The 72,089-nt window shown below is 38.1% G+C and overlaps 1 protein-coding gene and 2 long non-coding RNA genes across 3 annotated transcripts; 1 reads left to right on the top strand and 2 right to left on the bottom strand.

The window, feature by feature from the left end:
• Positions 1-22,598: 22,598 nt before the first annotated feature.
• LOC148872126 (plant intracellular Ras-group-related LRR protein 1-like) lies at positions 22,599-36,098 on the bottom strand. The gene is made up of 3 exons (XM_088971012.1): positions 34,622-36,098; positions 23,492-23,658; positions 22,599-23,384 (listed from the first exon to the last, which is right to left on the bottom strand). The coding sequence occupies exons 1-3, from the start codon at positions 35,390-35,392 to the stop codon at positions 22,736-22,738; spliced, it is 1,587 nt and encodes a 528-aa protein (XP_088827138.1). The 5' UTR covers positions 35,393-36,098; the 3' UTR covers positions 22,599-22,735.
• Positions 36,099-47,435: 11,337 nt separating this feature from the next.
• LOC148872125 (uncharacterized) lies at positions 47,436-49,341 on the bottom strand. Its single transcript, XR_016106917.1, has 3 exons — positions 48,939-49,341; positions 47,806-47,914; positions 47,436-47,707 (listed from the first exon to the last, which is right to left on the bottom strand). It is a non-coding gene; the product is annotated as an uncharacterized LOC148872125 (long non-coding RNA).
• An 8,705-nt stretch (positions 49,342-58,046) lies between these two features.
• Positions 58,047-59,032, top strand: LOC148872124 (uncharacterized). Its single transcript, XR_016107756.1, has 3 exons — positions 58,047-58,423; positions 58,553-58,637; positions 58,800-59,032. It is a non-coding gene; the product is annotated as an uncharacterized LOC148872124 (long non-coding RNA).
• The last annotated feature ends 13,057 nt before the right edge of the window (positions 59,033-72,089 follow it).

Here is a 72,089-nt window from a genome sequence, read left to right as displayed (position 1 = left end):
CTACCCCTTATCACCCTCAAACGAGTGGCCAAGTGGAGTTGGCTAATAGGGAACTCAAAAGAATTCTGGAAAAGACCGTAGCATCTGCCAGAAAAGATTGGTTCATCAAATTAGATGATGCATTATGGGCATACAGAACTGCATTTAAGACACCCAATGGCATGTCCCCCTACAGATTGGTCTTTGGTAAAGCATGCCATTTACTAGTTGAATTAGAACACAAAGCCTATTGGGCTCTTAAATTTCTTAAATTTTGACATTCAGGCCACAGGGGCTAAAAGGCGGTTGCAATTGAATGAATTGGATGAATTCAGACTTGCCGCCTATGAGAATGCCAAAGTTTATAAAGAAAGAATAAAAAACTGGCATGATAAGAACTTCCTGAGACGGGACTTTTATGTAGGCCAACATGTATTGTTATATAATTCCCGTCTCCGCTTGTTTCCAGGTAAGCTGAGATCCAGGTGGTCTAGACCCTTTACCATTTCACAGGTTTTTCCCCATGGGGCTATAGAACTCACCCACCCGGTTCAGGGCACGTTTAAAGTACCCCCTCCATCCACTGTTTATCTTGATAACCAATAATCTTTTATGCTTGCTCATGAACAGGTTAAGGCATCTTTTTGTCATTTATCTTTTTAGAATATTAGTTAGCAAAATAAAGTTCTTTTGATCAAAATTCCAATTCTTTAAGGACTCAGTTCATCCATTTCTTTTCTTCAGTTTGCTCTAGCAAGTGTGATTCCCTAACACTACGAACATTGAGGACAATGTTCATCTTAAGTGTGGGGGAGTGAGCCCGAGGCTAAGGTATGGGGGATGAAACCATGCACCTCATTCACCCCAACACACATATGCAGGCAATGACATAACCAAAAAAAAAAAAGACTGGAACTCCTCAAGTTCATTGCTATCTATTTGATGATTTTTAAGAAGGATTTCAATAAATTGAGGGAGACTGTCATACTTGTTAAGTTTTTATTCTTGTGAATGACCCAATTTGATATATGCATGAGAAAAGGGGAGCTGAATATGCCTTTCAGCATGACTAACCCTAACTATCTTCATGTGTATGGAAGCCCTTGATTTCATGGTTAATGATCAAGAGAGCTAGTGCACATCTGAAGTGCTGATTCTTGAGGTTCAATAATTGCAAAGAATGACAAAATCCCAAATTGACTCCGCTATTTTGAGTTGAATAGTAAAACTAGCAGCTCAGAACATGAGTCCTATTTACCTATCTCAAGTAAGTGACCAGTGTGAGATGAAGCATAAGATGCACTCACACCAAAAAAAAAAAAAAAAAAAAAAAAAAAAAAAAAAAAGAGAAAAGTGTGTGAGATGGAGCATAAAATGCACTCACACCGAAAAAAAGAAGAAGAAAATGGTGAGATGGAGCATAAGATGCACTCACCCTTAGAAATAAGTAATTGTGGTGACAACTGAGGTTCAAAGGGGCACTCTAAAGTTGAACTCTCATTGAGATTTAGTTACAGATGTGAAACATAGTGAAATTTGATTATTAACCTTGACAATTAAGGAGTTGATTTATATATGAATTAGGAGTGAAGGCTAGACTATGATGAAATTCATATTCTCCTTTCCTTGGATCTTATACTTATGTTAAATGGTAATTTACAAGAATAAGAGCTGAGCACTTACAAAAGTTCCCTGACTGCTCAATGCATTTCTATCTTAAAAAGTTCACCAGGTAAATGGTAAGAACAAAAGGGGGGAATGTTCAGTTTATGGCTGATGTCTTTGCTTGAGGACAAGCAAAAGCTTAAGTGTAGGGGTATTTGATGAACCTACAATTTATCTATAATTTTTTATGACTTTAGCATGGATTTTTATGCCGGTTTTATTAATTTTTGCCTTAATTTAGCTTAATGCTAAGAATAAGTTTTAGGGGTAATTAATCCAAGAAAATGAAGGAAAAAGGCAAGAAAAGAAGGTTCAAAAAGACCAAATCCAGCCTAGCCCGATTGTGGAAGCAAGAAAGAGCACTTCGGCCCAAGAAGAGCAAGTGGATTCCTTGAGAAAACCCAAGAAAAGAAAGCCTAGCTAAGAGTAGAATTCGGCCCAGCAAGGAAGGCCCATTCTCAGCCCAAAAGAGCAGCTCAATGTATAGATATCATGTGCTAAGAGAGAGCCTAAGTGCAGCCCAAATAGTAGCCCTTAGGAAGCTTTCAAGAGAGCTCTAGAAAGCTCAAGAAAGGGGTGTAATACACCCCATTCTAGAGGCTTCAAGAAGGGGCAAAAGCCCCCTTGAAAAACTATATAAGGAGGCCTCTAGGAGGGGGGAGAGGTGTTCAATTGCTTGAGAGGAAGGCTCTCCCACTCTTAGAGGTTCGGCCACCTTGAGAGAAGAGAAGAGAAGAAGGTTAGGCGCAAGGAAGAAGAATAAGAAGGGCTGAAGGAAGTTCAAGACAAGCAAGCTAGAAGAGAAGGTGAGTTCGAAATTGGGGGTTTGTGATTCAAAGATCATTTGTAATAACTCAATTGTAGTTTCATTCTCCTTTAATTTGAATTATGTTTCTTTGTTATATTTTCTTTCTTTTTTCTCCTTCTTTCATTCTTCCTTGATGTATTTCAGCTTGTAAAATTTCAGTTCAGCAATCTAATTCTTTTTTATTCATTCGAATGGTCATGAATTGTACTTGGAGTTTCTTGAATAAAGGTGTTTTTGTAGATTAATTCGGCCAACTAACCTTCAAAACTCATCTGAATTCTCAGATCTGAGATTGCATGATCTGAATTGCTTGAAAGAGAATTCAAATCTGCAATTTTCAGATTGGCCGAATGGATCTAAAGCTTGAAATTCCTAGAGTGCTTGAGAGAGATTCTAGGAATTCAGGTCTACTATTCAAGAACTGAATTGGATGCAAGATTAGAGATAACTTGCACAATTCAGTTGGTGATCAATTCAGTTTTGAATTGATGCCTTAGAAGTGTTTGAAGAAATGCATGCATAGGGATTAGATTCTTGTTAGAGATAGAAGAATTGTCACTCATGCATAGGATGAACATGTGCTTGAGAGAGGCTGTTCATGACCTTGGGGTTTTCACCAAACCAATGCTCAATTATGATTTATTCAAATGATCCAAATTGATAGATTGCTGAATTCTGAGATTGAAATTTAATGCTTACTCTTCTAACTTGATTTGAAGGCAATTGGACCAATGATTTAGATAGATTTTAATATAGGATTTTTAGCTTTCATTAAAAGTTTTGATTTATTTGTTAATCAGATAAGAAGTACTCAATTTAGTATTGATACTTGTTTCCTAAATCCTCGTGGGAACGATACTTCACTCACTACTTTATTACTTGAACGGCTAGTGCACTTGCTAGTGTCACAATGAGCCACACATCAGCCTACTATCTTTATTAGTGTAATTATATTAAATAGAATTTAAATTAATAAAATTAGTTTAAAAATGAATAAATTTCTCATAGAAAAATTAATTTTAAAACATTACTATCTTTTATTAAATTTATTTATAATATTAATTATTTAATTGGATTTTAATTAATAAAAAACTATTATAAGATTATTATTGGTGTTGTTGTTGTATTAGCATTTTTTAAAATTTGTATAAAATTTATAATTTTTAAATATGACTGAAATGGACTAAAATTATCTTTTATAGTTTTGTTAGTAATAACAATTAATAATTATGCTACCTAATTAAGTTAATTTGGATTGCTTAACCACATAAATAAGTTGCCTAATTAAATAGGTAACTTACACGAGTTTGTTAAATAATTTCCACTTACAACTATTGCGTAACATATGGAGCCATATTGGCATCAAACTAATGGACCCATATGTAGTACAGGTCTAAACTTAAAAATGCCTTATATCTAGGGGTGCAACTTGGGCCAGCCTAGCCTGAGTCCAAACTGGCATGCCCTACAAATTTACACGGGTTGGGCTCGGATTTCAATTTTTGGGTTGGGCACGGGCCTAAGGGTTTGGGGTTTCTTAATTTTTAGGATCTGGCCTAGGCCTATCCCTTATGCAATGTGAGCCCAACTTGACCTTATCCCAACTTGAGCCTAAGTCCAGGCTCAAGCCCAACCCAAGTGCATCAAGTTTTAGTGTGGGATGGATTTGGGTTGGATAGATCCAGCACGACCTCGGGTTTAGGCCTTAAGCCTAATTCTAAGGGTTAGGTCTGGGTTGAGCTTAATTACTATTATTTTAATTATCGGAAATTATTTTACCTTATTAAGCAAATAAATGTGAAATTATTTTAATTACTATGATATTTTATTTAAATAATTTAGTAATTTACTTAATTGTTTTACTTAACAAAATATGGTGAAGTCACTAACTTAACAGTATTTTACTATTAAATTATTGATATTTTACATAAATAACTTATTAAATATGGTAATTTATTATTAAATTACCTTTCAAATAGCACAATAACTAATTTAAGTAACATAATTTACATAAATTGTGGTAGTTCAATAATAGATACCATAATTATTAATTATGTTTATTCTTAATAATTTAGGTAATTGCAAACAATAATCTAATTATAATTAATTAAAAATGGTAATTTACAAGTAAATTATTTTTTCAAAAAGTTCAGTAATAAATTAACTATAATTACTTATCAATTATTAAGAGTAATTTTTAACATTAATTAATTAACATAATTAATTATCAATTCTACTTAATTATTTGACTATAATTAATTATGTATTTAATGAATAACGATAATTATTCGAGAGTAATTAAATCTACTTAATTAATTAATTGTTTTTAATTCTGTTATAGTAAATAATTATTAAATTTTTACTTTATTTATTATTTGTCTTATTGTATTATCTATTTTTCTCTTATCATTATTATTATTATTATTATAGATATTTTTTACTTATCTTATTTCAATGTTTAAGTTTTAACTTAGTGTTTTCAACAATAATAACTTAATCATTAATATTTTAATACATTGATGAAATATAAATAGATAGATATAGGGGGAGGGAAGAGACGAAATCAAAAGATGTTTTAGGAAGATATTTTCAAGTGGGGAAATGATTTAAGAGAAATTTTAGGAGAAAAGATGATTTAGCCTATGGAGAACGTGTATGTGTACAAGAGAGAGAGAGAGTTTAGGAAAGGTTGATATGTGGCACAATGAAAATTTTGAAAAGGGAAAAAGGGGGAAGGGGAGAGAGATTTTGGGTGTACTAAGGAGAAGAATGAGGAGAGAGACGGTGGTGACTTAGAAGATTGGTTGTGGTGGAAAGGGGAGAGAGAAAGAGTTAAGGAGAACGCTAGACGGGAGGAGGGGGTTTGGAGAACAAAGAGGCCATGTGACATGGACTAATTTGCTTTTTATAATATGGTATAGATAGTAGGAACTAATTTGCTTTATACATGTTAGGTGAGGTCCCGATTTAGGAGTGGTGGACGTCTTGTCACGAAGGATATGAGAGATCTCCTAATGGATGACTACAATGACTGTTGGGACCTTATGTCGGGACTACTTCCAAACTTCATAGGTATTTTATTCATTAAAACACCCCTCACACAAAAGTCTATTGGTCGTCGTTGACCCAGTTAGTCAAATCATTCAACCCAGGAATTTATCAACTATCCTATATCCAATGGCAATTTCTATCCTAACCTCTCCAATGGGGCAGTTTTTATTTTTTTATTTTTTTAGTTTTTATTTGAAAGACAGGTTTTGGGGTAAGGATGGGTTTTGGGGTTCTACAACTCGTAGGGCTCAAGAAGGGTATGGCATTAGGCTAAACCCGATCCTCCATGATCCACATATTTTTGGAAAGCATATAAACTTTGTGCATTAGGTGTTGAATTTAATAATATTTTGAATTTTATGTAAAAGATAATTGATACTTTATATGCTTCCTATATGTCTTAATCAAATAATTGAAAATTTTGTGGGTTCTAAACCCAATCCGCACCTACCCTTGAATGCAAGGAGGGAAGGGTTTGGATTCTCAAAATCCAACCTGCTACAGGTTTTGGGGCAGATATGGGTTGGAAGATTTAAGGATGCGGGTAGGGTCTAGAATTTACAAAATCTACCCTGAACCCACCCCGTTTCCATCCCTACTCAAATGGTTAAACTACTAAGTTGTTCGATCCAATGAATAGTTTTTGAGTTATTTTTTACTTTAATTGCTTTTTTTTCAAAATGCCATGGGCTAATCTGTTCAAACCAATGTCCAAGGCAGTTCCATTTTTTGGTTTAATTTTAAAACCTTGCTTAATTGACTTAATTTACTTATTTAGATCGGTTAGCGCAGCTTTGGTTTTTTAATTTTCATAATTAATTTAATTTACTTATTCAATTGCTTAACTTACATGGTTGGCTTAATTTATTTAATTATCTTAATTATTTAGGGTCTAAATTGGCTTTTTTGTAAAGTTCAAGATTGTTAAAGCCAAAAATATTTTATATACATTTAAAACAAATTACGCCTCCCATGGGGTTCCCAAATCCATTGTCTCAGACCGAGACCGTATATTCGTGAGACACTTCTGGAGATATATTTAGCCGAGACTCAACACCAGCCTCAAATTCATTAGCTCATATCACCTTCAAACTGGTGGATATACTGAAGTAGTGAACCATGATGCATGGTTCAAAATATCGATATTGTGGCTTGGTTTTATTTTTTCATTTTTTAGTTTTTCTTTTGCAACTGGTTCAAAGGGGTCGGTTTAACGCCCTTCTATCCTCTGAACCACCTCAGACTCCGAAACACCCTCTATAGGATGTATCAATAAGCTCCCGATACGATACATATTGACCGATACGGCTTGATATGTGTCAAAATCTTGAACCTTGCCATGGGGTTGGAAAGCTACTATGTGTAGAGATTAGAAAATCCTCCTAGGCATGGGATTTCGTCTTGCCCTTTAACAGAACTCTACTAGACTACTACAATAAGAGTCCCTACCATAGCACCCATCTAAGCCTCTACGAAATAGTCTATGTGTTCCACCTCGTTGGACCCATGGAGCTGATTGAACTCCCAGTATCAAGAAGGCCTATTACCAAAGTAGATGACATGCTCTCCCGACACAAAGAAATCTATGCCAAAGTAAAGGCCCAACTGGAGAAGTCCAACAATTACTACAAAACTTAGGCAAATAGACACAAAGAAAGCTCACTTTTTGAAGGATAGTTGGTGTGGATAGTCATAACCAAGGATCAAAGTATTGGTATTGAGTATCGTATCTAACATTAAGTTTAATGTCAAAATAATATATAAATACATAGGAACTATATATCTTAATGATATTTATGAAGAAATATATTACAACTAATATAGTGAGATGCATAGATATTATGCAATTTTATTGATAGTGCATCAATCAAGAATTTAAGACGTATTACACAGATTCTTAGAAATTTATACATGAACAAAGCCATTGTTATTTTATTTTCTATTAAAGTCCAAAGGACAAAACATATGCAACTATTCTATTTGAATTACTATATCAATATTTCTATTTTACTATTTTTATTTTTTTAACATTAACAAAAAATCAACAAAAAAATAAATCCTCAAATGTTTGGTAAACAATACTTTCATTTAAAAAAAATAGATATGTTATTATAAAATGTAAATTAAAGTATTAATTAATAATTTATAAAAAATATATAATCTTAACTTAAAATATAAAAAATATATTAAAATTTTGAAGATATATATCATATGAAAATTCAAAAATTTTAATTAGGAAAATAATTACTCCATTATTAATATTTTTATTTTATAAAATTTCTAAAATACAAAATTATTTTATTTTATATAAATGTAGATTAGTGGAATTGACCAATTCAATTTATGTTATATTCTCAAATATTTTATAAATAATATTTTATTTTTTAAATAGTAAATACATTATTATTTAATGCAAATTAAATATTAATTAATAATTCATAAAAATTTAAGTATATATATAATGTGCAAATTTATAAATTTTAAGTATTAAAATAATTGTTTTATTAATAATAATTTTATTTGTATAAATTTCTTGAAATTAAAAATCAATTTTTGGTATATATATATATATATATATATACATAGATTTCATAAATTATTTATTCCATTGTTCATAAAATACTAATTTTAAAAATTATTCTTTTAAATTTATAGTTGGGATTGTTGAATATTAGTATATATTGTTTATTTGGATTGTATGTAGACAACTATACTTTAATGTTCATAGAGATTAATGTATTTCTTTTATTATCAAAAAGTGGTAAGTGGCTTGGTGGTTGAAGAGGCATGTTCTCTTGGTCATTGGATGACTTTAGTTCTATATTCAAATCACTCCGGCCTCATTTTTTTAAAGTGAGACGGGTTTGTTGTTGTCAAACAAAGGAATGAACGCGGACTCATTATATGCTGTCTTGGTGCATATCGGATCATATCACCCGATACTACCGTGTTGATATCGCAAGATATAAAATAGAAAATTTGGACCCTACTGTATCATTAAGAAAATTAATGACAGTGTCTATCGAGTTAAACTTTCCCATCCATTTCAAGACCTCTGATGTATTCAATGTTAAACATGTATTCTTACTATGGTGAGAATGAGTTTGTGAGGTTTCAAGTTTCAAGGTTAAGTTCTCTTAACTTGGGGAGGATGAAGCAGCCCACAAGGCTGAGGAAGCAGAATAGGCAAGGCAGAGTCAATCATGGCAAAGTTAGGCAAGGCTAGCACACCCCATGAAGCTACAAGATCGCGAGAATTGGCAAACCAGAGCCTCGTATCACTCAATGCATAACAACCTTATGAGGTCTTAAAAATAAGGGTGAGCAAATGGGCGGATTCTACCCAAAATTGAATGGAACTAACCTCAAATTCTTGGAACCAACCCACACCTAGGTCGATTCTAAGGCCTAGGGGTTTATCCTACCCGAACAAACCCTTATGAATCAGCCTTAGTTGGCCTATACGGAACCAACCTTGGTGGAACCAGCCTAGGAATTGAACTTTCCTTAAAATAAACCCCAAAATGCTTTTGAGGGTGTAAAAATTTGAACCTAAACACTCATAGTTACAAAGGTCATGATCCCACTTGACCATTAAGTTACTTGAGTGATTTAATAATTTGTTTAAATTCTAATATTTGAATGTGTATAATAAGTAATGTAAAAGCTAATATTTACAAAATTTAAATTATAATGATAAGTTTTGAATATTATATATTATGGTAATCTACATATTAAATTATTCAATTTAATCAGTAAAGATAATATAAATTTTAAGATATATAATATTTATTAAAAATCAAACCCAACAGTGATAAAAGAATACAAATAGAATCCAAAATAGTGAGGAGTATACTTGAGCTAGTGAGAACATATTTCCTTTTCTGCATGACACTCTCTCTTAATCTCTCTAATATGGAATATTATCAATTTTTAGTTGTGGTAGAACATTGCCTCCACTTTGGGTTGTTGAAGAAGTTTGGGCCCCATATTTAAACTTGGCACACATTCCCGAGATATCACCAAGACCACCACGCAAGTCTTTTAGTAGTATTAGAGCCAACTTCAAAGCTCATTTGGCATAGTGGAGAGGATACATAGAGCAACAGAATCTATAGAAAATAATTTTCTATCATTTTCATTCCAAACTAGGTGTGATCGTTCTACTCCCATTTTTTACCCTTTTTCTAAAATTTGTAATTGGGTTGTTGCTCATAGGGTTGCTCACGGTTCGGTTAACCGAACCGTGGGGCACATTTTGTAACCAAACCAGTAGTACTAGTTTTTGGAAAACCAGTAATCGAAACCGAACCGAAACCTATCAGTTAACTGGTTGACTGGTTCGGTTAATCGTCAGTTTGGTTCATCGGTTTTTTAATTTTTACAATATATATTATAAAAATATATATATATAAATATATAATAAAAAAATATAAATATATATAAAATATTATATTTTAAATAATAAATAATATATCATATATTATAAATATACATATATATATTTATATATATAATGCATATATATTAATTTATAATATATAAAAAATATATGTAAAATATATATAATATACGTAAATATATATGAAATATATAGAAATATATATATACCGGTCGATTCGATTAACCACCGGTTTTTTATATTGATTAACCAAAACCGAACCGGTACCTTCGGTTTTTCAAAAACACTGAACCGACCGATTCGATTTCAGTCAATAGTTTTGACCGGTTTGATTTTTTGGTTTTTTGGCTTACCCCTAATTGCTCATGTACTTTTGTCGAATCATTCTCATTGAAATATTATTTCCATGATTTGAATCTAAAAATTCTGGGTACATGTTTGTTTAAACATCAAAAATCCTTTTAATTTAAATAGGCCAAAGCATTATAATAGCATCGAAGTTTCATACTTTGATTGAGTTGTATGCATTGCATACCTTTAAATTTGTCTTTTTCTTTAGTTACAAAAGCCATTCATTTGAAGCAATCATATCTTTCGATGATTCAGATTTATTTTTTGTAAATTACTAAATAGGTATTTATGAGATTGATTTTAGAGGCAAATGTGTTTTTCTTTTATTTTAGTAAAATTACTTTCGAGGATAAAGTAGCGTGTGATCACCTAAACATTTAAATTTCGACTGTTCTTGAGTAACCTCTAAAATGGTTACGTTCAAAAGAACGATTTGGTTAACTGGTTCTCTAACTACTAATTAGATTTCTTTTTTTTTTTTTTTTGACTTTCCAAAGTAATATAGCTAATTAGATTTTGATTGGGAATTAAAAAAAAAAAAAAAAAGAAAATTCTTGAGTCGATCAAAACTTTGTGAAAATTTATTTCTTCTTCCACTAAGTTGTTGTCTATTTGGTTCACATTGAAATTTATAACATTCTTTTGGCTACAAAAATTTGCTACATCTTAATCCTATTTTTTTAGTGATTAAGAATAGGTTTTTGGTAAGCCATTAAATAAGAATTCATTAGAGTGATTTAGTGGCTATTTATTTCCTTTGATTTAAAAAAAGAACCACTATCTCAAATAAATTGGCATTTGATTCTCTTTGGACTATTCTTTTTGGAATAAAATTTAAAGTTCTACATTTCTTTTTAGTGATTCAGTTGAATAGGCTACTAATTGGTAATTACTTGCCTACCTAAATACCCCATTCAATCTCATATTTTGTCTCCTGCAAAAAGGACAAGGATTTCAGTCTATTTTTAACTTTTTTGTTTTTTGCTAATGAACCCTACCTTTTAGTGATTGAATTGTTGATAAGATACAAATAGCTATTTATAAAAGTGTTTTAGTGAATTATTTAATCTCCTCTTATTTTGGGAAATTACTCTCCCAATTATAGTGGCACATTTCCTTTTAAATATTGGGCTGTTCTTGGTAACTTTTAGTATTGTTACAGTCATTTTAACCATTGGGTTCCTAATTCTTACTATCGAATCTCCTCCTTATTGTTATTTAGATATTGTTGGCTGACTAATTGCAAGAACTAATATCATACTTCAAGTCCAAAAAAGAAAAAACAAAAGAAATTGATATTACTCAAAGTTCTAAATGAGAAAATTCAGGATTTGCATATAAGAATTCTTATCTCTCTCTTTCATTGAGAGCCATTACATTGGTAGTTGATTCACATTGGCATGATTATACTTAGTTTCCAATCACCAACTTGTTCTCATAATACTCCTAGATTTTAGTGGGTAAAAAAAGGAGGTTATCTCGTCGAGTGACTAATTTGGCCTTTTATTTCTCTCCTAAAAGCTCTTGGGGTCATTTTATTTTTAACTGAATTATTTTTGTAAGATATTTTCTGAAATAGTTGCATCTATTTGAACGTTTGGGTAGTCAACGACTACTCCACTACTTACTCTCCTATTTACCTCCTAAGAAAGAGCCTTAAATTTTTTTAGACTCTCTTATTTACTCTCCTAATTAATAGTTATGTTGGCTGCTTAAAAGAGTGGGTGTACATTTGGATTTGTCTTTTAGTGGAGTCTAACATATCTTTTGCCCTTTTTTCCCCTCAACATAGCATCTTATCTCTATTTAATTGTATACGAATTTAAAGAGTGAATATTCAATTGCCATCCTATATGTATATGATCCTATCTGTTAATTACATATTAGTGCCTTTGTTAAATTGTTGAAAAGTCATGTATTCTTGTGAAACTTTTTAATTACTACATAATATTTAAACAATTATTAAGTGATCCTCAATTCTAATTGCAATATAGTCCTTGAATTGTTGAAACCTTTTCTGTTTAGTCCTTCTTTCTAGAATATCACTCTGAAATCCTTAAGTTATACATACACTTTATACTCTCATAGAATTGTAAAATTGGGAATGGAAAATATACCCCTAAAACTTAGAATAATAAAAATTAAGAGAGAAATTAGTATCTACATTAATTAATGAAGAACAAGGATAGTGGGAGTGAAATAATATTAAATAAAGAGGATAAATACACATAAAAGGAAGAAGGAATGGAAATCATGGGAGGATCATCGGCTGTAGCTTGCGAATTAAGCAAAAGTGAGAAATTAAATGGAACTAACTTTCATATTAGGAAAGGAGAATTAGGAGAATTTTTGGAAAGAGAAGAAGTAGAGTACATATTAGACAAGGAAACACCTTCACCTCGAAAAGATGAAACATCTCTAGAGACAAATAAAGAATATGAAAAGTTTATGAGAGATAATCGAAGGGAAAGTTTGGCCATGTTAACTTTTATGGGACCCAATATAGAAAAATTTTTTGGATTATGAAAATGCAAAAGAAGTGTTTGGAGTTATCAATGATACATATGGTAAAGTCACTAAAACCTATTTTAAATTTTTAATTGAAAAATATTATGCATGTAAGATGGCTGAAGATGATTCAGTAGTTGAACACACATTAACAATATGAATGTAATAGCCAAGTAATTAGCTACTCCTAAAAATCCTATGTCTAAGAAAATGCAAGTATCCACCATATTACATAGCCTACTAGAATTGTGGAAATCCATAGTAATAGCATTAAACCTATCAAGGACAACACTAAATATGCAAAATCTCCCTATTCTTTTGGCCCTAGAAGTTGAGAAAACAAAAAACAAAAGAAAATGTCACAAGAAATGATGGTAACAACAAACAAGAATAAGGTTGAAAATGAAATTGAAGATATCCCTCAACAAAATCAAACATTCAAGGAAAAATATGAGGGAAAGAATAAATGGAACAAGAATCCAAATAAAAACTTCCAGAAAAGGGTTCAATGTTACCATTGTGGAAAGTTGGGCCATACTAAATACAATTGTAGAGAGATGTAAAAAAAGGGAAAAAATAAAGGAGAAAATGAAATAGAGGTTTTCATTTATTAAATCACTCCTTCATTGGAAATGCATTTAGGGGAAGTCCTAAGTATTGAAATTTACATAATAAATAAAATACCTGCAACTTTATATGGAATGGTAGTAAGTAAAACCTATCACATATAAAATATAGGGTTCAAAGTGTTTGTATGTTAAACTCTATTTATAGAAAAAATGGGAGCTAACTAATAAAAGGGTAATGTGTACCCAAAAGATTCCAAGGGTTACAATATGGATAAATTAGATAAGCATTGTATAGATTAAATTGAGCCTCTAGGAAGTGATCTTGCACTTTTTTACAATATGGATATAAAGATATATACTAAGAATAGTGGGAGTTCTCATATGATTTTATAAATATATATTAAGAATAGTGGGAGTTCTTACATAATAAAAACTAAAGTGTGGTTATCTTCTATATTTGAAAGGAAATATATTATATGTAATGTCATATTCTTTTACTAGTCATTATAGGAAAAGGGAAGAATCCTCTCTTTACAATAATCCTACTTGAATAAAATTATTTTGATTAGAACTATGTAATATAGTAAGAACTCTATTTAAGAAGGGAACAAAATTATGCAACTCCCAAAGAGGAAAAAGAAATTAAAAAAAATAAACAAATACATGTGCTCAAATACATTATATATATTGAAGCAAAAACAAATATGCATTATATATATGATATGTTGATATAATTGAGCATATGCAAAAGCTATTTATCAAATTAACTTTGGGAATTGCATTGGAAAGTGATTAAAGGGATACTAAGAATTATTCATGGAGCAAAAAAATTTAGTATAAATTAACTTACCAATGCAATGATTTAAAATTTATAGAATATTGTGATGCAAGTTTTTGCAAGAGACAACCTACTATTAATTATTTTTTCCTCTTGGGAGGAGGAACAATCTCCTGGAAATGAAGTGTGTGTGAAACACAAGAACGGTTTGAGGAGAGTAATTCACCTTAATCAGTTTATTAAGTAGCTTGTATATTTATAGTTACAATAAAAGAGACGTGTGAGAAAGAAGGTTACAAGGATAAGTACAATATTGTTACACCAGTGATAGGGATAAGGATGTTTAAGAGATATCCTTATCGTACTGATTTTTAGGAGGTCTATCACCCCCCCTCCGCAAGTTGATGGTGGGGAGACACCACTTGAAGCTTGTCACAGAGACGACTGAAGCAGGAGAATCCAAGGGGTTTGGTTAAGATGTCCACAACCTGATCCTTTGCGGAGATGTAATGAACAGAGGTGTTCTTGGTAGCAACATGATGGCGCACGAAATGAACATCTATTTCAATATATTTCGTTCTAGCATGGAACATCAGATTGGCAACTAAGTATGTAGCCCCAACATTGTCACACCAAAGCACAACATCAATGAGCGGGATACCAAGCTCTAGGAAAAGTGACTTGAACCATAGAACTTTGGAGGTAGTTGTGGAAACGCTGCGATATTCAGCTTCGTATTGGACTTGGACACAGTACTCTGCTTTTTGGAGGCCCATTAGATAAGGTTATCACCCAAGTAAATATAAAACCCAGTTTGAGACTTGTGGTCAGCCTTGTAACCAGTCCAATGAACATCTAAAAATTAATGCATGGAGAGAGAGGGAAGTGGAAGGGACAATAGCAAGCCTGAAATCAATTGTATGCTTCAAGAGTAGAATATATCCGATTCATAGAGTAGGATTGTGCATGAATTGGCATACCCGATTCATAGAGTAGAATATATCCGGACGAGTGAAGGACAAATATTGGAGGGAACCAACAATTTGTCTATAAAGAGAGACATCAGTAAATGGATTATTCTTGCTAGGGGTTGTAGCGACTGTCGGCGTGGACAGAGGTTTGGCACCAGCAAGCTGAACTTTTTCCAAGAGATCAATTATATATTTTCTTTGACTGAGAAAGAGACCATTGGGTGTGCATACAGCCTCCAAGGAAATAACTTAGTGGGCCTAGGTGTTTAAGGGAAAATTCAAGCTGCAACTTGGATATAATGGCATCAATAAGTGAAGGAGAGGAGCCAGTAATTATTATGTCGTCAATATAGATGAGTAGAAAAATTTGCTCACCGTGATGATGGAGGATGAACAAGGAGCTATTAGAGGTACAACACTTGAAGCCAAGCGACAAGAGATGAGAGCTTAGTTTTTGGAACCAAGCCTGTGGAGCCTATTTAAGCCCGTAAAGTGATATGCAAAGTAGGCAGACAAGATCAGTCTTCTCTTTGTCAACAAAGCCTGGGGGTTGCATCATGTAAATGGTCTCAGACAAGTCACCGTGTAGTAAGAAATTTTGTACATCTAACTGTTGTAACAGCCATCCCTTGGAGACAACAAGGCTGAGTATAACATGAATAGTCGTGGGCTTGATGACTGGGCTAAATGTTTCTTGAAACTCGAGGCCCTCTCTTTGATGAAAGCCCTTGGCGACAAGCCAAGCTTTGTAGCCTTCAACAATGCCACCCGGTGATGCTTCACATGGAAGACCCATTTACAACCCAAAATATTTTGATCCTCACTCTTGGGCTGTAAAATCCAGGTGTCATTCTTCATTAAGGCAACGAACTAGTCCTCCAATGCTCTGTGCCAGTTGGGGATTTTATTGTCTTGGGTGAAAGTAGTGGGTTTCAACACTATGAGATAAGATGAGGTATTTGGTGAAGGTATGGGCTTGGCGATAGTCATACTCAAGGAGCTTAAGACTGGGTTTGTGGATACCAGATTTGGATTTGGTGGTCATATGATGAGTGTTAAGAGTGGAGGGAGCAGTGGGTGGTAGGGGAGGTGGTTGTAAATTGAAGTTGGGCTCGTTATGGGCAGGGAGAGAGGTAGTATCAGGAGGTTCAGGTGTTGGACTAGGTTCAAACGGGAGTGGAGGGCTGGTAGGCGATTTAAGAGGTAAGTCCTCGTAAAGTGGGAGGAGGTCCTATGGTGGAAGAAGCATGACGAAGGAACACATAGAAGGCAACATGGAATTCCAATTTAGTAACATAGGCCCTGGTGTGAGGAAAGCATTCACACCCGAACACCCACAATCATAGATAATCTAGTGTCTTGTTCAAAAGTGCCTCAAGAGGAGTGTGATTGTTGAGAGCCCGTGTAGGTGTTCGATTCATTAAGTGAATAAGGGTGATGAACGCTTCCCACCAATATTCTGGTGAGGACATGACATTTGATGAATAACACCCAATCCAATTCAACTAGTGGGGACTGCAACTTGCAGAATTTACCGCCACCATCAAATTGTAACCACTTAAGAGGATCACCCAATTGACATTCAACCAAGGCTTTTAAAACTGGCTTAGACAACGAACCGGTCAGGAATCCAGTTCCCAGGTCAAACGGTCCAACCATTCAAATCAAATAGTCAACTTGTTCTGACAAAAAACTAAAAAACAATAAAAACCGTTGAATGATTCAAACAGTTCAACCACCCGGGTCAATTGTTGACCAAATCAACGTTTTTTTCTTTTGGCAAAAATCCAGTTTTGGGGAAAAACTGGGAACTGGTCACTGGACTGGTTCCTAGTTTTTCTTGTCCAACAGTCCAATTCGGTCCAGTTTTGAAAACCATGCATTCAACCATAGTTTTAAAGTGGACAAAGATAATCAAAGTATCCCTCTTGGCATGCATTGGGTAAAGCCATGTGAATTTGGAAAAGACATCTATAAAAGCTATGGAATAATGATAACCATGAACTAGGGATGTGGGTGCAGAGACCCAAACATCTATTACAACTAATTCAAGAGGAGAAGATACATTATTATCAAATGGCAACCAATGACTCTTTCCATAAACACAGAAAGAAAAGAGATAAGACGCCTTATTGGAGCTAACTAGGAGATGATTATGCTACACAATATAACAAACTATGGAAGAAGATGGATGGAAAAGTCACAAATGCCAGGTATCAATTGAGACATGAGCACCAACTAGAGCCGAACGAGAATAGTTGTCAAAGGAAGATAATATAGTCCATTTTTAGTCACTCCTCAAAGAAGTATTTGATGAAAGAAAGGTAGGATCCATCTAATGGATGCCATAAAGATTGCGGAATAGGTGAGCGAATTTCAAAAATTTTTTTACCTTCTTTCAACTGGGAATCGTATTCCCTAAATTTGGAATACAATATTCAAGAATTTTACTTGTACCATAATCGAACCAGATCTGAACCAAAATGGAAGGGAGGAATTATACCTGATCTAGAGAAGCAGTATCTCCCAAAGTTGGTATTCACACCCAAAGAAGACACCAAGATCCGCTCCTACTGAATATGACACAGCTGTGTGTGGAACGGAACCAGCAGAGTGCGTCCTACACACTGAATCCTTCGTAAGAATCCACTGGAAACTCAGAGTACTAAATCTTTTCAGTCTTTTCTGCAAAACTGATGTCAAGAACCAATTTCTTGATTTCTTTCTTCTTCAATGATCAAATCTTGTAAGAATCAATGGTGGCAGTTGGAAGAGAACTCCTAAAGCGAAGATGGCTGAAATTGCTTCTCTTCTCTCCGGAGTGTGTTTGAGATCTAATCTCAATTCGTAGGATAATTTCTTGCACAAAACCCTAGATTTGAAATCTGATTATGATCTCTTAGGGTTTCTCCTCTTTTCTTCTTGATTAAGAAACCTTCTAATTAGGAGTTATCCCAATCCAAATCAATATTTGGATAGGGGGTGATCTTAATCCTATCTGCAGATTAAATTAGCTTACTCCTGATTTTATCAGGAGGTTACCAAATTCAAAGTGGATAGGGTTAAAGGTCCAATCCTTTTGCTAACTTTAATCCCAGATCCGCCCTATAGATGAGTGATCATATCATCCCAACTCGAAATGGGCTTTTGGCCCATTAAGTGTTCAGTGCTTAACTAGTTTCCAATCTGCTGCCCAGTTGGGTTTCTTTGTATGGCGTGGGACCCAAGCATTGATCTACACACCAACCACATGGGTTCGGCCCAACCTTTATTACAAGGCCCAGCCAAATTCACTAAAAAGCTCAATGAACCCCTAAGCCCATCGCATGGACCCTATGGGCCCAACACTTACATTAAGTAGTCCCTGGCCCAAGCCATCTTATAAAACCCAAGGACTGTGGGCAGGTGCAAGATTAGTCCGTCAGGTACTATCCTAAATGGTCTTACACTTAACCTCTCAACCCTTAATGATCAAGCATTGCCCGACAAGAGAGGACCTCTCCCTCGGCTGCAAGGAACAGTGCCGCACTCTCTACTCACATGGATCCCTGGAATCAAAACCATTTGCAAACACTTTGAAACCGTACATATATATATATATATATATATTGTATATTATATATATATCATATATAAATTTTGCAAAACAAAATTCCAATGATTGAAATCAACTGCCGACAATTTGGTTTCCACCAGAGAGAGTGCATTCTCGATCATTACCTTTGTCCAACAAAGGGGCTGATCCTGTCACTATGATCACCCACTCAGATGAATTCTTAGACTGCCCCAACATGCCCAAGTTTTGACCCCCGCTAAGGATCTCACTAATTGGCATATCAAAGATAGCTCGATCTAACACCTAGTGAAGCATCATAATCGAATCTAGGGGTCAGGTGTAACTTTCCAGTTTTGCCCATCTATCTCCAAGGTTTAGGGCAACACTGAAAATCTGGTCCGGTTCAAGGATTCGAGTAATCCCATACTACATGTGCCTTGGATCTTACCCTGGTGACCGAGACAGGCCATCCCAACACTTGGCGGCACACCAGTATCAGCATTGGCAGGATAAATCTCCTCGGACATATCCAATGGCTATGAACATTTAAAATTAACACGTGTCTCATCAAGTGTCTATTTTAGGGTCTTACACAGAATTATACCAAACAACATGAATCAAACATGCACTTTATTTATTTACACTAAATGTCAAAAATACATCAAATCACATTGAAGCTAAGGGCATACAGAACTGTCTAACACTTGATGGGTTTTGGAGTCCTTCACCAAGAAACAATCAAGGTGAAACTCAAAATAACAGGCATTATCCTTAGTGAACTTAGAGACAAAAATTAAATGATTGTGAATGTCCAAGACATGTAAAATATCCTTGAGTAGCAAAGGATGAGAAGAGGGTACATAAGAGGTACCAATATGATGAATGTGCAAACTTGTGCCATCACTGGTGATCTTATTAGAGCCCCGATAATCATCATGGATGTTGAGGCGAGACAAGTCATGAGTCAGATGGTCAGTGTCGCCTGAATCAGGAAGCCAAGCATCCTCCAAAGAAGGAGATGAGGTAGCATTGCAGTCATGCTTCTAATTGCGCAAGTACTCAATAGAGGCTTTTAATTTACGACAGTTCTTGGTGGCATGACAACAAATCTAACACGGGCCCTTGATGTTGTTGGGTTTAGGTGTTGAAGAGGGAGGAGCTTATTAGAATTTGTTGTCATGTACAGGTTTAGCATCAGAGGATGTGACATTGGCACTTTTAATGGCATCAATGAGGGAGTCGCAGGTGAGTTGAGTCTCCTACTGGAGTAAGAGACCCTGGAGTTCCTCAAAGGAGATATCAGTGGATCGAATACTGAGAGCAGTAGCAAAAGAATCATATTCAGAAGAAAGCCGTTTGATGGTATGATGAATAAGCTAAGAGTTAGAGAACGGTTTACTGAGAGCGGACAAACGATCGTTGTAACTCTTGATCTCATGAAGGTAATCAGTCATGGGCATGTCCCCTTTTCGCAGTGAGGCAAGGTCATCATGAATGTGAACAAGTAGACTTGGCAACAAAGGTATTCTCCAGAGTGATCCAGATCTAACTACTAGTGGTGCATCTGACTACGTAAAACAAGACGAAGTCCATTAGAGTGGCAAGAAGCCATCTGACTAGTAAACGGTCTTGTTTCAGCCACGATACTTGATATGGGGTGAGATCACTCGAAGTGGAGCCAGTGCCCAGGTATGGGGTGGTGCCGTCTGCGTATCCTAATATTTCATGACTCAAAAGAGCTCGTTCAACTTGAAGCCTCCACAGATGATAGTTTGGTCTAGTGAGTTTAACCGTTATCAATTAAGAGAGAGAGACTAGTCATAGTGGTTGCAAAGGGAGAGGTGGATGTGGATGAGATAGAGGCGGTCGACATTGATCAATACTGGAGAGAAGGGCGTGAGTCTTAGGTCTCTGATACCATGAAACACAAGAACAATTTGAGGAGAGTAATTCACCTTAATAAGTTTATTAAGTAGCTTGTATATTTATAGTTACAATAGAAGAAACGTGTGATAAAGAAGATTACGAGGATAAGTACAATACTGTTACACCAGTGGTAAGGATAGGAATGTTTAGGAGATATCCTTATCGTACTGATTTTTAGGAGTTCTATTAGTGTATAACAAAACACACAATGAAAATGGAGTTTATTTAATGCAATAAAACTGCAACTGAAGCAATGTGGATCCACAAGTTTATTGAAGATTTCAAGGTGGAAGGTGCACCTACAAGACCAGTCATGGACAAAAATAAAATATTGATCAAGCTACAATTCAGATCATAAAAAATAAAGAGATTGGGCTGACTGAAAAGCATGTGCTACTACAAAATCATTATGTTCTTGATGTACATCAAAAATATGAATTGAATATGTATCGGCAAAATAGTTTCCAAACCGTTGACCAAGCCCAATTCAATTGATGGACAATTTTAAAATGGCATGTGAGGTCAACAAGACTATTAGGCAGCTAGTAAATCTTGTGCCAATACAGCCAAATGGGAGATGTTGGACCGACTGGCATATGGCCCTCAATATCATCCTCGATGTATAGGACTATCTGTAGGCCAATAGGAATAACCACACGATCGATAGAGTATTTGCTCTATATGGACTAACATGCACACACAATCAACACCTTTTTTCTAATTATTATTATTCTTATTTATTTTCCTATAAAATAAAATTTGTTTCGACTTATCTCTTTTAAACTTGGTCCACCAAAGTAGTTATTGGTTGAGAAAACATCTCAACAAGTAGGGACAAGTGTCTCATCCCAATGGAGGCTAATCCCAACTGGTTAGAGAGATTTGTGGAAAGTTCCTATCCACCGGAACAAACCCAACAGCCATAAAAGGGTCTATAAATAGAACCCAAAATAGTGAGAAGTATATTTGAGCTATTTGGAATATATTTCCTTCTCAGCATAACACTCTCTCTTAATCTCTCTTATTTGGATTATTATCAATTTTTAGTTGTGGTAGAACATTACCTCCACTTTGGGCTATTGAAGAAGTTTGGGCCACCTGTTCAAACTTGACACACGTTCCTGGAATATCACCAACACCACCACACAAGTCTTTCACCTTTCACTTCTCTTGTTGTGTGCTTGTTTCAGGCCACAAGACCCCCAAACCCTTTTATCTCCTACTAAAGCAGAGTTGCCAAGGTCATCCAGGTTGCATAACTAGAAAGGAGGTGTTTACACTGTTACGGCTCTCAGCCTCTCACTATCATAATGCCTGTTACCGTCAGTTGCCTGCCATGAGATTCACTTTGTTAAGAACTACTGACCGCACCATTGGTTGATCCTAAAGTCAATCTGAAAAGATAATCCATCGTCCCTTGTTTTAACGAAGAAATAATCCACACATCCACCGTTCCATTAACTAACACCCATAGTAACTAGTGACCTGGGGATGTGGAAAGAATCAGTGGGTGGGAGATCTGGAGTAAATTCGACAACCCAATTTCACCTCATTGCTACATTAACCAAATAACCACCCACGAAATAACAAAATGTAAACGTAAACTCAAAGACAGCATCCGAGAGTTACAGAGCAATCGCATCGTCAAGCGTTCCGTCAGTCTAGGGCAATAATTCAATTGGTGGATGGTGGACTTTAGACTAGAACTAGAAGCCATATGGAATGAAATCATCTATCATTCAACTTCAGTTTTATAGAGGCTTCAAAATTCATATTCTTTGGGGCAGAGAGAACTGCATCGTTTCAAAACTGGCCATATACAGGGACATTTAATTTAATGTAACCATGTTACTACAAGTTGGAAAGGAAAATGTGGAAATACTGAATTGAATGACCTTCATTCATGAATAAAAAATCCAGGGTACACAAAAAAAGCACATCGAAATTCCGTATGGGATGTGCACAGCATTTATATTATTATATGGCCATTACGAAGGCATCTAATCAATCTAAAGCAACAAATCTGCAAAACTGTTAAAACAATCATTTACCTAGTAAGTTTTTTTAGGAATTGAACATGTGTTTTTTCCTTATCTACATACCAATTCATCTCATAATCAGCTGTACATGCTACAGAGAAGTTTAGTGACACGCACGTCAATGGGGATCATTCACAATTGTTGGTCAAGATATGGGTCCCTTGGAGATCTTTCTCCAGCTCCCAAATATCCTGTCACACTCTCTGAAACAACGGAAACCCAACCATTCAACCATGAGGTGCTACGAGTCAGCCATCCAGTCTGAGCTTCGTTGTTTTCTTCGAGCCTGCCCTTTTGTTCTTCCTCCAGCAGGATATCAATCCACCTCTTCGCCATGAACTCTTTGACAGCTTCAACTCCTCCGGCCACAACCTCCATCGGAGGAAGGACAAGTGGATTTTGGTCCAAGTTTAGCTTGGTTAGCTTGTCCAGTCGACCAATGGTGTCTGGAAGGGCATGAATTTGATTGTTGCTCAGGTCAAGTTCCCTAAGATTCGTCAGATCACCAAGGGTGTCAGGAAGCTCTATCAAGTCACTAAAATTGCTACTCAGATTTAGGACCTCCAGATTTGTCAACTTCCCAATAGCATGTGGCAGACCACGGAGCTCATTGAAGTGGACATCCAAATGACGCAAAGTAGTCATCTCACAAATGGAAGTAGGTAGGGAACGGATCTTATTGAGGTGGCATGAGAGCCTTCTTAGATTAACTAGTTCATACCCAATATTTGTTGGTAAATATGTCAGATCGTTGAAGCTTGCATCCAGTTCTTCCAGTGATCTGCAACAAAATTCTCCTCAAATGAGAGATATGGTTTAAAAGCTTTTCATAATAATGTTCGAAATGACAGAGCATGTCTCCAAAAAACACAGCAAATAATGAACTACCTGCAATGGCAAATGCTATCAGGTAGTGCCTTCAACTTATTTCCTGATACATCTAGGATCTTCAAATTAAGTAACAAACCAATGGAGTCTGGCAAGGACTCCAAAAGGTTGGAAGAAAGATTAAGCTCCTCCAGATTTTCAAGCCCGGCTATTGAATCAGGAATAACCTGGTTCCTCGGACAAATATCCCAGATAAGAGAAAAAAAATAAACAAGGGAAAACAAGTTAGTTGTTCCAAACATGTAATAATCACAAAATATGAAAACGTGCATACTCTGAGCTTAAAAGAAAAATGTAATTTTATAGCATTGAGGTGGTAGATTACTTCCTTACTCTTCATCTCTGAAGTACAATAGAACTGTCTTGAGCTCAAAAAGTAAATTTCTTTGACATTGAAACTAGAGTACTGTGATCCAATAGAAGTGGTACTAAAGAAGTCAAATAAGTAGTTTTGCTGAAATAAAACTGAAAACTAAACAAAATAGTAATATCTTCATGTCCTTTATAGCAAATAAGAATAGTAAGCAGCATGATGCAAAGTAGTTGTTTGCTCTAAAATATTGAGTTTTATGCAGGTCCAGCCTCCTTCATGTCTCAAGAACTATTTTTAATATAAACAGTGAGAAGACATTTTACCTGCAAATGGGAGGCAGATCTTGGATGGTTCTTTGGTAGCAAACGAATGTATTGACTCGAGGATCAAAGCTGATTTACCAGGTATTATTTGCAAACTAGACATGGAAAAAGCTTATGATCACATCCAATGGAGGTTTGTGCAATATCTCATAAGAAGAATGGGTTTCATGTCAAATTGGAAAAAGTGGATCTCTCCATCCAGGTAAATGGTATTCCCAGAGGCTTTTTTGCTGTACAGAGAGGATTGAGGCAAGGTGATCCCATCTCCCCTTTCCTCTTCATCATTGTGGTGGAAACTCTTAGCAGATTAGTAAGTAGAGCTCCAGATCACAAAAGTTTAAGGTTGCAACAAACAGTGAAACTTGCCTTTCTTGAGATGTTTGCTGATTTGTTTTGAAGCTGCTTCAGGCTCAAAGATCAACCTCCAAAAAAGTTATTTGATTCCTGTCAGTGAGGTCCCAAACATTGAAAGCCTTGCAGAAGTCTTAGGATGCAGGGTCAGATTCCTCCCTTCCAAGTTTGTAGGGCTGCCTTTGGGAGCAAACTACATATCAAAAGAGATCTGGGATCTGGTGGTTGAGAGGATCCAGAAAAACCTAGCAGGTTGGAAAAAGCTTTATCTTTCAAAGTGTGGGAAGATACAAATTCAGAGTGTTCTTTCAATTTTGCCTAGATATTTTATGTCATTCTTTATGGCTCCTGCTTCAGTTCTAGCTTCCTTGGAAAAGGTTCAAAGAGATTTTCTTTGGGATGGGAGAAAGGAAGAGAAGAAGTTTCATTTGATTTGCCTGGACAAGTCTGTAAGCCGAAAAAGTGGTTTAGGTGTAAGGCCATTGAACCAGATCAACAGAGCTCTTCTTTCAAAGTGGCCATGGAGGTTTGCTCTTGAAAAGCAGGTTTTCTGGAGATCTATTATAAGTTGTAAGTATAGGAAACTGATTTGGGGTGTGAAACAAATCTTGTAAAGAAGTTCTATGGCACAAGTTTGTGGAAAGGAATCATGCAAAACAGGGAGGAGTTTGAGAAAGTCCTCTTCTGGGAAGATAGGTGATGCAGCACTCTACCCCTAAGCCAAGCTTTCCCAGGTATCTATGCCTTGGAAGGCAATAAATCTGCCCTACAGTTGGAAGAGAATAAATTAGCTTGTTATGAAACTTTGGGTGGGCAACAGGTTTGGATCCCTTGATTGTGCCTCCCTTCTTCAGAACCTTAACTCTACCTGATGTTCAATATTTCCCTGTAAAAGAGGTCTGTAGTAAGACTATCCCCCCTAGGATTGGAAGTTTTTGTTGGAACTTCCTAGAAAGAATCAATTCATGTGAATTGTTTCAAAGAAAGAGACCTGAAGGTTGTTTATCCCCTCACTAGTGTGTTCTCCGTCATGCCGATGGTGAGAATTGCCATCACTTATTAATCTTCTACTCTTTCGTTAAAGGTATTTTGAAATGGTTTCTCTCTTTGTTTGGGTGTAGGTGGTCCCCCCTGCCGAATGTGCAAAGCTTGTTTGACTCTACAACTTTCAGTTGGCCAAAGAACAGGGAAAGGATAATGTGGAGATGTGTGAGGGCTGCTATAGTTTGGACCATAAGAAAGGAACTCAAGATTATTTTCAGATAAGGAGAGAAGCAGAGAAGCTATCATAGAAGTGGTTTTCAACAGAGTGGTACACCGGATCAAGTCCTTGGAACTTTTTAAAGATTTTCCAATGGAAGTTTTCTTAAGAAGATGGAAGGAAGTTGCTTCTTCAGTCTTGGTCAAGGATGCCTTAATTCCTGTTTGGACCCCCCCCCCCCAACTAGTGGGTTTGCTAAGCTGAATTTTGACAGAAGCAATGCTAGAAATCCAGGACCATCAAAAATTGGGCGTGCTTTTAGGGATGAGGAAGGAAATAAAATTGCTTTCTTTTCAATTCCAATTTGAAAGGGAAATTCCCTACGGGCTGAGATATTGGCAGCTTTAGAAGGGGTAAAAAGGGCAAAGGATATGAACACTAGAAAGTTGTTTATTGAGCAAAATTCCAAGTTGGTGGTGGGCTGGCTAAAGGAAGAGAGTGGTTTTTGGAATTACAACAAAGGAAAAGGTTCAAGTGGTTAACATAAGACATTGTTTTTGAGAAAAAAAGTTAACTATAAAGGAGAGGTACATGAGGCAATGTACACAACAGATAAAACTCTCAGAAAATTACGAAGGCATAGAGCTATCACTAAAAAGAAAATCCCTGTGACCACCAGATTTAGCTAGACTATCAGCTTCAGAGTTTAGCTCCCTCGGAACACAGACCACCTGGGCACTTAAAGAAGCAAGAATGTCTCTCGCTTCAGCTAGATAGTGAGCTAAGGCCCACGGCCCACTGTCAGGACTAAAAAGCCAGTTGATGGTGTTGGCTGAATCTCCTTTAATGGTAAGATTTCGTAAGCCCATGTCTTTTGCAATCCTGATGCCGGTTAGAACTGCCAAGACTTCTACCTTTGTTGAGGAAGCAATTCCAATCGGCCCACTAAAAGCCCAATTGATACCATTTTTATTTCGAATTACACCTCCAATGCCCACTGTACCTGGGTTTCCAAAAGCACTCCCATCAAAATACAAGGTCGTCTCGCCATCCACATCAGATCTGAAGCTACGGGTAGTGTTGAGCTGTATTTGTTTAGAGTGAAGGAAATTTACAACGTTTCTTTGGAGGTCATCAAAGGGGACACCTCTGAAATGGGATGAGCTGGAAGTCCATAGGAAGCATCTGTAACATATTAGAGAAATTAGCTCCTCAAAGTTTTTTGTTCTGTTGGTAAATACCCTATTGTTTCTCTCTTCCCAAATGCTCCAGAAAATAGCATGAGCAACAGATTGCCATAAGATTTTCCCTCTTTTGCTTAATCCTCTTCCTGACCATTGCCTTAAGCAACCAGCCACATTTTCAGGGAAAACCCAGCTGTATTCAAACAAGGATAGAAAGAAGTTCCAGCATTTTCTAGTTTCCTCACAGTGGAGCAGAATACAGTTGGTGGATTCCCCAGCTTAAAGCAGAAGCAACAGCCATGTGGAGATAAATAAGACCTGCCATGGTTCTTTTCCTGAAGGAGGTCATAAGTGTTGATTTTCTTTAAGCTGGCTTCCCACACAAAAAGACATACCCTGGTAGGGATATGAGCACACCAGATTCTATTGTAGGGGTATTGATCATTAGTTTGTTCTTCCCTAACTAAAGCTTTGAAGCAAGATTTGATTGAAAACTTACCTGATGGGTGAAAGGAACAAACACAAAGGTCGGGAATTTTGTGAGAGGTAGACCTCTCTGAGGGTGTCCAAGAAGCTAGAGATTTCACTAATTTCCGGGTCCCTTAGAGGTCTCCTAAGGGTTAGATTCCAATTGAAGTAAGGAGGGGAGGGGGGTAAAACCTGGGATATGAAAGCTTCTTGGTTTAAGGTAAGGCTGCATAGGCGAGGGAAGGAGTTAGCTAAAGTAGAGTTACCTCACCACAGGTCAGTCCAAAAGTTAATTCTATCACCCTTTCCCACTTTGTATCTGATAAAGGATATGAAAAAATTGTAAGTCGAGATTATACCTTTCCAAAGGTGGGTGTCTTTGATACGATTCAAGTGAAGCTTGCTATTCCAACTGTTGGCGTCCTTCCCATATTTGCTAGTGATTACAGCAGCCCAAAGTGCATTTGGCTCTAGAGGGAATCGCCACAACCATTTACTGAGAAGAGCTGTGTTTCTTTCTTTCAAATGACCTACTCCCAAACCTCCATTCTCCTTTGGTTTGCCAACCTGAGACCACTTCACAAGGTGTGAGCCCCTTCCCCCCCCCCCCTCCTTCCCAAATAAAGTTTCTCTGAAGTTTTTCTAACTGAATGGCTATCTTGTTGGGCATGCGGAAGATGGAAAGGTAGTAGGTGGGGAGGTTTGCCAAGGATGCTCTAACTAGAGTAAGGTTAACACAAGACATTTAAGTAAAGGTGCTTTGGGTCAAAAGACGTGCCAATTTCTTTCCTGATGGTCTCACAAAGCAAGGGGTGAATGGGGCCTCTATGTTTTGTGCTCAAGCTTTTTACCTTGTTATGGTAGTGATTGAATTTCTATGGGAGAGTTAAGAGAGTTTATCTCTCCCTGGGGCTGGATCTGGAAGTTGTTTAACCATTGTTGTTTATGTGGGTTGGCAACAGAGAATGCGAATCATACTCTCATCCACTGCAAATTCTCTGCCACAGTTTGGGCCCATTGTTTCATCCTGTTTGGGGTTTCTTGGGCTGTATCTGAAGATATGGAATCACATATCTAATCCTGGCATTTGGAAGGCCTATCAAAGAGGGGAAAGATCCTTTGGGGCATGGTGCCTGGAGCAATCTGCTAGTCAGTTTGGAAGGAAAGAAATTACAAGGCTTTTACTAATCAAGCTCTGCCAGTTGAGAGGATTTGTGGCAAAGTGGAGGGGTTTCTGGTGAAGTGGGCTACCATCCAGTCTTCAGAGGCTTTAACTTTAGTCACTTCTACAGCAGCTGGGATAGAATCATTTGGGATGAAAACTGTCTTTTGACCTGTTTATCTGTTGTTTCTTTGCGCTATTTGTGTGATTAATCTCAGTGCTGTTGTACCAAGGGAATGCCTCCTTTAGCCTGTACTTTACATCTTGATAAAAATTTCATTTTCACCTTTCAGACAAAAAAAAAAAAAAAAACAGTGAGAAGACATTTTGACTGCAAATCAATATCTTAATTTATCAGTGACATGCATCATCATATGCCTCTCCCTTGTGTGGAAGCAAGTTTTGCACCTAGCAGAGGAATTGCCAACGTCTTTGTTTCTTGTGATAGATATCCTACTGAAATGCATAAACCTACTTTTCTTTGTTTGGACTACCATCCTTCTCTCTCCAGTATTGAGGTGGAGGGAAGAGTAGTAAACTCAAAGGAGGAAATTGAAAGCTGATTCGTGGACCATTTCAAGTCAATCCTTGCCTCCTTTCATGAAAGCAATTCAGAATTGGGAGAATTACAGTGGGACAGAGTGCCAAAAATCCAAAGCTACCCTCCTAGAAAGAGCTTTTAGCGTAGAGGAGGTACACGAAGCAATTTTCTCGATGGATAGATCTACAACTCCGGGGCCGGATGGATTTCCAATGGCTTTCTATCAAGATTGTTGGAAAATCTTGAAAAATGAGTTAATGGATGTATTTGTGGAATTCTATCAAAAGGGAAGTTATCGCCTGGAGCAAATGCAACTTTTATTGCTTTAGTGCCAAAAAAGAAAGAGGCCAAAACCCTAAGGATTACAGACCGTTAAGTCTTGTGAGTAGCTTGTATAAGATCATTGCTAAAGTCCTAGATGGTAGGTTGAAGAATGTCTTGCCCTTTGTTATCTCTCAGAACCATAAAGCTTTTGTAGAAGGGAAATTGTGGATCAAATCTTAGTAGCAAATGAATGTGTGGTAGCTAAGAAAAAACAAGGTAGCAAAGGCTTGATGTGTAAATTAGACCTAGAAAAAGCTTATGATATGGTGGATTGGTCCTTCCTGCTAAATCTCATGGAAAAGATGGGTTTAGGTGAAAGATGGAGACTGTAGATTAAAGGATGTATTAGCTCAGCACATTTTTCTATCTTGATGAATAGGGTAGCAAAGGATTTCTTCCAGGCTAAAAGAGGACTCAGACAGGGTGATCCCTTACCCCCATTCTTATTCACTTTTGTGGCTGAGGTCTTGAGTAGACAAATCATCAAGGCTGACCAAGATAACCAGTTTAAACGTTAGACTATTGGTAAATCAGAAGTAGTGGTTTCTCACTTGTAATTTGCTGATGATATAATCATTTTTTGTGAAAGTTGTAATGAATCCAGTTTAAGGAATCTGAAAGTTTGGTGGACAAGTTTCAACAAGCCTCCAAACTGAAAGTGAATTGGGGAAAAAGCTGTATAGCTGGAATAAACATTGAGGAAGGGGACATCCAAGCCATGGCAAATTTGCTAGGCTGTGAAGTGAAAAGCTAGCCTCTAGAATACTTAAGTATTGCCCTTGGGGGGGAATCTGAAAGCTGAAAGCTTTTGGAAGCCAATGTTAGAGAGGTTCACAAAAAAGTTAGCAATGTGGAAGAGAAATTATATTTCCTTGGGGGGAAGAATCACCTTAAAAAAATCTACCCTAGCAAACCTACCCACTTATTTGCTCTCCACCTTTAAGATCCCGATGAAAATAGCTAGGAAGTTGGAGAAGATTATGAGGGATTTTTTGTGGGAACCTAACGATAAAAAGAAGGATCATTCAGTGAAGTGGGAGCAAGTTTGTTACCCTAAGGAGTAGAGTGGCCTAGGTATAGGGAACATATTAAAGAAAAATAAGACCCTTCTAGGGAAATGGTTGTGGAGATTCCCTTGTGAAGATAGGTTGTGGCACAAGGTCATTAAAAACATTCACGATGAAGCAGATAATGGCTGGGATGCAAAACTAGATTCCAATGCAGCTCCAAATTCCCCCTAGAAGGCAATCTTTGAGGTACTACCAACATTTCTTCAATTTATCTAGTTTGATGTTGGATGTCGCAATAAAGTTTTATTCTGGAAAGACCTTTGGGTTGGGGATTTGCCTCTTATGGTTAAATTCCCGGACCTCTACTCCTTATCAAACCATAAAAACAAACCTATTGCTAGGTTTGGTTTGCTTTCAGATTTGGGTATCTCTTGGGATTTTGGCTTCAGAAGAGGGTTGAGGGAAAATGAATGTGAGTCCCTAGTGCTTTTGATCTCAACACTTGAGAAGGTCTACTTAGACCAATCTATAGTTGATAGTAAAGTATGGTCCGCAACTCCTGATCGTTTATTTTCTTGTGCATCCTTTCTTTGGTTTGCTCACTCACTCTGATCCTTTGGGGGTGAACTTCCTAGTGAGAGAAATCTGGTGTAAACCGATCCCTCCAAAAGTACAAGCTTTCTATTGGGAAGTGTTCCTAGGGAAGGTAAACACCTATGATGTGCTACAGAAAAGGAGGCCAAACAAATGCCTCTCTCCTCATGTGTGTGTCCTTTGTATGGATTATGGTGAAACCCTACCACACTTACTTTTATCCTGCTCTTTTGTTTCTGGTATTTGGAATGTTGTTGTTCTCTCTTTAGATGCAGATGGGCTCCCCCACAAGATGTGGTAAGTCTATTCAGCCCCTCTTTCTTGAGGCAACAAAAGAAAAGAGAAAAGTGCTTATGGAAGGCAGCAAAAGCTACTAAAGTATGGACTATATGGGAGGAATGAAACCCAAGACTTTTCTCTGAAAAAAGTAAATCAAAGGAGGAAGTTATTGAAGCCATAAAAATCAGAACTGCACAATGGGTGATGACCATGGAGCTATTCAAAAATTTCTCCATGAATGAGATTCTAAGTTGGACTAAAGTAGCACAAACTGATGCACCCAAAGTAGTTGTGAGAGTGGAATGGAAGCCACCTGCACTGAACAAATTAAAACTAAACTTTGATGAGAGTTCCTTTGGTAACCCAGGAAGGGGGTGGCATAAGGAGTGTGATTAGAAATCATTTGGGTGTGGTGGTGGCACTCTTCTCAAGACTAATAGGTATTGGTGACTCAATACAGATTGAATCTCTAGCCCTACTTCAAGGTCTAAAGATGGCTGAGCAGATAGGAACAACAGATTTAGAAATAGGAGACTCACTGCTGGTCATTTCTTGGGCTAAAAACATCACATTGGTACCTCGGAAGCTCAAATTTATCTTCAGAGAAATTGATATACTTGCAAGGAGGCTCAACTCTCAGTTTGGTTGGGTTAAACAGAATGAAAATGGGATGGCAGATAACCTAGCAAAACAGGGGGCAAATAGATCTACCTTGTACTGGGCAGAACTGTAGCTGATTGTATGTGGTTGCAGATTAGGTTAATGCATTTCTGCAACCTATAACTATTGTAACTGATTGTAACTTTTCTCTGTTATTAATTAAAATCAAAATTTTTGCTGATCAAAAAAAAAATTCTCCTGTTTCCAAAGCACTGTCTGAACCACTAAATTTCAATTGAATTATCATGCAGAATAGTGTTATTCCCTTGAGTTATTGGGGTCATGTCTCAGGTTAGCAGGGAACTAGCTCCATAGTTATTCATGATCTTATTCACAGATTATCATAATACCAGGATTCCCCAGCTAGTGTCGCAGAACGTACATAATGAACAATCTCAACTCAACTGAACTGTACTTATCCTTACTCCAACCAAATGGGGTTGACTACATGAATTATATATCTTGTTTCACCATTTCACTCTATCAAGGGACATCAATTGCTAAATTGTGTGCCCTCAAACGATTTCTTACTACCTCCAACCATGTTCTTATTGGTCTACCCCTAGATTATCTAGACCCTTCAACTTGCAGCATAATACTTCTTAGTGGTGCAATAGGTGGTCTTCTATACACATAAATAAATCATCTTAGGCCTCATTTGATAACACTTTTCAGAGGTCTGGTGTCTGAAAATCTCGCTTTTCAGACACCAGATTCATTTGGTACTGCGTCTGAAAATCGATCTGAAATCTTTTTCAGATCTGAAATTTTATGTTAATAGCCTAGCACTTATGCATTCAGACGTAGTTGAGAGGTGCGTAAAAGACATAAGTGCTCTCAAAAAAAATTTTAATATTACATGTTTTTGTTCTTCATTTAACTTGAATCGAACCTTCACTATGACTTACGAAGCTCCACCGCAGGTCCACCACCACCGCCACTGCACTCTCTCTCTCTCTCTTGTATTTCCACCACCACTGCTGCAACTTGCAGCGGCAGCAGTTCCATCTCTCTCACTCACTCTCTCTCTCCCCCGTCTTCCCGTCGCCACTGCTGCAGCAGCGGTGGCGGTTCCGCCGCTCTCTCGCTCTCACTCTCTTCTCGCTCTCTCGCTCTCACTCTCACTCTCTCTCACTCTCACCCTCACTCTCTCTTCTCGCTCTCTCTCTCTCTCCCTCCTATCTTCTCGCCACTGCCACCACTGCTGCAAGTTGCAGCAGTGAAGATTCCGCCTCTCTCTCTCTCTCCACCGCCACCGCCACTGCAAGTTGCAGCGGTGGCGGTTCCACCGCTCTCTCTCACTCTCACTCTCTCATCTCGCTCTCTCGCTCTCTCTCTAACCCTCCTCGCCACCCCCGCCACCCCTGCAAGTTGTAGCGGTAGCAGTTTTGTCGCTCTCTCTCTTCTCTCTCTCTCTCTCCTATCTTCTCGCCACCGCCACCTATTAACTATTAATTATTAAACATTAATTATTTTTTATTTTTATTAATTATTAATATTTAATAATTATTTTTTATTAAACATTACTAATATTAATTATTTTTATTAAATAATCATTTTTAATTATTTCACTAATTTTTAAAAGTTATTTTATTTTTATTTGTGTAAATTATTAATTATTAATTATTTTAATATTTTTATAGTTATTTATTATTTTTTTAATTTTAATTGTTTCATTTATTAATTAGTAATTACTAATTTATTATTTTTTATTTGTATTGTTTCAATGTTATTTTGAGTTAAAAATTATTTTTTATGAGATAATGCAAATTGAACTCAACATTTACAAATAATATGTTCTAGAGGTAAAATAGTAAAATCAGTAATTTCATATGATAAAAGGTTGATCTAACAGAAACAAACTTATGAATTCAGAGCCTCTAAAAAGTAGAAAAGCATCTATGCCTCTTTTCATATTTCAGACACTTATAATATCTTTTTAACTTTTCAGATCTTAATTTTCAAATTTATCAAACACCACCTTAGCCTACTTCCCATCATTTTGTCACCTAGCAAGAATATTTTGGGATTCCCATGAATACACTCATTTGTAACCCCATCCTTTGTGATTGTGATTTTACTATTCATCTGTCTCAACATCTACAAATCTACCAAACATATACTTTTTTTCTTGAAAAGGGTAAAGTATCATTAAAAGACAAACAGCATACAGGGAGTATACACTGAAGGTGCTAAAGAAGGCACCAAAAACACTACAAAACCCAGATCCGCTACATGTAAGAGCCAGATTTGGCACAAAACCATAAACCAAATCAAGAATCCCAAAACACAAACATCGGCAGACCCCTCTCAGCCACAACAGCGGACAAAACTCAAGCATGAACGCCAAACTAAGCCTCCTGGAATAGGCAAAACAGACATCACGCAGGCCGACCCAGGGTTGCTGAATTGCCCCTCCCCCTAGTACTGCGAGATCCTTTGGGGGTGGATTAGAAACCACCATGTCGTAGAAGCCTGATAGTTGTCTTGATTTCCTATCACCATGTCGTACAAATCTACCAAACATATACTTTGACCATACATAATGAACAAACTCCTATTTTAAAATAAAGATGCCTAAATATGGACACAATTAGTTCCCAAAAAAAAAATTATGGGAACTATCAGGCATTAGCTTCAATTCAATGGGAAATATTTAGCAAGAAAGAAGAATAGCAACCAGAAATTTTCCGTGTACAAGAGAGAGAAGAAAGATTAACCTCTAGCTGATTGGTTGAAAGGTTGAGCACAACTAAGCCGCGAAGTTTTCCGAAAGCCTCCGGAAGAAACCTTAGTTGGCGCCCGGGAAGCTCCACTCTCTCCAATCCCTTCCCAAGCGCCTCTTGCAAGATCCCAACAACTTCTTCATTTACTTCTTCATCGGCCGTGGGCACAGAGTCCTCCGGGTGCCCCTCTGCCGCGGCGGCGGAATCATAAATCCTGACCAGCCTTTCCTCGGCATCCTTCAACAGTTTCTCGTAGGCCTCGTGCATGCCGTCCAATTGCACCACTGCTTTGTAAATGTTCTTCTCCTTCTCTGCCGCCTGTCGACATTCCTTCTCCTTCTCCGCCTGCTGAGAGCGCCATTGCAGTCGATCGACGCCATCAGGACGAGGTGCTAAGACGATATCTTCAAGCTGCTTGGACAGCCTCGTTTCAATCTCGGCGATCTTGGCTCGGGCTGTATCAACGGCCTCGTGATCGGGACGGTCCCCGAGGGTTCGGAGGATAGATCGAGCTTGCGCAACGTCGGAGACAGCAAGGGTCATGGAAGCGAGGACCTTCGGGTGATTCAAATGAGGCATCTTCTCTGTCAACGGCCCAGCCACTTTGCTGGAGCTTGAGTCATCGGACGGAATAGGTGGTTGTTCGACGTCGTACTGGAGCGAGTCGGAACCGGCGAGGGTTTTAATACCCAGCTGGGGAAGGTTAGAATTGATTCGGGACATGACATAGGAGAGAATTGGGAATTTTTTAGGGTTTGGATCCATCGTGAGAGCGAGAGAGAGAGAGAGAGAGAGAATGAGAGATTGAAGACAGAGAGCTCAAATTGAAAATGATTAGAGCAGATCCAAGGACTTGATGTCACTGCACTCTGGACCGACTGGAGTGATCAAGCAACAGCGGACATTATCATCGCCCTAGTTTAGCACTATGGGTTCAAATGGACCGGATCTTGTCGGATTGGATCCGATAATATAATCTCGCATCGAATTCAGATCGGATATTTATTTTTTATTAATAAATATATCAGCAGAGGGGCCCTGCGAACCGTCGAGCTGTTGATCCGTTGATCCGGTCCCTCGTCAAAAAGTATTGAATCTGTCTAATCGGTCGAATCGTCAATTCGTTGATTCAATGGTTTTTAGCCATTTTTTTATTTTTTTAATTGGGAATCATTCAAGCAATCGAATATGTTTTATCCTAATCTCGGTTTATAGCCAAAAGTCATTGAATCGATCAACAACCCATTAACCCAAGTAAATGAACCATTGACCCATTTAATGGTTTTTGGTCATTTTTTTATTTTTTTAATTTTTGTTGTCAGAACGAGCCATCCATTTGAATCGAACGGTCAAACCGTCAACCCAAAAACTGATGGCTAGAACGGTTCTGTTTTCAGGTCATATAAGTCACACACTTGAATGACATAACATGTATGGTATTGCTTAATGAACATCACACACTCAACTTTTTGCTTGTACTTTTTTTTTTTGTCAAAATGGGTTATCCATTTTTTTATTTTTTTAATTGGGAACCATCTAGGCAACCAGTTCCATTTTACCCTAATCCCAATCCCAAGCCAAAAACCATTGATCGGTCAATGACCCATTGACCCGAGTGGTCGAACCATTAACCCATTGACCCGTTCAATGGTTTTTGGCCATTTTTTATTTTTTAATTTTTGTTGTCAAAACGGCCCATCCATTCAAAACGAACGGTTAAATCGTCAACCCGAAAACCAATGGCCAGAATGGCTCCATTTGTGGGTCGTATGAATCATACATTCGCACGTATGAGATTGCTTAATGGACCTCACACACTCAATTTTTTGCTTGTAATTTTTGTTGTTAGAATGAGTTGTCCATTTGAACCGGATGGTCGAACCGTCGACCCGAAAACCGGTGGCCAGAATGGTTCCATAATTTTTTGCTTGTAATTTTTTGTTTCCAGAATGAGTTGTCCATTCGAACCGAACAGTTGAACCGTCAACCCAAAAACCGGTGGCCAGAACGATTCCGTTTTCAGGTCATATGACTCACACGCTCAAATGACAATAACATGTATGATACTACTTAATGGACCTCATAAACTCAATTTTTTGCCTATAATTTTTGTTGTTAGAACAGACCGTCCATTTGAACCGGATGATCAAACTATCAACCCAAAAATCGGAGGCCATAATGGTTTCGTAATTTTTTTGCTTGTAATTTTTTGTTGCCAGAATGAGCCATCTGTTCAAACCGAACAATCGAACCATCGGTTGTCAAAATGTTATTAGCAACAATTATCAATAATAGTAAGTAATTATAGTATTTATTTAAATAATCGTTAATGATAGTTTTAATAATATTATTTAGTTATTTTTAATATAACAATAAATATTCATTAAATTAATAATTACAAAAGTTAAATTAATTAACAATATTTATCAATAATAGTCAATAATTATAATATTTTATTAAATAATCAGTAACAATACTTTTAGTAACATTTTTAATTATTTTTAATATAAGAACAATATTTATAATTTTAATTTAAAGTAAAATTAAAGTAAATATCTATTTATTAATAATATTTATAATAACAATAATTATTAATTATAATCACTAATTATATATTTATTAAATTACTATAATAATAAGTAATTTAATAGTATTTATAATTTTAAAGTAAATATCTGGTTATTAACAATATTTATAATAACAGTAATTATTAATTATAATAACTAATTATATATTTATTAAATTACTATAATAATTAGTAATTATTAAATTATAGTAATTAATTACTGTAATAATTAGTAGATTCTATTAATTAATTATAGTAATTAATTATTATAATAATCAGTAGATCTATTAATTACTATAATTAATTACAGGGTTGCTCTCACATGGGAATCTACTTAGAGAGAGCAGCCCTATTGTATTAATATATATATATATATATATATATATATAAGATTTATATTATATTTTTGTATATTATTTATCTTTTTAGAAAAAGACATATATATGTGTGTGTGTGATGAAAATAATTGAAAAAATTTATTGGGAACCATCTAGGCAACCAGTTCCATTTTACCCTAATCCCAATCCCTGGCCAAAAACCATTGATCGATCAATGACCCATTGACCCGAGTGGTCGAACCATTAACCCATTGACCCGTTCAATGGTTTTTGGCCATTTTTTTATTTTTTTAATTTTTGTTGTCAAAACGGCCCATCCATTCAAAACGGACGATTATAATATTTATCAATAATAGTCAGTAATTATAATATTTTATTAAATAATCAGTAACAATACTTTTAATAACATTTTTAATTATTTTTAATATAAGAACAATATTTATAATTTTAATTTAAAGTAAAATTAAAGTAAATATCTATTTATTAATAATATTTATAATAACAATAATTATTAATTATAATCACTAATTATATATTTATTAAATTACTATAATAATAAGTAATTTAATAGTATTTATAATTTTAAAGTAAATATCTGGTTATTAACAATATTTATAATAACAGCAATTATTAATTATAATAACTAATTATATATTTATTAAATTACTATAGTAATTAGTAATTAATTACTATAATAATTAGTAGATTCCATTAATTAAATTATAGTAATTAATTATTATAATAATCAGTAGATCTATTAATTACTGTAATTAATTACAGGGTTGCTCGCACGTGGGAATCTATTCAGAGAGAGCAGCCCTATTGTATTAATATATATATATATATATATATATATATATATATATATATATACATATATGTTTGTGTGTGTGTGTGTGATGAAAATAGTTGAAAAAAATTATTTGTACTTTTTATTTATTTTTCTTTATATATAAAATGTTATATTTTTTTATGAAATTGTTCATAAATTAAATTAGATTGGATCAGATTGAATATTGGGCAATGATTTTGGATTCGAATAGACATTTGTAAGATCCAATTGGATCTTTAGACCGGATCGGATATATAATCTATATAAATATATTAAGCTGAAATGTGTACCTAAGAAGGCTTAAGGAGGGAAATGGAATCTAACAATATTTTTTGCATTTTTTCATAGAAATTACAAGAATGCAACTCTCTACCAACTCTCTCTCTCTCTCTCTCTCTCTCTCTCTCTCTCTCTGCATTTTTTTCTTTCAAATTACAAGACCACCACTCTCTCTCCTTAGAGGTGTAAATTGGGTCATGTCATCTGCGGCTCATCACGGCCCTACATGAAATTGGACCGGCACAACACAACAAGACACAATGGTCCACAAGTCGTGCTAGGCCCAACATGATCATGCGGGTCGTGTTGGGCCTGAGGTTTTAGGTCCATGGGCAGGCACGACCCAACTCGCAACCTAGTCCAACACGGCCCATATATATTATTTATATTTATATATAATTTTATAATAATATATAGTATATAATGTATTAATAAAATAAATATTTTTTTTAATTTTATTATACTAATTTATTTAATTATTGTATATATAAGCAATTGTATACACAAAAATCATATAAAATTAAAATTTTAAGTTTTTTTGTCAATTTTTTAAATAAATAGCTTTGGCCGGATGCACGGCCTGGCTCGGCCCACGAGTCCATAGCACGGCACGGGCATTGGCGCAGCCCACTTTACACCTTTATCTCTCCTACCAACTCTCTTTCTTTTTCTTACAAATTACAAGAATGCCATCTCTCTCTCTCTCTCCTTATAAATTACAAGAATGCCACTCTCTCTCCAACTGAGGGAGACCTCAGCTCGACATCTTAGCTGCTTGGGGACCTACATCAAAGGTATTTGTCGAGCTCGAACTTCTGAGCTCAAGCTCAAGTCTCTAGTTTGAATCGAGCTCGAGCTAGACGACACCTCAACTACTGAGGGAGACATGGACTCAGCACCTCGGTCACTAAGGGAGATCTTGGCTTAGCACCTTGACAATTGAGGGAGACCTCAGCTCGATACCTTGTCAACTAAGGGAGACCTTAGCTCGACACCTAGCTTGCTAGGGAAACCTCAGCTCGACACTTCAGCAATTGAGGGAGACCTCGGTTTGGCACCTCAGCAATCAAGGGAGACCTTGGTTTGGAACCTCGGCTCGACACCTCAACTACTTGAGAGACCTACAATTAAAGGTAGTCGAGCTCAAACTTCTGAGCTTTGGACTTGGACCGAGCTCAAGATCAAGTCTCTAATTTGAATTGAGCTTGAGCCTAATAGTTTATGAGCGAGCCCCTACAACGTAGGGCCCCCTCTGTTAATTTGTATTGTTAGATTGGGTTCAAATTTGCATTCCCAACAAAAACCTCTCATGTTTAAAGTTCCATTATTCACTAGACAATGACCCTCTTTTGAGTTTTCTTATCACTTATACAATATTGTTTCTGTTGATGGATGTTGGGACACCACCACACACTTGAAGCCACACGGTTATCTACTAATACAAACGTGGGGTCTAAATTCTGGGTAATTACTAGACATAAAGAAAGTTGCTATTGAAAGGCATCAGTGCATCACCAAAGCAACTCTTCTCTCAAATGCAAAGGAAGCCTTACTAAGTTTAAAGTAACCACAAGATTTTACCCAAAAAAAAAAAAGGTAACCGTAGGAAACATCAAGTGAGAAGCATAAGACGGAATAGAGAAGATCCTATTGACCACATCAAACATGCCGGTGGTCTCTAGAGAGACTAAGAGTAAGTAAGGAGACAGAATGTTGAAGGAAATAGGGTTTTAGGCAGGTAGAGCTTGCATTGAGTAATGGATGCGTAGGGGGAGTCTTCAGAGATCTCCTATTTATAGAGATCTCATCGGGAAAAGGATGGAAGCTTTCCCTCTTCAAGAAAATTGGAAAATAGTTTAATGTTTTGCCACGTGTTCATGTAGTTATGCTAGTGCAGAAGGAGTTGTGTCCTATGCACCCGTGGGTTCACGGAATGCATGAACCCACCAATCAAAAATGGCCACATCAACGGAGCAAGTAAAAGGTAACTTAACGGGACTTTGGCCATCAATTGAAGGAACTAGACACAAAAGAAAAAAAAAAATACCGAGTTCTCCTGTCCTCCTCATTTTGAATTCCCTCTAATTGTTTGATTCTCCTTCACCGAACCCTACCCCAATAGCATATGTTTGGGTTATGGTTGAATTGGCCAAGGGTGTCACGTGGAAACCTTTGTGGCCATCCTTTCTTTAGCCATGTCAGCACCACATATGATAGATAATCACATCCCAAAGGGAGTACCCTACACGGATGAGGAAGTTAACTCTACTGGGGAGAAGATATCCCAAAGACCTTGACGGATAACCTCATCCCGACAACCCCGAAAGCCTCATCCGATTAGAACATGGACATTTAGCTATAAATAGGTAATCTCCACCCAAGGTAAGGGACTTTTGGACTTTGAATACATCTTCTCTACTTCTTTTGCTTGGACCAACACCATTCTTTCTTGCTCGGCTTGACCACCTACCCTTCCATTCAATTGACTTGAAAGCCAGAGCACCTACCCGAGGAATAACTCCTCGGGTCTCTAAACTTCCTTCTTAGTTGTAGATTCCAATGTGTGGCATCATCCTTCCACCTTGGCTTCGTCCAGTTGGTAGGATTATCTGACTGTGTTCTTAGTTCAGGGTACCTTGGTTCGAACAACATCATAAAGGCGTCGCCTGTGGGAAGCCCACAAAAAGCCATTTCCCAAACCTCTTTCTACACACTCAAAACAACCATGCCTAGAAATGCATATGACCACTCTAGAGCCCATTCCCCATCACAAGGTTCCTGTTCTCACCGCAGCTCTTCACCTTAAAAGACCTAATAGCGGACCACAGTCGATCCTACATAATTCCTAGTTATGTAATAGAAGGTTGACCGCATCTTTGCAATGATGGAGACACTGGGACATCTAGCTCAAGCCCCTCAGACTGTTCACCCTGTCACGCAAGCGCTTACTATGGCTGATCCGCACACTGAGGACCCTAAAAAGCACCACACAGACAAGCACATGGTTCAGTTCAACCATGAAAGGCAGTAGTCACCTAGAAGACCAAACTCCCAAGTCCAGTCTTGTGCAGATGAGATTCACAACAAGTCACACCACTCTACCTAAGTACCAGTGAAAGAACGGCTCGGCTAGCGTCCACCACAACCACTGATCTCGATAGCCAAGTCCAGTTCGATTCGAGATCAACCTACAATTCCAAAGGGAGAGAAGTTTGTGGACGTGACTCCGGCTGATAGACACTAAGATCAAGGAATTGAGAGGACGGCTAGCCGAACTGGAAGTACGACCCCAATCTTCACTCAAGAGATTGTGGACGAGCTTCCACCAGCAAGTTGGTGACCCCCTCAGTTCGAGAAGTACGACGAAGCCCTTGATCCCAATGACCATGTCAAAGGATTCAAGGCCATGAAGATGGTGCACGACTCTTCCGAAGGTCTTGTGTGAAAGGCTTCCATCGCCACCCTTCGTGGAGTTGCCAAAACTTTGTATGCCTCCCTTCCTCTGTGGTCTATATCCTCCTAGGAGCAGTTGGAGACACAGTTTATAGCATAGTTCACCACTAGTCAGAGACACTGGAAGACGTCAGCTAGCCTCATGTAGGTGTGACAGAGGAAGGGAGAAACCTTAAGAGATTACTTGGTGAGGTTATGGCGTGGGACCCAAGCATTGATCTACACACTAGCCACATGGGTTCGGCCCAAACTTTGTTACAAAGCCTGGCCGATTTCACTAGAAAGCCTAGTGAACCCCTTGAGCCCATCACATGGACCCTATGGGCCCAACACTTACACTAAGTGGTCCCTGGGCCATGCCATCCTATAAAAACCCAGGGACTGTGGGCAAGTGCAAGATTACCCCATCAGGTATCATCCCAAATGGCCTTACACTTAACCTCTCAGCCTATAATGATCAAGCACTACCCGACAAGAGAGGACCTCTCCCTCGGCTGCAAGGAACAATGTTGCATTCTCCACTTATATGGATCCCGAGAATTAAAACCATTTGCAAACATTTTGAAACCATACTTAAATTTATATCATATATATAAATTTTGCAAAACAAAATTTCAACGATTAAAATCAACTACCGACAGTTTGGTTTCCATCAAAGAGAGCGCATCCCCGATCATTACCTTTGTCCGACAAAGGGGCTGATCCTATCACTATGATCACCCACTCAGATGAATTCTCAGATTGTCCCAACATACTCAGGTTTTGACCCCTGCTAAGAATCTCACTAATTGGCATATCAAAGACAACCCAATCTAACACCTAGTGCAGTACCATAATTGGGTTTAGGGGTCAAGTGTAATTTTTCAGTTTTGCCCATCAATCTCCAAGGTCCAGGGCAATACTAGAAATCTAGTCCGGTTCAAGGGTTCAAGTAATCCTACACTGCATGTGCCTTGGGTCTCACCCTGGCGGCTGAGACGAGCCACCTCAATAGTTGACAGCACACCAGTGTTAGCCTTGGTAGGATAAATCTCCCTAAACTTATCCAACGGATGTAAACATTTAAAAGCAACACAAGTCTCATTAAGTGTCCAATTTTAGGGTCTTACACAGAAGTACATCAAAACTGATTGAAACTAAGGGCATACAAAAACTGTCCAACAATTTCTCCATTTTTTCAAGATGACTTTCTTTGGGCTTCACTCAACTTTTTCCTTTGATTTTCCATTCTCTCTTTTAATTCCATAATTTCCTTCCTTAAATCTGACTCTTCTATTTTGATTTGTCGTTTTTGCTTGATGTGCTCTCTTATTTGCTTCCTTATAGAATCATTATGCCTCCTATTCTTACCTCCTGCTCCTCATTTGTCCTGTTTTGCTCATGAAGTTCTAGTATTGCTTTCAGATATGGATCATCTAGAGGTCATTTGAGAGATTCTTTTGATATAGTACCTTTGGATGGAGGCCTTACTAGGGTGAGGATTTTGGGCGGTGGCACCAGAGGTGACGGGAAACTTTGACCGCACACCCAATCCCTTTATGTATGATCGCACATCGGCTTGGAGGCTGGCAACAAGGTCAAGAATTTTCTTTTACTGGAAGCCTAGTGCTCACTGAACCTCCTTTCCAAGTTCTCGCAATGTTTGAACCATGTTCCCTTTAATGTTATCAATGGTTGGAATGAACTGTAAGAAGCCCTAGTTGCCTTAGGACTCGTACTAGGACATATGGTGCCAATCCAGATAAACCTGCTAGAGCCATGCTTTCTCTTCCTTCTGTAGCTAAATAGGGTTGATTACAACTTTCTTGGACAAACAACCCAATGTTCCAATCGATCTTTCCTTCCATGGCCCTTTGCAATAATGCCAAGTTTTGTTTCTCTATCAAGGTTGCTACTTGTGGATTAATGCTCAATATTTCTTTTACGCTTTACGTGAGTTGTGATAAAAACTTTCCGGTGTGGATGACCAAATGTGGCAGATGTTGTATTAAGTTGTAAGATTTGGAGGGAGCCGCGGAACGACCATACTCTACATGTCTGCAACATGGTTGAGCCCCACAAAATTTTTGCTAAGATCATGGGGACCAAGGTGACCAATGATGCTTCTTTGATCTGATCCAGCACTGTGACTAGTCTCGCATAAATCCTTTTATAGTCAAGTGGAAATAGGAGATGACCTACGACAACCATGGACAAGGCATTTTTTTGTCCTTCCCTATCCTTCTATGGTTTATCTGATTTGAAGACTTGAGTGTTGTAGTTTAGGAGAAACTAAACTATGATGCATTCTTCATCTGTCATCTATAATTAAGGCATTTTGCATGCTAAGAATTGGCATAGGTCTGCTTTATACTCCTACTTGGGAACCATTAAGGCAATCCCATCTTTGATGGGCATTCACAAGAGATAAGCTACTTCTTCTAATGTTGGACACATCTTATTTTCCCTAAAGGAGAAGACCATTCTTTTTGGATCCCAACACTCAAAGGCTGCCTTAACCAATGGCCATTCCAACTGCACCAATGATAAGTTCATAACATTTTCCCAACAGGGTGTCCCTCCAATGGATCTAATGTTATTTGCTTTTTTGAGAATCCAATCTTTAAGGGGGACACAACATCCTAGATATTCAAAATAGACTTGGTCCCTTTTCTGTCAAAAAATAAAGAAGAAGAGGGTTAGTAGGCCATTATTATAACACCCTTAGTTTATTTTAAATAAAAGAACATGAATGCTAATGAAGTATCATTTAATACTGATTAAAGAATAATTAGTCCTTTAGCCATATTTGTACTTACTGGATACCTTTAGATTTTGGAGCCATAGAGGTTATGCAAAGGAGTAGAGTATCTTTTGGTATTGTTTAAAGGGATGTCAGGCCTTTTACCATACGTATACCTACTAGACATCCTAGAATTTAGAAGCCACGGGACATGGCCGAAGTGTGCCAATTTATCTTGGGTCAGTCAAGAAATGAAGTATCTTTTGATATTGGTCAAGAAAGGGTTAGACCCTTGCCATATGCATACCTACTAAGTACTCCAAGAAATAAGGAGGGTTGCAATGGTCTTTTGATGCTACTTTTCAAGATTTGAACTCTTAGAGTTATGCATTTACTTGGCCTTAAGATGAGCATAGGATGAAGAATAGTAAAAGTCAAAATGACTTTTTGATGCTACTTCTCAAGAGTTAGGCTTATAGAATCATGCATTTAATTAGCTTTGAAATGGGTACAAGATGAAGCACATAAGGGGTCAAAATTGGCCTTTTAATGCTACTTCCCAAGAGCTAATCTCATAAGGGCATTCATCTACTTAGCCCTAAGAAAAACAACCTTGAGGTGGCAAGATAGGATTCTTTAAGTATTTCAAATGAGAGCTTTATATTTGGAGAATTTACTAGATTTTGATCTTGATTTTAGATTTGATTGAGTTTGTTCTTTATTTCTACTACCACTAGACTTTGATCTTGGATGTAACATTGATAGCTTAAATGGTACTTTGATGTTTTTGGATTAAATTTTTATTTTAAGGGATGTAGGTTTATTTTGACCTTACATCCAAGGATAGAAACCAAGTGGTGCAACACTCTTAGTGTCTTAGTCTTATGCTAAGGATCTTTTATCCTACTTCTATCTAAGGCTCCTATATATGGGTATTTTAAGTGCAGTGCATGAAGTTGTTGGGGGAGTTTTAGACTCTGAGGTTCCAAAAAGATTGATAGCTTTCAAACCTCCATCCATGGACAATGGATTTCTTTGGTTGGTGGCTAGTTTGAAGGTTTTTTGTGGATCCTTTAAGGACCAAAATCCAAGAGCACACACCTATTGTCCTTCCTCTAATAGGTGAAATGGGACTCTAATTCTATTTACATGAGAGTGTGTGTGACTGTGAGTGTTCAAGCATGCAATAAAATGAATAGAAAAGCAACAAAAAATAATGGGAGAATGCAGCCACATGTTCAAGTTTACAAGCAACCCTACAAGTTTCCAGGTGGCTACATTTGGGGATTTAATAGAAGCTAAGTTCTTGTGGCACACTTTTGACTAAAACAAAGCAAAGGAAAGAGAAAAACAAGGAACAAATGCAAGGCTAATTACACTTAGTTATAAAGAAAGCAAAAACTAAAACCAAGAGAGATTACCAAAGGAAAAGAGAGGGGATGGTTGAAAAAAACCAAAAAAAAAGGAAAAAAACAAGGGGCTTGTATGCGATTTAGGTGCTATAAGACTGAAATACGGTGTAATTGATAGGTTCTGAGGTGTGATGGATAGGTTCTAAGGTGCGATGAGTAAGTTCTAAGGTGAGGTGCGCAGGTTCTAAGGTGAGATGAGCATGTTCTAAGGTGCGATGAGCAGGTTCTAGGTGTGATGAGTAGGTTCTGATTTGTGATGAGCAGGTAGAAGGTGTAGTAATCAGGTTCTAAGTTGCGATGGGACTGAATTGAGTTGCGAATTTGGGCTTTTGGGTTGCAATGGAATTGTAAGAAGTTGTGATTTTGAAGTTCTAGGCATTAATGGGATTGAACCAGATTGCAATTTCAACAAAGATATGGTCCTAGGTGAAGTTTTAGGTTTGATTTTGGCATGAGAATGGTTTGGGTGATTGTGTTGAAAAGGTCTATAACACCCAACTTTCTTGAGGTGCGATTTTGAATCTCAATCCAACAACTTTTAGCCTTTACGCGTTACAACACACAATAATTGAGTGCGAATTTGAGCCCAAATGTCTCCTTATAAAGGTCTTCCTACCTCCCTAGTGGAGTCATCAGTTGTGAGTTCCGGAAAGCTTATGGCTGGCTCAACAAGATGGAATCACCACCCATTTTTTAAAGTTAATGGGCCCTCATTTTCAGATTTGAAAGTTTAACTTCAGCTCATTAATAATGACCTTGTCCTCCATGGGAAAGACACTGATCTAAAAGGTTTTGGATTCTAAAGATTAGGAAAGGAAAGGTGTTAGGCACCCCTCTCTCCAAGCTACTATAGCAGCCCATTACAGAAATAATTCAGGCTCAATGTGCTCAGATTATTTGGGGTGTTCATCATGGGAAGTGTACCTAGCTAGTGGCTCCTCAAGAAGCAGGAAATAGAAAGCAGAATCTGTTTGGATTCAATTGATTCAATTGATAAGTAATAACCTGAATAAGAACAGTATGCAGTAGCTCGTGTATTCTTTGGTTAAGAACTTGTCAAGATGGTTGGAATTTGGTTCATCTTTTGTTTGATTTTTTTATGCGTGTTAGTATTGAATAATTAAATTCTAAAAGATTATATAGACAAACTCTTAATATGGAATGAAGTGTTGCATTTCAACTGGTTTGAACTGTAAATCTGTAAATTTTAAACAACATCCGTGTTTCATGTATAAAGCTTCATTTAATTTGGATTGGATTGGGTCCAATCCGGTCCATTTGCATTTCAATTGGACTGGATTGGATCCAGTTTGTATGGGATTTGGACCAGACTTGGTCGGGTCCATTTACATTGGACTGGATTGGATTGGACCAAATCCAGTCCAACTGACAGCCCTACTTCCACCATATGTCCACTCTTGTCTGTAGTAGCTTCCATTCCATAAACAACCACCATAAAATGTAGATATTGCTCGTTTCTGGATAAACAAGAACAACCGCCATAAACAACAAATATTAAATAAAGGAAAGATAACCCCAAAAACCAACCGAATGTGAAAGCAACATATATACAGACCATGTCCTCATGCGGCATTTGAAGTCTAACTTTGTCAATGAAGAGATGCCCAACAAAGGCAGATCGTTTTCTTTGCAATACAGGATTTGCTCTGCTACCAATAAGAGATCTACAAATAAAGCAAAGCTACAAAATCAGACTCCTGAAATATGAGAAATCATACAACCCATCATATAATACATATTTCTTATGTTTTATTTAGGGGTTTATCGTCAAAATATAAAAGATTCAAAGGGATTTGAGGAGAGAGAAAGAAAAGGACAAAAGAAGAGGGCTCATACATTTTCTTTTCCCCTTTTTGTTTTTGAAATTATCTTTTCTTTCACTAAACAGAACATGGGAAGAATATTAGATTTTTTTTTGTTAAAATTTTCTGTCATTACTCTCTCTCTCTCTCTCTCTCTCCATCTTAATTCTTTTATTAGTAGAAAACTAAAGCCTTGTTTGGCTGCTAATAGTTTTTTACATCCAGATTCTCTACTAATTGCTTTAACCATGGAACCTAGTTGCAGAATCCCCTACTAGATGATGAATCCAACCTATCATTTGTTTCCTACGATAAAGAAAGGAAAAGCTTGTTTTCAGCTAATACTCTTCTGCTCTTGCACCACTACATCCAACCCCATGCAACTAAACAATGGATCAGGATTTCATGGATTCATTAAACCGTCACTAATACTTATATGTATGCATGTCTTCTTAGACAATATTTCTCATGGGTTTGTAAGGTAGGAAGCTAGGATGGAAATTAGAAAAGTTCAAGTTTACCTTGTCAGAGATGGATCAACTAGAAAACTCTGTGGCCGTACTTTTTAGGCTAGCCTGAAATCGAAAATAATAAGAGAACACAGGGTGTTCTCTCTATTCTTCCCAAAATCTGACAAAACTTTCATTACTATAAATTTAGAGGAAACTAAAAAAATATACTATAAAATTTTGATTTATTGAGCGCTAATTGGTATAAGAATGTTGATGGAGCCAAACGGGGGAAATAGGGAAAAACTAAAAACAACAAAAGGACAAATAGAACAACAATTTAAAAAAAAAAAAAATCAAAACTTCTCTATAGAGATTTCAAGAAGTGGAAATCAATATAGCAGAAATTTCTATTATATTCCCTAGAAGGATTTTACCATTGAAAAAGAGAGAACGAACCAAGCATACACTCCCTCATTCTGCCTTCAGCCCCAACCTTATCAGTCACACGCGACTCCAAGACTTCAAACTCCCTCATGTCTACCCTAATTTTGACTACCTACCTAAACAATTTTTAATCTGCCGCGTCTACTTGTCGCTGTCAAGGGTGCCATCCGATGAAATACGCTACTAACCTCCATCGCCACCCTGCACTTCATCTACCAATTCATGCAAAGAGGAAGCATGGGTTTGGGCCCTGATTAAAACCGAGGTTCACCGGAACACCGATGCTAAGCTCTGCTCCTCCACCCTCCTCTCCACTCTCCTTAATGATCTCTTAGCTTCTTCTCCATCGATCCCTCTCTCCGTTCTGCCACCGTTGCTGACCGGTCTCCTTGCTGACCATTGAAAATGTGGGAACGGTTTAAGGCCTTAGGCGAGTGAATTCGCGCGCGGAATATTATTGGAGTGCACGGAGAGTTTTTTATCAATTAAATTGGTGGTGTATTTTTTATTGGTGCTTTTTATACTTTTTAAATAAAATATTTAAATGTGCATAGTGGCAGAGAGTAAAAAGCAACTTTTAAAATTATCGGCAGTCGCCATTTAACCCTCTTTAAAGCTGCCGCTATTTTTCAGTTTTCTTGTAATGGACGTTGGGGTTGGTGCCCATATATAAGTTGGCCTCCATTGGTTTCACGAAATTGCTCTGAAATCTCCAATTTGTGCCATTTCGTACCAGAAGGTGGAATTCATGCTAGCTGATAAGGCTTATGAAAGGATGAGATGTTCATTATATTAATGGCCGAACCCTGCAGGAAGGTTGGGCGAAATTTCAAAAATTTCTCTTTCTCCCATGTGGGAATCACATTTCCTATTTTAGAAAACTGCATTTTCAATGATCAATTTTAAACCCAAACCAAACCAAATCTAAAACCAAAAGGGAGTGGAGAAATATACCTGATACAAAGTAATAATAACATTCAATGAAGGTGTTCACGCCTAAGGAAAATCTAAAGACCGCTTCCACCGAAAATGACACGATGCAGGATGAAGCAGAATCATCAGGATGATTCTTCAGCAAGAACCGAATTCTTCAGTAAAAATCTGATGGAGGGCAAGTGAGCACGATTTCAAATTACCTTTTCTACCAAAAGGTAATATCAAGAACCCTTCTTGATCGCTCCCACAGGTGGAGATCAAACCGGTATGGCAGCAAGAGCAGGAGAGAAGGAGACAATGTAATCAAACTGTGTTGTCTCTCTTTAGAATTCGGCAGTCTGTGAGATCATCTGGAGGTTCGCCCTACTCTCCTATTTATAGACTTAAATAGAAGTTCTCCTAATCCCATTAGGAGTTTCCTAATCCAAATCTTGTATTTGGATCTATATTCTCTTTAAAAGATAAGGATAATCCATTATCTTATCTGTTGATAAAGATCAGCCCTCCTAATCTAATTAGGAGTTTCTCGATCCAAATCTTTATTTGGATCTAGACTCTTTGAGTGAATAGGGATAATCCCTTATCCTATCTGCTGATCTAAATCTCAAAATCGCCCTCTTTTAATTAATCTCATTAAGCCAGTTCAAATTGGGCTTTAGGCCCATTAAGTCCATCTGCTCACTTTGCCTCATAACTGTTGCCCAGTTGGTTATCTTTGTATGGTGTGGGACCCAAACATTGATCTATACATCAGCCACATGGGTTTAGCCCAGCCTCTGTTACAAGGCCTGCCCAAATTCACTGTAGGAGACAGTGAACCCCTGAGTCCATCACCATGGACTCTTAATGGGCCCAACATTTACATTAAATGGTCCCTGGGTCAAGCTACCTTATAAAAACCCAAGGACTGTGGGCAGATGCAAGATTAGCCCATCAGGTATTACCCTCAATGGTCTTACACTTAACCTCTCAGCCCATAATGATTAAACACTACCTGACGAGAGAGGACCTCTCCCTCGGCTGCAAGGTACAGTGTTGCACTCTCTACTCACATGGATCTCGGGAATTAAAATATTTTGCAAACATTTTGAAACCATAATATATATATATATATATGTATATTTCTATATAAATATATTTTGCAAAACAAATTTCAACGGTAGAAATCAACTGCTGGCAGTTTAGATTTCCATCAGAGAGAGTGCATCCCCGATCATTCACTTTGTCTAACAAAGGGGTTGATCCTATCACTATGATCACCCATATAGATGAATTCTCGAACTGTCCCAACATACCCTGGTTTCGACCCTCTCTAAGGATCTCACTAATTGGCATATCAAAGACAGCCCAATCCGACACCTAGTGCAGTGTCATAATCGAGTATAGGGGTCAGGTGTAACATTCCAGCTTTGTCCATTGATCTCCAAGGTCTAGGACAATATTGGAATTCTGGTCCGATTCAGGGTTTCAAGAAAACCCACACTACATGTACCTCAGGTCTCACCCTAGCAGTTAAGACAAGCCACCCCAACCAACTTGGCAGCTCATCAGTGTCAGCCTTGGCAGTATAAATCTCCCCAGAACTATCCAATGGCTGTGAAGATTCTAAACTAACACGAGTCTCATATGTGTCCAGTTTAAGGGTATTACATAGAACCACACCATAATAACATGAATTAAATATGTACTTCATTCATTTATAATAAATGTCATAATGTACATCATTCTGATTGGAGATAAGGGCATACACTGTCCAACAACTCCCACTTGCACTTAGGTCCAATTTGGTATAAGTCGGAGTCCTATGCTTTTCATGTGTTTCTCAAACACTTCCTGTGTCAGTGGCTTAGTCAATGGGTCTACTACATTTTTCTGTCGATGCTTCCTTCTAAATTCAGACGTTCCCTCTTCCAACTATCTCTCGCAGTACATGGTACTTTCTTTCGATGTGCTTCGACTTCGAGTGGGCTCGTGGCTCCCTGAGCAATGGCTCTAGTATTGTCACACAACAATGGAATGAGTGATGTGTTGGATGGAACTACTCCCAATTCGTGAATGAACTTCTTCATCCATACGACTTCTTTGGCAGGTTCACTTGCGGCAATGTATTCGGCTTTGATTGTGGAATCTGTCGTGGACCCCTATTTGTTGCTTTTCCAGTAAACGACACATGATCCTATCATGAAGATATAACCAGATGTAGACTTTCTATCATCTGGGTCTGACTGGAAATCGGCATTAGTATACCCCTGGATTTGTAGTGAACTACCATCGAATACTAGACAAAACTCTTTTGTCCTTTGAAGGTACTTTAGTATGTTTTTCACAACAGTCCAATGCTCCTGCCCTAGGTTAGACTAGAATCTACTTACCACACTCACTACCTGAGAGATGTCAGGATGAGTGCACAGCATGGCGTACATGTTGCTCCCTACGACTGGGGCATAGAGAACATCTTTCATGCCCTCAATCTCTTTGGGAGTCTTGGGAGACATACCCTTGGAGAGAGTGACTCCATGCCTGAAAGGAACATTTCCATTATTGGATTTCTCCATGTTGTATCTCTTGACTATTTTGTCAATGTAAATAGATTGGGATAATCCTATTATCCTCTTCGATCTATCTCTATAGAGTTAAAGATCCAATATGTAGGAGGCTTCTCCAAAATCTTTCATGGAGAATTGCTATGAAAGCCTCACTTTCACTGTAGTCAATATTCCTACATCATTCCCAATGAGTAGAATGTCATCTACATATAGAACCAGGAACGTAACCTTATCCCTACTGGATTTTCTATAAACACAGGGCTGATCTGGATTTTTTTCAAAGTCAAACTATTTGGCGATAGAGTCAAACCGGATGTTCCAACTCCTAGAAGCTTGCTTAAGTCCATATATGGATGGATTTAGTTTACATATCATGTGTTCTTGACCCACAACTATGAAACCTTGCATTCCTGCATATAGATATCTTCACTAAGATCTCCATTCATGAACATAGTTTTGACATCCATTTGCCAAATCTCATAATCATGGTACGTTGATACAGCTAGCAGGATCCTAATGGATTTAAGCATGACCACCGGCGATAAGGTTTTCTTATAATCGATTCCTTCTTTCTGAGTGTATCCTTTTGCCACAAGACGAGCCTTGTAGGTCTCAACCTTACCATCGGGGCCCTTCTTCCTCTTATTGATCCATTTGCAACTAATTGCTTTTACCCTAGGGGTGGTTCTACTAAAGTCCAGACTCCATTAGTCTCCATTGAGTCCATCTCAGCTCTTCTAGCATCTACCCACTTCAAGAAATCTATGTCTAACATAGCTTCCGTATAAGTCATGGGATCCTCCTCACTAGTCGTGGCTTCCACCAAGTAACTTTTTTGGTCATAGTCGAAATGAACTTGAGGCCTGGAAACTCGGGTAAATCTCCTAAGTTGGTCATTTACTAGAGCTTGTGGGACATCTCCCACTACCCCTGAGCTCTCCTCATCAAGAACAACTTCTTGACGATGATTGTTCAGGATGTAATCATCTTCCAAAAATTGAGCATTTTTACTACAGAACACCTTCTGTTCTCCTGAATCATAGAATAAGTAACCCATAGAGCCTTTGGGGTAGCCTATAAATAGGCATCGGCTGGTCTCGGATTCCAATTTGTCAACACTCGTTCTTTTAACATGTGTCAGACAACCCCAAATCTTCAAGTGTCTTACACTTGGTTTCTTATCGGTCCAAACCTCATAGGGAGTCTTCAAAACTGATTTGGTTGGAACCCGTTTCAGCACGTATATCGCAGTCTCTAATGCGTAACCCTAAAAGGATGTGGGTAGTTTTGAGTGTACGAGAAGTGATCGGACCATATCCAATAAAGTCTGATTCCTCCTCTCTGACACACCGTTTAGCTGTGGTGTAGCAGGAGGAGCTAGTTGTGATACTATCCCATTGTCCTTTAAGTAGTCATTGAATTCGTCAGAGAGATATTTGCCACATCGATTTGATCAAAGGGTTTTAATTTCTCTCCCTAACTGTTTCTCGACCTCTTGTCTAAATTCTTTAAACTTTTCAAAAGATTTAGACTTATGTCTCATTAGGTACACATAACTATACCATGAGTATTCATCGGTAAATGTTATGAAGTAAACATGCTGGTTACGTGTCCTAACATTCATGGGACCACATACATCTGTATGTATAAGGTCAAGTGTGACTGTCGATCTTTCAGGCTTACTGTTAAATAGTCGTTTCGTCATCGTACCTTGAAGGCAAGGTTCACAGGTTGGAAGATCTTCTACAGTTAGAAAATCCAAAGGACCATCCTTTGCCAACCTTGTAATATGATCTATGTTAATGTGGCCAAGTCGGTAATGCCATAGGCACGTGAGATTGACTGTATCACGTATTCTTTTCTTGGGGATATTATCTGATGTAGTTTCAATTATGTTTGTTTCTAGAGAATGATGGAGAACATAAATACCATTCTCAAGTTCTCCGTATGTGAGGAATTTGTTATTTCTTTTGATAGTAATCATATTACTAAAGAGAACAGAATATCCATCCGCACACAGTTTTGAAACAAAAATTAAATTTCTTTTCAAATTAGGTACATAAAGACAATCTTTTAATGTAATTGATCTTTCTCTGAAATACAATTCTACAGACCCTATGGTTGTAGCTGCAACACTTGCAGAAGTCCCCAAGTAAAGAATCACCTCTCCGTCACTCAGTCTTCTGTTTGTCCTGAACCCCTGCAGTGAGTTACATGCATGAGTTGAAACCCTAGAGTCAATACACCAAGAAGCAGAAGTTACCAACAAATTGGTTTTTATGACAAGGGATTCAAAATTACCTTGTTTCTTGGTCTCCAGGTACTGAGGACAGTTCCTTTTTCAATGACCAGCCTACTTGCAGAAGTGACAAGTATCTGATGCTTTGTCCTTCCTCTACCTTTTGGTCTTGCTAACTTTCTTCTGAAGCTTTTTCTTTGCCTTCATCTTCTTTTTGCTTGATTTTCTACCCTCAACAAGCAAGGATCAACCATTCTAATCAAATTATGAGTTTCCTGATTCAAATCTTTATTTGGATCTGGACTCTTTGTGTGGATAGGGATAATCCTTTATCCTATCTACTGATCTAAATCTCAGAACCACCCTCTTTTAATTAAATTCATTAAGCTAGTTCGAATTGGGCTTTAGGCCCATTAAGTCCATCTGCTCACTTTGCGTCCTAACTGCTGCCCAGTTGGTTATCCTTGTATGGCGTGGGACCCAAACATTGATCTATACATCAGTCACATGGGTTCAGCCCAACCTCTGTTACAAGGCCTGGCCGAATTCACTGTAGGAGACAGTGAACCCCTGAGTCCATCACCATGGGCTCTTAATGGACCCAACATTTACACAAATTTCAACAGTTGAAATCAACTACCGGCAGTTTAGGTTTCCATCAGAGAGAGTGCATCCCCGATCATTCACTTTGTCTGACAAAGGCGCTGATCTTGTCACTATGATCACCCACTCAGATGAATTCTTGAACTGTCCCAACATACCCGGGTTTTGACCCCCTCTAAGGATCTCATTGATTGGCATATCAAATGCAGCCCAATCTGACACCTAGTGCAGTATCATAATCGAGTCTAAGGGTCAGGTGTAACAATTCAGTTTTGTCCATCTATTTCCAAGGTTCAGGGTAATACTGGAATTCTGGTCCAGTTCAGGGTTTTAAGAAAACCCACACTGCATATACCTTAGGTCTTACCCTGGCAGCTGAGACAAGACACCCCAACCGACTTGGCGGCACATGAGTGTTAAGCCTTGGCAGGATAAATCTCTCCAGATCTATCCAACGGCTGTGAAGATTCTAAACAAACACGAGTCTCATATGTGTACAGTTTTAGGGTATTACACATAAACAATCCATAATAACATGAATCAAATATGTACCTTATTCATTTACAATAAATGCCATAATGTACATCATTCTGATTAGAGCTAGGAGCATACACTGTCTAACAGTTTATCAAGTCTGTCCGATCTAGGCGGGATAAGGATAAAGTTCCGTAGATGTGTCTCGTGATCCCAAAGAGGTCGGAGATAGTTGATTAGCTTCTAGAAATTGGTTACGTGTCACCTTGGCGGGTCGGGCCATCCTGAGATGCTCAGTCATTGGTCTTGACTGAAGTGCCCAAGGTACCCGTTCTCTCTCTCTAGACATCATTCTCCTAGTTTTATTTTCTCATCGGGATCACACCATTTCAGCGTGATCCCACTTCATTGTTTATGGGAACTCGCATCCCATGGTTTCTCATCCCATTAGAACAAATGTCGGAAAAAGAAAATCTAATGAGAATATTCCCATTTTCCCATTCTCATCGCAGGAACCTAATACACCATTAAAATGATGTTAACATCATCCATGCATATTTGACAGGATTTACCCCATGGTAAATACATGCATTTTTGAGCTTTTAATTAAAATTATAATTTAATTGAATTATTCAAGAATAAAATGGAGAAAATTTCGTAGAAAACATAGGCTACACTAGAAGAATTGGTTTCTGTGTGAATGTATTAGCCCCTGATTGAAATACAACCACTTTATTGAGTCGGTGTTTTTATCTTTGATATTGAATATAATTGGAAAATAGAGAATATATTCCTCTCTTTTGAAAAGAAAGTATATAATTGATGAGCACCACTCAGAAAATTCTACATTTCCTTCTCCATATCTCTTCTCCTTTGGCACCTCCTCCGCCAAGTAAAGCAACCTAATCAAAAGCAATCTCTAAAGGTGACAGATTCCAATCCTGTTGGGCTATCGATTCAACCTCGAGTGCTTTTCTTTTGACAGTTTGTAACGATAATATACTTTGCTGAACAGAAAGCGAAAAGACTGTTGGGTCATTAGGTACAATCTTCTGGAAGTTTTCACAGTCAAAAGATAACGTGAGCTTTTACATTAAGATTTTAACAGTTTAAAAACTGTTTGGTTAAATTACGTCAGTCAGTTTGTGCAAAGATAAATTGAAAAAAGACGAAAAAATCTATTTAGAGATTCTTGGAAATAACCTGAAATAGATTTCCCACATTTTTTTGGATTGTGGCTTTCAGCAGCTAAATCTTTTCCCAACCAAATAGGAAAAGACCAAAATGCGAGCTGTTGGATTTCTAAAAGACTGACAGCCCGCATGAAAAGACATGCCAAATGGGGTCTCATCAGTTCATCTTGAGATAAAACCCAAAAATTGGACCAGATCATTTTTTGTTGGTGTTTCTATTCAATGGTTCAACCATGTGGCTCAATGTGGTTTAAAGCACCTGGTCTGGTTGTCTGAAGTTTAGAGATTATTGGAAATAACCTGAAATAGACTTCTCACATTTTTTTGGATCGTGGCTTTCAGCAGCTAAATCTTTTCCCAACCAAATAGGAAAAGACCAAAATGCGAGCTGTTGGACTTCTAAAAGACTGACAGCCCGCATGAAAAGACATGCCAAATGGGGTCTCATCAGTTCATCTTGAGATAAAACCCAAAAATTGGACCAGACCATTTTTTGTTGGTGTTTCTATTCAATGGTTCAACCATGTGGCTCAATGTGGTTTAAAGCACCTGGTCTGGTTGTCTGAAGCATATGGACGATTCGAATTGTTTTGACATCTTGTTTGACGATTTATTAATCAGAATCCCAATTTTCAATGCTCTGATGATTTTTGAGGTAGAACTACGGCTGGACGTAGGAATGGTTCAAGTTCCTGGTTCAACCAATTAATCTTTAAAATCTTGGGTTAGGCACATTATCTTAAACCCGACTTGATCCAACCTATAAAGACAAACCCACTATAACCAACCAAACCCAATCTAACCCTGATCGTTCTAGTGAAGCTTATTCATGGAATCTTCATCAATTTCACTATATCATGTGTAAAAGAAGTTTGAGGATGATCTTAGAAAAGGCAATGATTTATGGATGCCAACAGGTCGTCTTCAGTATGGGTCTGCCTCTACATTCAATACAGATCTGTTTGAACCCGAACTGACCCAACCCGGTTCATGTTAGGGCCACTCGAGCCCAACCCGATAGGCTGGGATCAAGGCAGGGTTTACAGCTGAACCTGACCCATTGATAATAACTTCAGTCTCAAGCTTGATACCAGCTTAGATTCATAATTATTATGAATCTATTCAAAAACAAATAAAAAAGGATAAAGAAAAGAAAATCCAGGACTCATCAGAGTTGTAACCTGCACGCAGTCAGTGTGAATCAGAGGAAGAAAAACATTACCAAATAAGGTTTCAAAAAGAAGAGAATAACTTCAAAGATCAGCCGGCGCTGGTCAACAGCATCGCAACCACCACGTCCAACCCCAACTTTTGCACTGTATTTGTGTATATATACGCTGTGGGATATAGAGAGAGATCCATCTGAGTCCACACAAGCTAGTAGATATCTCAACAGTAAGGAGCAACAGTAGCTTATAGCCTCTGCTGTTTCTGGTCCAAAATGCCCAAATCAGAAAAACAAGGAAACAACCAGCCTCCACCAGGTCTTTCTCTCTCTCTCTCTCTCTCTGACATAGACCTAGACACACGGTTCATCTTATTTCCTCCATGCTATTTGTGGGCTCTCAATGGTTTGATCTTTCTTTTGTTTGTTTCTTATTCTGTTCTTGAAGGATATCCAACTGAAAATCCTCCTAAGCGGAAGAAATGCTGCCCACAATCAAAAAAGAAAGGAGATAGAGGCTTCATTGAGGGATGGTATGTTTTCTATGACAAAACCAAATCTATCAAGCATAAAAGAAATAGGCTTTGCTTTCCATGATTTATTCACCCAAAAGGGATTTGAAGCGTTCTTGACAGGCCATCTCTGGAATGCTTGACCTTGAAGCTAACCAATTTGTATTGATTTTATGGGTGCAGCCTCTTTGCTTTGTGTTGTTGTTGGCTGTGTGAAGCTTGCTTCTGATGGAATCCATGGAGAGCATATGGGCTGGATATGATATGCCTTAGCATGTAAGAGAGAGAGAGAGAGTTCATGACTTGGGGGCACCCACCATGTTATCTGATAGTTAATTACACTGTTCACTTACTACTATGTATGTCCTTGTTATGTATGTATTATCTTGAATAATATGTGATTGTTTGGGAGAGAACTTTCCACTGGTACAGCTCTTAGATTTTTGGGTAATTATTGTGGAAAAAGGATTGTAACTGGTGGCTAACCCAAAAGAATAATAAACAAATTTCATAAATCATTACCCTCAAAACAGATATCTCCATTTCTTTAGACAAGAGATAGAAGTTTAAACAAGGAAAAGAGTAGAACGGATCAAAGTAAAGGAAAAGAGGAGAATACATAAGCGAATATATAAATCAATTCTTTCTGGATGAATAATCTGTGCACTAAAATGTGAAATAGAAAAGAAATTAGAAATTTTCATCTTTTGTGGTTTCCAAGCAAAAAAGTTAACATTGTAGATAGCTTTGATAAAATATAATTAGAAGTTATAACCTGTTTTTCTAGATAAATTAAAGGAACTTCATTCATTCACATCAAAGGATGCATAAGCTAGTAACCAGACTATTGGAGATATACCTTCACGTGTACTCCTTGTCAGTTTAGATTTCTATTAAGTCTTATCCTTAGTCCTAACGTGATGTATTCTTATTCGTTGCTTATCTCTGTAAATTTCCATCTTCGATGGAGTTCTCATTGTTGTACAACTTTTCATTATAAATAAGATCAATGACGATAAATTAATCATCGAGCCTAAGTATTCTTTCCAAATCTTCAACTCTATCTTGGTATCAGAGCCTATTTCGACTCTCATGGCTTCTAGTGGCTTCAGCTCTGAATCTCAACGCTCAGTGAGTGTCTTGGCCACCAACAATACATCAGGTTCGAACTCAATCCAGTAAAGTGGAATACACTATCTTCCCATCAAGCTTAAGAATGATAACTACTTGCTCTAGAAGGCCTAACTTCTGTCGATCCTTTACACAAACCGATTACTGGGGTATGTAGACAGATCAATTGCTGCACCACCACAATATATACAAGATCTGATTGAAGGCAGTCGAATGATCCTCAATCCAACATATTCAGATTGGTTTGAGAAAGATTAGTTGGCACTCTCTTGGATTATTGCGTCTCTCACAGAGAACGTGTTTGCACAAGTAGTAGGACATCTATCGTCTCACGATGTTTGGAATGCCCTCGTTAAGTCCTTTGCCAACTATTCCCATTCCAGATTGCTTTAGTACAGGAAACAACTCTAGAGTCTCAACAAAGGAGGTATGACTTTCTGAATATGTTCGGAAAGCTAGATTTATAGCTAATAGTCTAACTGGAGTTGTCAAACCCATTAACACTAGTGACTTAATTCTTTACATAATTGTCGGATTGGTAGTTGAATATGAATCTAAACAACAACCAATACACTACTCCTGGGAGTAACTGTGGCAGAGGCGGGGGTGTGGTTCTTCGGACAACTGCACAAATAATGGAGGCAGGGGGCGCGGCAATCCAATTGTCTGTCAACTATGCAATAAACCGGGACATGGTGTTGTGAAATGTCACCGGTGCTATGATCTGAATTTCAAGAATGAAGAGATGGAACCAACCGCCTACAACAGCAGCATTGCTTCCACCCAATCGTCTTTCGACCCAACCTGGCATCCAGATAGTGGTCCCACGCATCACACGTCACCCGATATTGATAATCTATAGATTCGTTCCGAGTATGGAGGAACCAACCAAGTTAAAGTAGGAAATGGTTCAGGTTTGGCAATTAAGAATATTGGTTCTCTAGTTATTAACACTACTACTTATCAGTTTGATTTAAACAATATTTCTCATGTGCCGGATTTACCTAAAAATTTGTTATCTATTCCCAAGTTTGCTCGTGATAACAATTTATATTTTGAATTTCATGGTGAATGTTTTCTTGTGAATGATTACAAGGGGAAAATACTATTATGACGGCCTAGTAGAAGTGGTCTCTATCAATTTCCAAGAAGCATGACTACTACGAATAAGCCTTCAACCTTAGTCGGTGAATGGGTTTCCATCAATGGTTGGCACAAGCGGCTTAGACATCCAGCTATGCATGTTGTGATGCAAGTAGTGTCACAGTTTCGGTTACTATATGAAGGTCAACTTAATTTCAGCACCAATATAGTATGTGAGTCTTGTTAAGTAAGCAAAAGTCACAGGCTATCTCTCCCCCCTTCGTCTACAATTATTTCCGGTCCATTAGATTTGGTCTTTTCTGATGTATGTGGACCAGTCCCAATTTTGTCTAATATAGGGTTTTGTTACTATGTAATTTTCATTGATACTTATAGTAAATTTTCTTGGTTGTTTCCTTTGCAAAGGAAGTCGTATGTTTTTGATGTATTCCTATCATTTAAGTGTCATGTTGAACTTTTATTTAACACTAAAATCAAAGCTTTCCAATCTGATTGGGGTAGAGAATATCGCAAACTCTCTACATACTTGGACTCCGTTGGCATCACTCACCAACTCGCTTGCCCTCACATACACGAACAGAACAACAATGTTGAACAAAAACATTACAAACACTCTACATACTTGGACTCTGTTGGCATCACTTACCAGCTCGCTTGCCCTCACATACACGAACATAACGACAATGCTGAATGGAAACATCACCACATCATTGAAGCAACATTGTCTCTATTGGCCTCCTCGTCACCCCCCTTTCCTTCTGTGCGGATGCTACCCTTACAGCAGTTTATTTAATTAACCAGCTTCTGACTAGCACTATTTGCCACAAGTCTCCCTTCAAGATTCTTTTTGGTTCTCCTCTAAACTATCGGTTCCTTAAGATTTTTAGGTGTGCTTTCTACCCATTTCTTCAACCATACAACTGGCACAATTTTGACTATTGCTCGAAGCAGTGTAGCTTCATCAGCTACAACGATAAACACAAGGGTTATCAATGTTTGCATCCCCCTACTGGATGAAATTATACTTCACCCTATGTCATTTTTTATGAACACAATTTTCCCAACATACCTGCGGTCTCTTCTTCAGATCCTATTCATCTAGCCTGAATTTATTTGCAGTCTCCCATCTCATCTAGCACTGCTCCCAGCACACCTCCCAGCACATTCCTGGTGTTGATTTCACTGCTACTTTTAGCCGGGTTGTGAAACCGGTAACCATACTTACCATTCTCTCTTTTGCGGTTTGTCAACAATGGTGCATTCACCAAATTTGTTTCGACAATGCCTTTCTTAATGGTGAACATTGAGAAGATATATATGTTAAACAACCCAGGGGCTTCGAAGATCCATCCAAACCTGATCATGTTTGCAAATTGAACAAAGATCTATATGGGCTTTGTCAAAAACCTCGGGCCTGGTACACTTGCCTCACTTGTCAACTAATCAAGATGGGCTTTCGAGCTTCTACGGCTAATACTTCCTTGTTTGTGTATTTCTCAAAAACCATTAGACTCTATCTTCTCATATATGTTGACAATGTCTTGCTTGTCAAAAACTCTAAGAATGCCATCAATAGCTGCATTATGGAGCTCTCTCATCATTTCTCCCTCAAGGATTTGGGACCTACTAACTTCTTTCTTGGCATTGAGTTCTTTTGGAACCCTCATGGAATCATTCTCGATCAGCATCGGTACATCACGAACTTACTTCAACATACTCATATTGAATCTGCAAAACCCATATCTTCTCCTCTGGCGATCAACACTAAACTTTCTCAATACAGTGGCTGCCCTCTTGATGATCCTATTAAGTTTAGAAGCATTTTAGGTGCCTTACAACATGTGGCCATCACTCATCCAGACATCTCCTTTGCAATGAGTAAAGCGTCTCAATTTCTTCAATCTACAATAGATGAACACTGGATGGTAGTTAAGTGGATCTTGCATTACCTCAAACACACTGTCATGCATGGTCTGAACTTTTCTCTTCATGAACACTAGTGGTTGTGCATGTGCAACCACAACCACTAAAGTTCTTTGGATTACCTCTCTCCTCCGGGTTCTTGGTGTCACTCTCTCTGGAGCTCCTACTATTTGGTGTGATAATGTTGGCGCTACCTATCTTGCTGCCAATCCTGTATTTTGTGCTCACACTCGTTATGCCGAGGTTGACTTCCACTTTCTATAGGACCTAGTTCTTGCTCACCGACTATATGTTCGGTTTATTTCGTCAAGCGATCAGATTGCTGACATACTCACCAAACCTCTCGCGGGTGATTGTTTCCATTCCTTACGAGACAATCTCCATGTTCTCGATGAGCATGGAGCTTGAGGGGGTGTATTGGAGATACACCTCCATGTGTACTCCTAGTCAATTTAGATTTCTATTTATGTCTTATCCTTAGGATAACAATTATACGTGATGTATTCTTATTGGTTGTTTATCTTTGTAAAACTCCTTCTTCGATGGAGTTCTCATTGTTGTACAACTTCTCATTATAAATAAGATCAAGGCTGACGCATTAATCATCGTGCCTAAGTATTCTTTCCAAATCTTTGACTCCATCTCAGACCAATAAGTTATCAGAGAGTTTATTAAAGAAAAGAGGTGTAGACACTGTCAGGGTAGAGCAAAATAAGATTGGAGAGCGTGAACAACGGTAAGGGAATCCAAGCTTCTATAATACCATTACAAACTGCCATTATTTCAGCTTCTCCAGGGATACCATGCCCAAAAAATCCACCAACCGAAGTTTATGGAAAAGATAAAATTTTCATTAGCCAAATAGAAGCAAAAGTTCTCCTAGTAGATGATATAATATCTACATAAAAAAATAGACTAAATTAAACTGAATGGAGAATTGATAAGGTGACAAACTTAGAGGCAATTGAGAAGGAGTAGTCTGTATAGATGATGAAGAAAGGTGTGAAGCAAAATAGGAGAAAAATTAGATTTAACATGATCATGAATCAAATGTACGTCAATGTTGTTTTCTCGAAAAACTTTTTCATTCTTTGTATACCATATGTAGTAAACAACAATGAAGATTTTGACTAAGATGGCTAATGCAATTGAGCCAAGAACCACTAAAAATGTGGAAAAAAATTTGGTTTGGAAACATAAAAAAGAGCTGAAGCAAATTGATAGAAACAAAAGAGGTGATTCATTTTTGGTCCCCAATACTGGTTAGTAGATACACCAATTAGTTGACATTAAGCTGAATTTTGATGAAAGAAATGATGGCAACCTAGGTCCATCAAGCCACTACAAGAAAAACGCTCTAAGCCGGCAGTCTTTATCGTCGTCGCTGTAGCTAGAGCTAAGGTGGTGCTCTTAAAAGGAACACCACTTAAACCAGATTTGGGATATTGCACAATGGTCTTTACGAGTGACTGACCAATAACTCAGTGGTCTTGACCTAGGCTGGCAGTGGTTTAGGGGGCTGAAGACCGCTGCCTTAGACCAGTTTTCTTGTAGTGAGCATTGGAAGAGTTTTCAAGAATAAAAAATGGAAAGTCATTGCTTTTACTTCTCAGGCTTTATCGATTCACTTAAAAGCTGATAATTGAAGGTGACTTGAGGCTGGTTGTAGGATGGTTGCAAAAGGAGGAGAATGTATTACCAAAATTTGCTAATGAAAAAAGGAAGCTTAAGTGGTTGACCAAGGTATATTTAATATTTTATTATTAAATAACATTTTTTATTTCTTAAGATATTATTAATTATTTCTTCTAATTTCTTAATAATTAATTAATTATAATTAAACAATTACATTAATATCTTATTAAATAATTAATAATTTATTAATGGGTCATGGATAAACCATTAATTCTTAAAAGCACAAGGTGGGAATCCACACTTGTTTCCCTATTAAAACATGTTTCTCTCTCCTCCCCATTTGTTTCCTACCAAAATGGTGGGAATCCACATCCCCAAAATTGAGATCTTTAATTCCACCTTTCTCCCATCCCATAAATCAAACAGGAGAAGGGAAGGATATTAAAGAATACTCCATTTTCCCTTTCCACACCACAAAGCAAACAGAGCATAAGTTTTTTAACTTGCTATCGAGATTCACCATATGAAGCTATCACTTAAGAAACTTTTTACATCTAAGATGAATACTTTTAACTAAACATGATACCAAATTTATCTTAATTGATAACCTAACCAGGAAATTGTTGGAATTGGTGAAGAAATTTTTTCAATTTATCAATTTCATCCATATAAGCTTGTAAGAAAAATATGAGAAACAAATGGGCCATTTTGAGAAATTTGGATTTCTTGGATTTGACCTTTTTGTCTTGGCTCTAAGTAACATTGGAAATAAACCTTTCATAGCAAGAATAAACAAGCACGAACAAAGTGGGTTTCCTTGACAAAGGCCTCTAGAATATTGAAAATGTCCCTTGTATGTACCACTAATAAGGACAACGAAAGACACAAAAAATGCAAGTGAATTAATGAATAGAAATCTTGGAAGAACCCTAAAACCTTTAGTATAGTCAATAAATAGAACTGATGGTGTCTATCATAGGCTTTTGATATATTCAACTTTATGGCTAAGTAACATATTTCATATTTTTTGTGTTTGAATTAGTGACACATTTTATGGGTGATAATCACACTATCAATTATTTGTCTACCAGACACATAAGTTGCTTCAGTAGGAGCCACACATTTGTCCAATAAACCTTCCTGTCTAGAAGCTAAGAATTTGGAAATAATCTTATGCATAATGTTATAGAGACTAATGGGTCTATAGTTTTCTATTTTTTAAATAGGCTACCATTTAGGGTATAAGACAAATAAAAGTATGACATAGCCTAGTAAAAAGCTCTTAAATCATAAGTAATGTCTACATGAATCAGCTAGAGCAGGCATTCCATTAGGACTAGGAGACTTCATGGGACCTATGCTAAACACAATTTGTTTAATCTTTTCCTTGGAGATGACAGCCACCAAACCATTATTGTCTTTATCAAAAATGACAAGAGTGAATAGAGAACTAACCATTATAGGTCCTAAACATAAGAAATAAACACCTAAGAAATTTATGGTTGGAAACCCAATTTCCATCTAAAGCTTTCACCTAATCAATTCAATTCTTCTTTTATCTAAACAAAGCACTTACGTAAAAGAATTTGGTAAGTTTTTTGTTTGAAGGGAAGATTTGTCCAAAAAGAAGAGTCTGATTCTCTAAAGAATCTAATCTACCTTTGAGCTCACCAAACTATTGTTTATTCTACTTAAGTATTTTTTAGTCTAACAAAACCTTGGATTATAAGGGTTCAAAAAACTTTGATAGGGAAAGTTAAGATCCATAGTAATAGGATGGTGATCTGAATCCCATCAGTTCAGAATTATAGGGAAAAAGAGCTAGCCAATCAAGAGAGTGAAATGCTCGACCCAAAGTTCTATTAAGGCAATCACTTCCCCATTGTTTATTTGACCAAGCAAGACCCCTTCCTCTAAAACCAATTTCAATAAATATCGTTCTAGAAGAAGATTCATAACTATCAAGAACCCTTCCAAGAGGGAGTAGCATGTGAGGAATTGGCCATATCAGCTTCTCATGAGATTGCCATTATTTTAAATTTGCCTACAAGTAGTGACCACTTATATGAGACGAACTACATACTTGTACATTGTTGCTGCCAAATATGAGTCCGAGGGCAATAAGGGGATTTCACTGATGTTTGAGGCCGATAGTCTAACCTCTAAACAAGAGAAGAGCACACATTAGAGGCCCCAGGTGTTATCCCAAGGCAAAGACTCCGACAGTCAAGCTAGTCGAGTGCTTAAGAGGGGTTGGACTAGGCAAGAGATGAGAGCTTAGAGCTTAGTCCTTAATTTCCAAGGATGGATGATTCTCTTGGGATTCTGAATATGCTTACCTTGAGATGAGTACCCCCTTTTATAGATAACCTTGCCTTAGGAGTGGTTGGAAGTAGTTGATGATGTGCAACCATTATTTGATCTGGTTGATGCCATGTGGCATGATCTGAGGCCTGCCAAGTATCCCTTCATCACTTGCCCTTACTCTCGAGGCCATAGTGGTTGATGTCGGATGGTGTGTTGTGCGGAGTCCTCGGACAGGTGTGGAATGTCCATGCCCGTGATCATAGTGGAGAATCGTTATGGGCTGAAAACGCGTGATCATAGTCGGACAAGTGTGGAACGTCCATGCTCATCGTTCGTTCCCCATACGAGTGTCGATATCATCCGGTGCACATCCGTACACAGGACGGGCGTCGGTGTTGACCGATCGAGGCCGTGGGCGAAACAATGCGGAGGGGTGTCTAGTTTGGGTTGGTCTTGACTCGGAGCTAATAGGTGAACCAAATCATTCCTTCAGTGTCGTTTTGTCTTCTCGAGGTCGGTGCCAAGTGTAGCTCATCGATTTGAGCTGTCAAATTGGCTAGTCCATGGCTATTGAATTAAAGAAATATGATTTATACATTTTCCTTTAAATAGGGACACTAGTTGAGCGAGTCTTCACCATTTGCTTGAACCTTGACTCTTCACCTGTGATTGTAGAGACCTCGGCTACCAACAATCGATTCCCTAAGTCTTCTTTCTTCAAACAAACTCTAGGTAAATGACTCCCATCTTCAACATGTTAGGCTCAAACTTTGGACTTGAGTTCTATTCCCTTCCCGATTGGAGGACCGCCCCATGGGGAGTTGAGTGCAACAAATGGGGCGTAGACTCTCCCAATGAAAGTACTGGCTCCACGAGGCCAAGGGCCAATGCCACGAGAAATGTCCCTGAGCTTCTTGAAGTGGTGGAGCTAGAGGAGACTAAAGAACCTACATCCGATGAGTGGGTTGAGGCCGAACACCAAGGTGTGACATTGGTGTGTTATCCCCACTCCGACTTCAATAGTGATATCGGCAAAGAGCAAGTGAGGGCTTTGTCCAAGATGTATCATATCCCAGGGGGCTATAGGGTTAAAGTTTCCTGCATAGGTGAACAACCATGGTAGCCCACCGAGAGGGAGGTGTATATGCATGAGCACTACCTCCACTTTAACCTTCATTTTCCCTTGACTCCCCTCATCCTAGAGATCCTTAATTATTACAACATTTCCCTCAGCCTTCTTGCCCCAAACGCCATTAGGACCATAGTGGTTGTATTGGTGATGGCTTACTTCCAAGACCGACGGATAGGATAGTAGACAACCCGTCGTTTGTCTACAACTAGAAGAAGAAGTTTTTCTACATTAGCTATCCACAAGGATGGTCCTTTTGGTCTGACTAAGGAACGCCAAACTCATTGGCCAAGAGGATTAGACCATATAGCAATGAGGAGTCGGCCTTGATGAATCAGATTCGGCTAACTGGAATGGTTCATGCTAGACCCTTAGTGATAGACAAGGGCTTGGTGTTGGCTGGCCTCAGTCCTTCCCCCCTTGGTATGGGCACTCCTTTTGTCAGCTAGTTGTGTCACTTGTTTAATGTTCATTTCCTTTCTTCTAGTGTTGGTTGTCTTCCTTGGTTGCAGAGATGGGCGGTGGCTTAAAGGAGAGACTTCTGCAAGCAGTAATGGCAAAGTCCAGAAACAGCCCAATCGAGGGCCCTTCATGGAGGCTAAACGAGTGGGAACCCCCTTGGCCAAAGGGGAATGCCGAGGCTGAGAAGAGGAAGATGGCCATTCCTAAGCAACTAGTTGATTCCCCTCAAGGCTTGAGGGAGAAGGAAGTCGCAGTGAGGGACCGCAGAGCTGAAGGTGCTTTAGGAGGATCTCGGCAGTCGGGGCCTCATTCCCCGGACCCACGGGATGACATCCCATTAGTGGCATGTTGGGTGTTCTGCCTAAACTAAGTGTCAGGGAGGGCGACTCTCTGAGTAATGTAGGCATCTGCTGCACCTTGATCACCGGCATGCTTCCAATTGGGGATCGGCAACCGTGGACCCAAGTCTCCCCCTAGGTTGTATGAGACACGTTGCTTGACAAGATGGCCAAGGTAAGAATGAACCTTCACTTGCTTTATGACACTACTTTTTTTACTTAGATTTTTCTAGCTGACATGGATTCCTTGTATCTTTGTAGATGTCTTCTTGCGTTGTCGGCCTCTGCAATAAAATGGATGTGATGATACAAAATTGCGGACGCCACAGGAGGAGATTGAATAGCTAAAGTGCCAACTGGCCGAGGAATGGGCCAGTTGAGAGGCCTCTACCGAAATGGCTCATAGGAAACATGAGTGTCATAAGAAGCTCGAGGACAAGGCTTACTGGATGAGGCGGAGCAAAGGCTTTAGGAGCTATCTGCCCAAGTCATAGAGGAGTACAAGGCATCGGAGGTCCACAAGGAGGTGCTGGCTAAATTCAGCAGCTCTTCCTATTTGGATGGGATCGAGGATACCTGAGCTTAGGTGTTGGCATTCTTCCCCGACTTCAATGTCGGCCAGCTGGGTCCTCACCTTCCGGGCCAGCAAGCAGCCGAGGTAGTAGGCATGGCCAAGGGCTAGGGTGGTGTTGAACAACCCACGAAGGAGGAGGCGGTGGCCGACGAGCATGTCAACATTGAGGCCGAGTGAGGATGCTTAGGTAGGGTCGAGGCTCCCTTCTTCAGTGACCTTTGGACAGTTTTTTTTTGTTTCTTTTTCTTTTGTTTTAACATATTTTTCATAAGGGGCTCGACCTCCCCCATCAAAGGCCTCTTTTTGTAAAGAAAATTAAATATATTGAATGAACATACAAAAAACTTTTTGCCAAATTGAGTTTCTTGACAAAATTGTGTCATTTCTTTCTTTTTCTCACCTTTCCTTTTCTCTTACACAAGGAGTTGATACCTCCCCCAAAGGGGCATATTTTGCTAAGAAATTTGTAACTCATGACTTAGCTACTCGCAAAGGCACTTCACCTTAAGGTTGTTAAGCCAATGTGAACCCTTATTGTTGAGGTCTCAAGACCCTCTTCCTTAGCGAAAAGGAAGGGAGGCGATTACCTTAGCCTTCTTGGCATGTTCTTCCTTAGGGACTTAGAGACTGAACTCACGTGTGGCCGAGGCCCAGTGAATGGTACACAACTGAGGTCATGGAGTGCCTTTGCCTTGATGTAGTAGTGTTATTTTCTTAGTGTGTTGTTCATCATATTTTGTGTTAAGTAATGGGCCAACGTTAGCTTTTTCGCCAACACAAAGACTCACTTCTTTTGAATGTCTCTGAGGCCAAGGTTAGTGTCATAGGCCGCTCATTAACAATGGTTGATGTCCCAAAAGTTCTTACTTTTTCTAAAAAGGCGACTAGGCATATGACTCTCAAAGAGTCATATTCCTTGGGTCGACGTCTAGGCATATGACTAGTCATTCAACCAAAGGGTCCTAGTGATTGGATAAAATGAGAATGTTTACACTAGGGTGAATCAAGCCGAGGTGAGAGGAATTTTCACACTTTATTCACAAAGTTTTCACTAGCCATGTTTATATCATTGTTAATACATTCAAAGGTTCTCGGAGTTCTAGGTACGAGGTACTGGTCTTCCACTCATGTACTCTAGCCGAAAGGTTCTAGGGCCAACCACTTTCTTGACTCTATAGGGCCTTTCTCAGTTAGGGCCAAGTTTTCCGTCATCGGGTTCGAGAACCATAACCTTCTTGAGGATGAGACCACCTTCGTTGAAGTGATGCTCTCTAACCCAAGAGTTGCAATATCTAGAAACTCTTTGCTAATAGGCCACGACCCTGATTTGAGATTGCTCTCGAATGCCTTCCAACAAATCCAAGTTGTTCCTTAATTCTTTATCGTTCTTAGCTTCTTGGGATACCTCAGTTTGAAGCATTGGCTAGCTGATCTCCACTGGGATGACAACGTCTGTTCCATATGTCAAGTTGAAGGGAGTTTTGCCCATGGCAGCCTGAGGTGTTGTTCAAAAGGCTCACAAAATGTTGTATAGCTCATATGCCCAAAGTCCCTTGGCTCTATCTTGTCTCACCTTCAATCCATCTAGGATGGTTCTATTGGTGACCTCTGTTAGCCTATTGGTTTGGAGGTAATCGACTTCCACACTTCCACACTATTCTCTAAACCTCGCATCATCGAACTATCAGTCATTGTTTGTGATGAGCATGTGGGGGATGCCAAAATGACAAATGATAATCTTCTAGAAGAAATTTTGGATCTTCTTAGCGATGATGGTTGCCAAGGGCTCGACTTCAACCCACTTGGTGAAGTAATCTACTACAATGATAAAGTGTTTCCTATTCCTAGTGGATGGGGGGAATGGTCCAAGGAGGTCCATTCCCCAATTTTTAAAGGGCCAGGGGCTACTAAGGGTCGAGAGGGTCGTCACAAGTTGATGAAGGATGTTAGAATGCCTCTCGCATTGGTCGCACTTCTGTACTATCTTGATAGCATCCTTCTGAATGGTGGAACAAAAGTATCTTTGCCTAATTGCCTTTTGTGCTAGAGCTCTACCCCCCAAGTTGTTGTTGTAGATTCCTTCGTAGATCTCTTAGAGTATGTACCCACCCTCCTCTCGGCGGAGGCATTTGAGGTAAGGCAAAGTGAAGGATCTTCTGTATAACTTGTCTTCAAGCAAGGCATAGTGGGCTGACTAACATCGGGCCTTCCTTGCTTCATTCTCTTCATTCTTGTCGGATGGCAGCTGCTCACGCTATAGGTAGGCGAGGATGGGGTCCATGCAATAGGGCTTGGCTTGGCCGGGATACACTTGCTTCTCTTCAATGCTGGGTCATGCTAAGTTCTCAATGTGCACTATGCAACCGAGGGTCAATCCCACACAACTTGCAAGTTTGCACAAGGCATCGACTCTTGTGTTCTCGGCATGTGTGACCTGGTGTAGGGCAAAGCATTGGAAATGGTTTATCAGTTGTCAAACTTTAGCCAAGTACTTAGCCACATTTGGTTCCTTGTCTTCATATTCCCCATTCACTTGGTTCATAACTAGCTATGAGTCACTAAAGACTTCATCGTGCCTGGCTTCGAGGTCTTTGATGAACTATAGGTCGGTGAGCAGGGGCTCGTACTTGGCTTCATTATTGGATGCAAGGAAGCTGAACTGCAGCGCATACTCCAACTTGTTGTCGTCTGGAGTGAGAAGTATGAGGCTAGCTCCACTCCCTTTGGCGTTGGAGGATCCATTCATGAATGAAGTCTAGGTTGGCTGAGGTCTCTTGTCCTCTTTAGGGTCTTGACCGAGGGCAAGGCTGAAAATGCATTTAACCAAGAAGTTTGCCAACATTAGTGATTTTATTGCAGGCCTCGGCTGT

This window comes from Nelumbo lutea, chromosome 2 (genome assembly GCF_056320005.1).
Source record: "Nelumbo lutea isolate HS-2025 chromosome 2, American lotus-T2T, whole genome shotgun sequence".
Classification (NCBI taxonomy): domain Eukaryota; kingdom Viridiplantae; phylum Streptophyta; class Magnoliopsida; order Proteales; family Nelumbonaceae; genus Nelumbo; species Nelumbo lutea.
This window is presented reverse-complemented; position numbering and strand designations above follow the sequence as displayed.

What these genes read in the sequence shown, in the direction of transcription:
- LOC148872126 (XM_088971012.1), bottom strand. Translation starts at nt 35,392, where the DNA reads ATGGATCCAAACCCTAAAAAATTCCCAATTCTCTCCTATGTCATGTCC. An exon ending in TTTCAACCAATCAGCTAGAG is followed by an intron (nt 23,659 to 34,621) that starts GTTAATCTTTCT and finishes CCGAGGAACCAG; the next exon opens with GTTATTCCTGATTCAATAGC. An exon ending in GATAGCATTTGCCATTGCAG is followed by an intron (nt 23,385 to 23,491) that starts GTAGTTCATTAT and finishes ATTTTGTTGCAG; the next exon opens with ATCACTGGAAGAACTGGATG.